Source organism: Hordeum vulgare, chromosome 1H (genome assembly GCF_904849725.1).
Source record: "Hordeum vulgare subsp. vulgare chromosome 1H, MorexV3_pseudomolecules_assembly, whole genome shotgun sequence".
NCBI classification, from domain to species: Eukaryota; Viridiplantae; Streptophyta; class Magnoliopsida; order Poales; family Poaceae; genus Hordeum; species Hordeum vulgare.
The window spans coordinates 490593278-490665366 of record NC_058518.1 but is presented as its reverse complement, the minus strand read 5'-3'; the positions used below and the strand labels follow the sequence as shown (position 1 = coordinate 490665366).

General features: G+C 44.3%; 3 protein-coding genes across 3 annotated transcripts; 2 read left to right on the top strand and 1 right to left on the bottom strand.

The window, feature by feature from the left end:
* The first annotated feature begins 37043 nt into the window (after positions 1 to 37043).
* On the top strand, positions 37044 to 38851 carry LOC123417931 (auxin-responsive protein IAA14-like). Its single transcript, XM_045106934.1, has 3 exons — positions 37044 to 37359; positions 37935 to 38152; positions 38639 to 38851. Exons 1-3 carry the CDS (start codon positions 37240 to 37242, stop codon positions 38700 to 38702), a joined length of 402 nt encoding a protein of 133 aa, XP_044962869.1. The 5' UTR covers positions 37044 to 37239; the 3' UTR covers positions 38703 to 38851.
* A 1455-nt stretch (positions 38852 to 40306) lies between these two features.
* On the top strand, positions 40307 to 42139 carry LOC123448938 (anthocyanidin 5,3-O-glucosyltransferase-like). The gene has a single exon (XM_045125989.1). It carries the CDS (start codon positions 40403 to 40405, stop codon positions 41834 to 41836), a length of 1434 nt encoding a protein of 477 aa, XP_044981924.1. The 5' UTR covers positions 40307 to 40402; the 3' UTR covers positions 41837 to 42139.
* Positions 42140 to 45238: 3099 nt separating this feature from the next.
* On the bottom strand, positions 45239 to 47014 carry LOC123448928 (anthocyanidin 5,3-O-glucosyltransferase-like). Its single transcript, XM_045125976.1, has one exon. It carries the CDS (start codon positions 46971 to 46973, stop codon positions 45513 to 45515), a length of 1461 nt encoding a protein of 486 aa, XP_044981911.1. The 5' UTR covers positions 46974 to 47014; the 3' UTR covers positions 45239 to 45512.
* Between the last annotated feature and the right edge of the window lie 25075 nt (positions 47015 to 72089).

The window sequence follows — 72089 nt, the reverse complement described above, 5'->3', positions numbered from 1 at the left end:
GTACTGGTGTAGATTGTTCAGGGGTACTACCACACTTTGTATCGTTGTGATCACGAGGATCTGTGTAGACGAAGGTCCGAGATGCTGGTTGTGTGTTGAAGGATGTGATACAGGTGATGGTTTAGATTAGGAGTTGTGTGAAATACTCCTTGTATCTGTGTGCCTGATTACATGACCAGTTATTTCGAGAATTCATAGGTGGGATATCTGGTAGTATCTTATAGGACTATCTTCCTACAGACGCTTGATTGAGGTTTGGGAAATCTCGATCATATGTTTGTTCCGAGCAGTTCTAGCTCACACTTGTTTGTTGTGGCCCTTATCGGAATTTTTTCGTCTGTTACTTTGAGAATGCACTTTTGCTATGTTGTTCGAGTGCAATGCTAAGTTCTATTCAGATATTCTGTCTGTTGATTCAGCTTATCTTCAAATTTTCAGTGGACTAATTTGCTGTCCATCTTCAGGATGGCTCCACCAACTCGTCAGACCCCAGCCCGTGAGGATATGCCGCCTCCACCTCCTCCTCCGCCACCGCCGCCGCCTCCTCCTGCAGAGGCTTGGCAGGCAATGATGGCAGCTACCAATGCAAATACTCAGATGCTGTTGCAGTTGATCCAGGAGAGAGCCAATCATCAGCAAGGCAATTTCCAGCAAGGTGGCAATCACTTCGCTAGTCTGAGTCAGTTCCTGTCAAACCAGCCCAGGACGTTCACTTCTTGCGACCAGCCGTTTGACGCGGAAGATTGGATCCGTGATATGAACAAGCATTTCGAGTGTAGCAATGTGCGTCCAGAGGATTATGTCAAGTTTGCAACATTCCAGTTGAAGGGATAAGCTTCTATTTGGTGGCAGCAGCTTAAGGATTCCAGAGGTGGCAGGGTGATGTCTTGGGACGAGTTCTGTCGTGACTTCAGGTCCCACTACATTCCTTCCAGTTTTGTTGAGGAGATGCGTGAGAAGTTCAAGCGCTTGAAGCAGGGCAGCAATTCTGTGTACAAGTACAATGTTGAGTTCCACGAGCTCGCCCGGTACGCATTGCAGGATGTTCCGGATCAGAAGAGCAAGATATACCAGTTCAGGGGTGGTTTGAAGGAGGATTTGCAGTTAGCACTCGCTTTGCACGATCCTGAGGAGTTTGACAAATTCTATAACTTAGCTCTCAGAGCAGAGGCAGCCTTGCTCAGGGTGGAGAACTCCAAGAAACGTTTCAGAGATTCCAGCTCTTCCTCGACTCAGGTGGTTCAGAAGCAACAGAGGTTTTGGGTTTCTCCTCCTCCTCCTCGGCACTCTCAGCAGCCGAAGCACTCAGGTGGACGTGGTTCTTCCCGCCCACCCAACCCTGGATTCCAGCAGAGATATCAGCAGCAGAAGCAAGGGCCTCCTCAGATTCAGTTCCGACAGCCAGCAGATGTCACTTGTCACAAATGTGGGCAGAAGGGTCACTATGCCAACAAATGCACTTCTCAGCTCCGTCTGCCGCCTCCTCCTCCAGGCAAACCTCCTAGCAACGCTCTTGTGAAGTTCAACCCCAGATCAGCTCGAGTCAACATGGTGAATGCAGCTGAGGCAGAAAATTCTTCGGATGTGATCATGGGTAATCTCTTAGTCAATGATTTTCCTGCTAAAGTCTTGTTTGATTCTGGTGCATCGCATTCTTTCTTGTCTTATCCGTTTGCGGCAAAGCACGATATCCATCTTCAAGAGTTGGCCAGGTCTTTCGATATTGTTTCTCCGGGCATGCTTATGAGTTCTCGTTGGTTTGCTCCGGATGTTTCTATCAAAATGGACAATTATGCTTTTCTGGCCTCTCCGTATGTCTTGGGAAAGTCCGACATTGATTTGATCCTTGGTATGGACTGGTTGGCCATGAACAAAGCATCAATTGATTGTGAAGCTAAAGAAGTGAAGCTGACCCACTCTTCGGAGGATGTGATTATATTCGCGGCGCGCGATGACACAGTCCTCTTGTTCTCCTTGAATGAAAAGGGTGAGATCAATCCCATTGAGCAAGTTCCAGTAGTCTGCGAATATCAGGACGTGTTTCCTGAAGAGTTGCCAGGGATGCCTCCGCACCGTGAAGTGGAGTTCGTCATCGAGCTTGAGCCAGGCACAGAGCCAGTGTGCAAGCGGCCGTACAAGCTGGGTCCAGAAGAGTTGAAGGAACTCAAGAGGCAACTCGATGAGCAGGAGCGTTTGGGTTTGATCAGACCAAGCTCGTCTCCGTGGGGATGTGGTGTTCTATTTGTCAAGAAGAAGGATGGTACGGAACGACTGTGTGTCGATTACCGCCTATTGAACAAGAAGACAATCAAGAACAAATATCCGCTTCCGAACATAAATGAGTTGTTCGAGCAGTTGAAAGGTGCTAAAGTATTCTCCAAGCTTGATCTCAGGATGGGCTATCATCAGATTCACATTCGTGAGGAAGACATTCCAAAGACGGCATTCAGGACCAGTTTTGGCTCTTATGAGTATACGGTCATGTCTTTTGGTCTGGCTAATGCTCCTCCAACTTTTTGCCGATTGATGAACTATATCTTCTCGCCATTCAAGAATGAGTTTGTCTTGCTTTATCTCGATGACATTCTGGTCTTTTCTGAGGATGAGGAAGAACATGAGAAACATCTCAGGTTGGTGCTTGATAAACTGAGAGAATACAAGCTTTATGCCAAGTTTTCCAAGTGCGAGTTCTGGCTGAAAGAAGTGGTGTATCTTGGGCATATTATCTCTGCCGAGGGCATTAAGGTTGATCCGTCCAAGGTTCAGGCCATTGTTGAATGGGAACCTCCGCAGAATGTGAAGCAGCTTCGAAGCTTTCTCGGTCTTGCCGGATATTGCAGAAGATTCGTTGAGAACTTCTCCAAAATCGCCAAGCCGCTCTCTAGTCTTCTTCAGAAGGGTGTCAAGTATGTTTGGTCTCCAGAGTGTCAACTGGCTTTTGATACACTCAAAGAGAAGCTTACCTCCACTCCGGTATTGGCTCCTCCGGATGATTCCAAGCCGTACCAGGTCTTTTGCGATGCTTCTCTTCAGGGTTTTGGTGCAGTCTTGATGCAAGATAGGAAGGTGGTTGCTTATACCTCCAGGCAGCTGAAGCCTGCGGAGAAGAACTATCCTGTGCACGATCTCGAGCTAGCAGCTGTGGTGCACGCCTTGATGACTTGGAGACATCTCTTGTTGGAACGTAAGGTTGAAGTGTTCACCGATCACAAGAGCCTCAAGTATATCTTCACTCAGCCTAACTTGAATCTTCGGCAAACACGTTGGGTGGAAATGCTCCAGGATTTTAATCCGAGTGTTGAGTACACGCCAGGCAAGGCAAATGTTGTGGCAGATGCATTGAGCAGGAAAGCATATTGCAACAGTCTGATTCTGCAACCTCTCCAGCCGGGTCTTTCTGAGTCTTTCAGGAAGCTCAATCTTCAGCTGGTTCCTCAGGGTTTTCTGGCGAACCTTCAGATCTCTCCTACCTTGGAAGATCAGGTCAGAGCAGCTCAGCTACTTGATACTATGGTGAAGAAGGTCAAGATTGGTGTGGGGAAGAGCCTTCCCAAGTATAAGTGTTTCACTATGGATGCCAGAGACACTTTGTTTTTCGAGGACCGCCTTGTCGTCCCGAAAGGTGATCTCAGGAAGGTGATCATGGAAGAAGCTCACAATTCTCTGCTTTCTATTCATCCGGGAAGTTCCAAGATGTACCATGACTTGAAGCAGTCATTCTGGTGGACCCGTATGAAGCGTGAAATTGCTCAATTCGTCAATGAGTGTGATGTATGTCGAAGGGTGAAAGCAGAACATCAAAGACCAGCGGGCCTCTTGCAGCCTTTGCCGATTCCCGAGTGGAAGTTCGATCACATTGAGATGGACTTTGTCACAGGGTTTCCGAAGTCCAAGAAGGGCAATGACGCTATCTTCGTCGTCATCGACAAATTGAGTAAAGTGGCGCATTTCCTTCCAGTCAAGGAGTCCATTTCAGCAGCTCAGCTGGCAGAGTTGTACACCTCAAGGGTTGTCTCGTTGCACGGTGTACCTATGATGATCTCATCAGATCGTGGGAGTATCTTCACTTCCAAGTTCTGGGACTCTTTTCAGTCTGCTATGGGCACGAAGATCCGCTTCAGCACAGCGTTCCATCCTCAGTCTAGCGGTCAAGTGGAGAGAGTGAATCAAGTTCTTGAGGACATGCTGAGAGCATGTGTTATCTCCTTTGGCATGAAGTGGGAGGATTGTCTGCCTTTCGCGGAGTTCTCGTATAACAACAGTTATCAAGCTAGCTCTGGCAAGGCTCAGTTTGAGATTCTCTATGGCAGGAAGTGTTGTACTCCGCTCAACTGGTCCCAGACAGGCGAGCGTCAGATCCTTGGCAATGATATGATAGAAGAGGCTGAGGAGATGTGTCGGATCATTCGCGACAACCTCAGAGCAGCGCAGTCTCGGCAGAAGAGCTATTACGATAGCAAGCACCGTGACATGTCGTATGATCTTGATGATTTTGTCTACCTTAAGGTGTCGCCTATGAAGGGTATGCAGCGTTTTGGCATCAAAGGCAAGCTTGCGCCTCGTTTCGTTGGTCCGTTCAGAGTGGCTGGCAAGAGGGGCGACCTCGCATACCAGCTCGAGCTTCCGTCAACCTTTGCAAATGTCCATGATGTGTTCCATGTTTCTCAGCTTCGGAGGTGTTTCAAGAACCCCGAGCGCACTGTGCATCTTCAGGATATCGATCTCCAGCCTGACCTCTCTTATCGCGAGCATCTAGTTGCGGTTCTCGAGGCGACTGAGCGCAAGACCCGTAACAAGTCTGTCAAGTTTCTCAAAGTGCAGTGGTCACACCATTCCGATAAAGAGGCTACGTGGGAACGCGAGGATCACCTCCGTTCCGAATTTCCCGAATTCTTTCAGTCTTAGATCTCGGGGTCGAGATCTTCTTTGTAGTGTGGGAGAGTTTGTAATGCCCCAAGTGTAGACTTTCCTTTCTTGTAACCTTCCATGTGGGGCCAGCTTGTCAGAGATCTTGAGGATATCTTTCGTGCTTTGAATTCATGTGTGTTCCCTAGTGATTACTTCCCTTGCATGCATGAGTTACATATCATTCCTTGCCATACTTATGATTGCATGCCATGATCATGTTGCATTTGAGTTTAATAGGAGTAGTGTTGTGGTGTTGTGAGTGCATGTGATCTTGCTAGGATTAAGTGGTGGTTTTGCACTACCTTGTGAGCATGTGATAATGGTGTGCAGTGCAAGAGTGAGTGCCAGTCTTTTAAGCTCTTGCTTTCGAACTCCTTTTCCCTCCTATGTTTAGTCTTGCCAAAATTCCTTCTTCCCAAAGGTGATTCTAAAATGTCTAGTGGGTGGATAAAATGTGCTTATGAGGGGGTGCAATTTTACTGATTGACTCTTTGATTTTAGTGGTGCAAATAAATTCAAAACAGTAGCTTAAATTACTGTTTTGCATTAATTTCAAACTTCTCCAAATATTGCATTCCTATTTTTCCCTATTGGGCAAAAATTCCTTAAGTCCAGCAGGATTTTCCTTTTGATTTTTGCCTCAGTAGATTATTTTGTGGGTTATTTTCTTGAGTGTGTTTAAATACTAAGTAGGAATCCCCTCCCCAATTTTTCCCTTCCTCCTGGGCAGCTTGGGCCTCTTTCCTCCCTCCTGGCCCAGCGGCTCCCTCCAGAGAGAGCCCACGCGAGGCCTCTCCTCTCTTTTCCTTCTTCACGGCGTCCTCCTCCTCCCCTCGCTGCCTGCTTTTCGTCAGAACGTGTGAGAGAGAGAGAGATGACGGCGCCGTGAGCAGCACGTCGAGGTCCCCCTATAAGATGCGTTGGCGTCCGTGCCCGAAGCCTAGGGTTCCTCTCCTCCCCTCAGCCGCCGCCGCCACCTCTCCCAAACCCATCTCGTTCCCATCTCTCTTCCTTCTTCTCTGTCAGGTAAGACAGCAGAGAGAAGCAGGACAGAGAGCAGAAGGCGTCGCCGGTGGCGTCGCGCCCCGCCTCCGTTCGCCGCCGTCGTCATGCCTGGGAGCACGGGGTGGATCCCCGCGATCCATTCCCGGCGCTAGGGGTCCCGGGGGCCGACCACATCGCCGGACCCGAGCTCGTCTAGGCCGTGCCCGCGGTGTCCCGCCATATCTCCTTCGGTTCTGCAGTCGGGTCTCCTCGTCGACGGCCTGCTTCCCTTCGGCGCTCCTCCTCCCTGTTCGGCGCCCCATCTTCCCCAAGGTGAGGCCGCATCCTCCTCCTTCCTTCCTCCTCCGCGGTCCGGCTCGTTCCCGGCGTGGCGCGTGCTTCTCTGTTCCCTAGCAGCGGTTTAGTAGGATGCAGTAGCGCGGCTTGTTCTGCAGTGCAGAGTGTGTGCGTGCCAGCGCTGCGCAGAGGGGCTTCCTCCCCCTCGTGGTAGCTGCCGTGGCCAGGCTGGATCCCTCGCCGTGTTGAGCCGTATTGAGTCCCCATGGCGTCTTCTCTGTTACCGGCGAGCAGCAGATTTCGCAGGGCATAGCAGTCAGTCGGGAGTGTTAGCTCACCTAGTTTCAGACTCTCTTCTCTGTCAGTAGACGAGTCATAGCCGAGTGGTAACTAGCATGGTGCGCGTGTAAGAGGGCGTGGGTTCGAGTCCCCCCCTCGGCGCCTTTTGTTCCTTGTTTTGATTTATTCCTGCAGGTGGATTACCTTGTCCTTTTTTCCTTCTCCTGTTAACATCAGTAACAGCAGCGCAGTGGTAGATGGTGTTTGTGTTATCGTCAGGTGCAGGGTTCGAATTCCATGCGTTGCACCCCCCTTTTAATCTTGCTTGTTTTCCTTTCTGATTTGCAGTAGGGCAGCACAACAGAGTTAACCTCTGTTTGGGTCCTTCTCTATCGAGCCCAGGGGCATAGCAGAGTGGATGGGTGCAGTAGAGAGCATCAGGAGGTTCAGGGTTCAAATCCTGACCCCTCTTGCTATTGTGTTCTGTCCTTGTTGTTTTTTTTCTTTTGCTACATTTTTTTTAAAACACCCTCCTTACTATTGCTGATCTTGTGCCTACCAAAGGTGGCCATGGAATTATGTATTTTTTTTCTCCTTGCTGTTATAGTTGTGCTAGGTGATGTAGTGTGTGTGGTTGTGCTTGTGAAAGATGTGCATGTGAGTGTGTTTCCCTTGTGCTTGGAGTGGGCTCTTGCACCATGTGGGGCTAGTAGATTGTGATGTGTGTGCATTAGCTTGTGGTAGCTCTAGTATAGATATGTGTGTGAGAGCCTCACCCATGGCAAGGCTTGAAGAGCATTGATGTGCTCATGAGTGGTAGTGTGTGGTGTTGTCGGATTCATTTAGGGAGTGTAGCTATTGTATGCTCTAACTAGTTCTAGTAGGACTAGATTTGTGTCATGCTAGATATGTGGGTGGTGTGGACCTCCCCACCTTGACAAGTGGTGCACCTCCTCATGTTTCATATGAGAGAGGGCATATTGTGTGTGTGGGGTTGGCTCATGTGTGTTGGGGTTGTTGGTGTGTATGACACAAACATGGGGTTCAAACCCCCATGTCACTTTGTCATTGTGCACATGAAACCCTCCTATGTATTGTCCTCTTAGAAGAATACCATATGGATTTGCATTTTTATGTTGTTGAGAGTTTGGGTTTTGTTTCCATGATATAGATGGAGCCCAAAAGCATGGATCTTGGTGTGTTAGTTGTAGGGGTTTGTGCTCAATACCATAGTGGTGTCAAACACCTCTTGGGAACTTGTGTGTGCAAACTATGCCTAGACAAAGTGGGCATGTGGTTGGAAAATTCCAGATTTTTGAACCCTGAAAATTTCACTAAGTCTGGAATGCTGAAAACATTTTCTTCCCCTGTAGATAAGGTTGTTCTAGTCATTGTGGTGGAAACTGGACTTAGTTCACTGCTAGTGTTTTGAACCTGGTATGTTTGTTAAGCTTCCTGTCAATTTTCAAGTCATTTGGTGTCCAGTAGCTTGTGTTTTAATTGCTGTCAAAAAGCTTCAGAACAGAAACAGTAACTCAGGTGCAGGAATTTTCACTAAGTCCCTGAGAACTGATGGTTTTGGGAAAGTTTGTGGCCTTGTATCTTCTAGAGTTTAATTCCTTTTGCTGTGATTCTTGCTGGATATGGTAGTGTTCTTGGTTGGCAACAGCCACATATATTATTTGTCATGTTTGAAGACCTGTAGCTATGTTGCATGTTGCTCTCAAACAGCTAAGATGCAGAAACTGGCAGATTGCGTAGTTTTGACATTTTGTTCAAAGTTTGCGTTTAATTGTGGTTGAAGTGTTCTACATTGCTCCATTTCATTCATGTTGGGTTCATATATGTCTTGGCAACCTGGGAACACCAGATTTGTGCCAATTGTGTGTGTGGTGATGAATCTTTCACGTAGGGCTTCATATCGTGTTTCGTTGTTTCCCGTTGATCCGTAGCTCCGTTTGCAAAGTTCTTTATATGGTTTTGCACCGTTTTTACGAGATGCATCTGTTCATTTCATTACCATGCATGTCCAAAAAGTTTAGTGCAAAGTTCTGTCCAGGAACTCGTTGTAGTTTATCTTGCTTGTGCTAGTGTTAGAAATAGTGGTGCATGCTCAACTTTCATCTCATGCATCATATGATTGTTGCATTTTGTGGAGCTTCTATTCATTGGCTGTTATTATTGTGTTGGGTAGCACCGGGAGCGGAGACCGATTACGTGGAGTCAGGAGAGTACTTGCAGGACGATCCAGAACCAGTCCAAGCTGAGGATATCACAGGCAAGATGACATGACCTTGATCCCATATCTAGACTTGTAATGTTAGTTTCGATTCCACGTCATATTGCTCGCTGCCTACCACCAAAAATATATTGCCTCTTCATATGCCATGAGCCCAAACACCTTACTCTTTCCTAGCAAAAATTTGCATGGCTAGGTAGGCTTGCTCAGCTACTAATGTTAGCATTGTTAGTTGCAGGTGTTTTTCACTCATGAGTTGCCATGAGCTTGATATCATTATAATAATTTCTGGTATTTAATTAATGTATCTATATATTTGGTAAATGACGGGAGGCCTAGCCTTTTGCCGGGTGTCTTGTTCCGTTATTGCCGCCTTAGTTACCGGTTACCGGTGTTTGATTCCATAATGATCGCTCCTAACACGTTCGGGGTTGTTATGGGGACCCCCTTGATAAATCGCGTAGTGTTAAGGCTTGTCCGGCAGGACCCAACATTGGTACTATTTGCTAATCACTTAATAAAAAAACTGCATAGGGAATAGCTACCCCGAGGTTTCTTAATCAACAACCCGGGCCAGTGCTCCTCATGAGTGTTGGTCCAAACTGGGCAGACTATGGGGCCACCACAGGGCAACCTGAGGTTTGGTATACCTGTAGTGTGACTCATCCGGCGTGTCCTGAGACTGAGATACGCGGCTCTTATCAGGGTCGTCGACACGTCGGGAGGTCCTGCTAGTCTTGTCTTGCCTTAGCGGTGTATCTTGCGTATAGGAATCCCGGTGAGATTTTGGTTTTCCCCAGAGTTGAGGTTTTCCTCTAAGGAATCCGACGAGATCACGAGTTTCGTGATAGAGGATGCCTTTGCGGCCTGTGTTCGTTTGTGATGGACTAGTTGGAGCACCCCTGCAGGGTTTAATCTTTCGGAAAGCCGTGCCCGCGGTTATGTGGCAACTTGGAATATTTTGTTGACATCCGGTATTAGAAAACTTAAACATAAACTAATAAAATATGCCAACTGTGTGCGTAACCGTGACTGTCCCTTCGAAGATCCCTCTTCGATCGGGAACACGGTGGGGTTATGAATGCCGTAGGTATGTGCTCAGGATCACTTTCTGATCAAGTAATCACGATCGTTAGTATAGAGCACTGTCACTTCTCCTTTGTGTAAGCTAGCCTCTTATTCAACCTTAGGATGCAGCAGCCTGAAACACTTCACCCCTTCCTTACCCAATAACATGTCTAGTTCTGGCACCAAGGTCTTAGATTGCTGAGTCCCCGTGACTCACGGATTCCTCCGAAACTCCCAGCAGGTACAGGTACCCCAGAGGCAGATGATCCCGAGGGCGCTCAGCTGACGTGGCAGTACGACGAGGAGACAGATCGCCTTTACGTGAACTATCCAGAGGACTGAGCCGTGGTCGTGATCGTGGGCCTGCAGCGGGTAGCATAGCATTTTCCTTGTTTTGTAGTCCGTACCGGAACTACATTGATTGTATCTGCGTTGTACTCTATGTTATTAATAAGAAGACAGTTGAATCCCAGATTGTCTACTTTATTTATTATTATGTGCTATGTTTACTTGCTTGCAAAACACTTAGATGCGCTTCTTTCCTATTCGGGGGCCTCGCCCCCCCAGATCGGAAAGGACCGCATCTTGGTCGTTACACCCATGGTCTTTGTGAGAGTTCTATGTGGGGGTTAGGTGTGTTTCCATGGGCTTGCGTCTAGAGGAAGATCTCATACAACCCATGAAGGATGACGTCAAGTGGTGATCGTCATCAAGATGGTGGTGTGCAAGTTCAAGTGGATCAGCACGAAGATATCATGCTTGAAGCTTGCCGGCCATTGTGGTGGCAATGGACTTGTGAAGATATGCTGAAGAGTGGCTCACCCATAGTGAGTATGGGGGAGCAATCAACTAGTCTTCATCAAGCCAACGCAATCAAGAAAGGTGGTCCATCTTGAGGAAGCCAAGATCATCATCATCTAGCTCAAGAGGACGAGGTGCAAGGTATAGGTTTGCACTTGATAGGTTTTCTGTTTAGGATAGATTGTTGTACTATCAAGGGGGGCTCTCAAGTGAGTAGCTTGATCGTATCGTTCGTTGAGAGCTCAAACCATTTTCATCCTTGCATCATACTTCTTGGTTCTTGTTTGGTGTTTCTCTTTGTGAGTTTTAGAGCTTATGGTCATCTTCGTGACAAGCTCGAGTTCATCGAAAACGGAGTCCATATGCATCTACTATGATGTTTTCGATGTTGGTGTTTTTGCCAGTTCTTCATTCATAGAGGACTCACATCTCTATATCATTGGCATTTTCATATCTGCATGGTCTTAAGATTTCCAACAAGCTTTTTGGATAGCTCTTGTCGTCCTGAATCCAACAAGCTTGGGTTTGCTCGATTCGGAGCTCGTATGCGAAAGTTATGGTTGTTTCAGTGGCGAGCGGTAGTACCGCTGGACCTAGCGGTAGTACCGCTAGAGCTGGCGGTAGTACCGTTGGCTAGCGGTAGTACCGCTGCAGCCAGTGGTAGTACCGCTGGCTGGCGGTAGTACCGCCCCTGGTCAGCGGTAGTACCGCTCCAGGAGCTTAGTACCGCCTGCCTAGCGGTTGTTCGTGGACGGACCTTTTTGCGAAGACTTTCTTGGCGATGGTAGTGCCTTTGCACTACCAGGGGCCCAGCGGTAGTACCGCTGGAGTGCGAGCGGTAGTACCGCTGCATCCAGCGGTAGTACCGCTAGTCGGCGGTAGTACCGCCCCTGGTCAGCGGTAGTACCGCTGGAGTGCTAGCGGTAGTACCGCTGCAGCCAGCGGTAGTACCGCTGGAGCTCGGGCAAAAAGTGGGGGTAACGGTCTCATTCCTTCCCCCCACTATATAAAGGGGTTCTTCTTCCCCCTTGATCTGATCTATCCGTTGAGCTCTTGTTCTACCTCCATTGTTGACATTCTTAGAGCTTGCTTACTCTCAATCCCTCCAATGATTCTTGCTTGTTCTTGAGGGAAAAGAGAGAGGAGATCTAGATCCACATCTCCACCAATCACTTTCTCCTCTATGTGAGGGGAACCCCTTGGATCTTCATCTTGGAGTTCTTTGTGAGCTCCTTGTTCTTCCTCTCATATTTCTCCATAGCTTTCGTTGTTGTGGAGGGATTTGAGTGTGAGGGACTTGACCACTTCGTGTGTTCCTGCCATTGCATTAGTTGCATCGGTTTGAGTTCTCCACGGTGATACATGGAGGTGAGAAGTTGAGAAGTTTACTACCTTTGGTACTTAGTACCCTAGATATTGTTCTTCGTGGATGCTTTAGCGTCCTAGAAGCTTGGTGGTGTCTCGGAGCTCAATCATTATGGTGTGAAGCTCCGGGCAAGTGTCGGGATCTCCAATTAAGTTGTGGAGATTGCCCCGAGCTATTTGTACGGGTACCGGTAACCGCCCCCAAGGGTTGCCACGTGTACGGGTTCGGTGACCGCCCCCAAGGTTTGCCATTTGTACGGGTTCAGTGACCGCCCTCAAGGGTCCCTTAGTGGAATCACGGCATCTTGCATTGTGCGAGGGCGTGAGGAGATTACGGTGGCCATAGTGGCATCTTGGGGAGCATTGTGCCTCCACACCGCTCCAACGGAGATTAGCATCCGCAAGGGTGTGAACTTCGGGATACATCATCGTCTCCACGTACCCCGGTTATCTCTTACCCGAACCCTTTACTTATGCACTTTACTTTGTGATAGCCATATTGTCTCTTGTCATATATCTTGCTATCACTTAGTTGTTTATCTTGCTTAGCATAAGTTGTTGGTGCACATAGTGAGCCTAGTTGTTTGAGGTTTTGTGATTGACATATTAAACGTTAGTTTTATTCCGCATTTGTTCAAGCCTAAACCTTAATTATTTTAAAGCGCCTATTCACCCCCCCCCCTCTAGGCGACATCCACGTCCTTTTCAATTGGTATCAGAGCTAGGTCTCTCTTTATTAGGTTTAACCACCTAGAGAGTAAGGATGTCGACTAGGGGTTTAGGATTCACTGACACTCTTAGTTTCGATGGCACAAATTTTGATGTTTGGGTAATTCGCATGCTTAATCACTTTCGGGTCTTGGACCCAAATTTAGAGCGAATTGTAGATATGGGTTTTTCTCCTCTAAAGGATTCTCAAAATATATCTTTAGAGGATGAGAAAAACTCTTATCTCAATGCTCAAGCTTCTAATGTGCTTTTTGATGCTTTGAGCAATGTAGTTATATTTCAACTCATGCCATTCCGGGATGCTCATGAGTTGTGGACAAAGCTTCAAGATAAATATGGTGTGTCCAAGATTTGTAGGGATGATTGTTCTCCCTCCACCTCCGGTCGTGTGGTCTTCTCAACTTCATCTACTTCACCTACATGTGGATTGCCACAAGGTAATGATATGGTGAGTAGTGGTGACCTGTGCAATAATGAAAGTGGGTTTATTGTTGATGATCCTTCATCACTATATTATTGCAATGCTTCATCTTTGGGCGTTAACACTTCGAGCACTCTAAATGTGTCACATGCTTGTGTTGCTAGTCCGTGCATATCATGTAAAAACTGCGTGTCTAAATCTCATGATGATATGCCTCCTATATCTTGTTGCCATGATAAAAATGTATATATTTCCTCGAGTTGTTGTGCTAACAATGTAGAGGAAATTCATCACTCCATGGAACAAGATGTGGCCTTGAATGATGCTTCAAGGGATCCTACATCATCATCTATTATGACTCACTTTTGCCTTATGGCTAAGGCTTCAAAGGTATCTCCTACTTTGAATTCCAATATATCTCATGATGATGATGTTGATGATAATGGGGATGAGGATAATGATAAAGAGAGTGATAATATTGCATCCTTAAAAATTAAGGGTGAAATGATTTTTAAATCTCTTTTTAAGAATAAACTTGCTCGTTCCAACTTCTTGGAAATCATGTCTATTGCCACTGAGGGCAAGAAATACATTGAGGAGTTGGAAGCTCATCTTGAGGAGCATGAGGCCACCATTGAGACAATGGAAGGTCATGAGCGTGATTACGCTAATGAGATCGCAGAGCTATCTCAAGCTCTTGATAATGAACAAACCACCAAGGAATCTCTTGAGGAAACCTTTGCTCTAGAATTATCTAGATTAAAGGGATCCTATGATAGAGCTCTTGAGGTGGCTAATGATTTTAGAACTAAAAATGATAAGCTTGAAGTTGCACATGTTAAACTCCTTGAGGACTATGAGCACCTCGAAAATGGCTCAAGGGCTGTTAAGAGCTCACTCATCGAACTCACCGAGTCTCATGCTCAACTTGAAGCTTCATATGCTAAAGAGCTTGCCAAGGTGCCCTCTCCTCTTATTGCTAATGATGATGCTTGTGCTACTAACTCTACTTCTTGTGAAGCATCCATTTTAAAGGAGAATGTTGAGCTAAGGGCTCAACTTGAGTTGCTATCTAGCAATTATGGGAAATTGGAAGAAAGTCATGTAATGCTCACAAACTCTCATGATGATCTTCTAGCATCCCATAATGTGCTAAAATTAGCTCATGAGGATATTACTACCAAGGTAACATCGAGTGAGCCTCATGTGGACATTAGCACTACTTCTAGTCAAAAAGCTATATTGCCATGTGCTAGTCCTTGTAATTCATCTACTCATAATGTTGCTACATCTTGTGATGGATTACTCTCCATGCCTTGTTGCTCTAACAATGAAGCTTATACTTTCTCTAGTACTTGTGTTGATACTAACCATGTAGAGGAAATCAAAGAGCTCAAGGCCCAAGTCACTTCCTTGAAGAAAGACTTGGAAAAGAGTCATGAAGGGATGTACACACTCAACAATGTCTTGTGCGGACAAAAATCCCCGAATGATAAAAATGGACTTGGATTCAACTCCAACAAGAAGAAGAAGTCCAAAAGCTTCAAGAAGAAGGGCCAAGAACAAGTCAAGAATTTGGCCAAGATTACTTGCTTCAAGTGCAAAATTGAAGGGCACCATGTTAGATCTTGCCCACTAAAGAAGAAGCCCCAAAGTCACAAGCAACAAGGGAAGAGGCCACAAGTGCACTCACATACTCAACTACAAGTTGAAGAAAGGCCCCTTCCCAAGAAGACCCAAGCCAACACTCCTCATGTTGAGAAATCAATAGGGAAGAAATTAAAGGGTAGATGTTGCTACCTATGTCGTGAGAAGGGTCACTTCGCTTCTTCTTGCACGAGAGGTAATTTATCCAACCCAATCATTATTGATGATATCTATTCTCTTGGGAAGGATAAGGTTGGCAATGTGTTTGCCAAGTTTGTTGGTACTCAAAGTGGTGTCAAGAAGAGTACCATTTGGGTTGCCAAGCCTATTGTGACTAACCTCTTAGGACCCAACGTGGTTGGGGACCAACAAGCTCAAACTTGATCAATAGGTGAATATGGAGGACATTAGAGACTTGGATACATAATGAAGAATTAAGGGGTCTTCATCATTCATATTTTCTCAAGCCAAGTCATTTGGATTATCGAGTTTCTATCTTATATCCAATGTGCCTCCTTACGGTAACTTGTACTTAAACTGTTTTACATTGTTAGTTGCTTGCCCCTTTGCATGTTGTGGTTTTGTACCTTGCATGTGTTTGTACATGTTATGCTTCCAACTTGCTTATGTTAAATAACCAAGTATGTGTATGTTGGTTTGCATATCATGTACATGTGAGTCTTGTATTGAGCCTTATTGCATCTTGTTTGTATCTTTGACTGGCTCTTGAGAGAGATTAATGGATTATTTCATTATGGGGGAGTGATGTGCTTTGCACACCTCGCGATCCTATAAATGTGTATACATGGGGAATACCACTTAGTATTGATATTTCAAGATTATCTAGCTTCTATGTGGTATGTCTTACTCATGAGAAATTCAAATTCTAAATGGTCCATTAATTGTCTCTTGTTGGTTTTTAGTTTGCCACTTGTTAATATTGTTGGGTTATCACATTATGGGGGAGTAATATGCTATGTGCATATTACAAGCCTAATGAATGTGTACATTTGAGGTATTGCCACTTAGCGTTGATATTGTAAATTATCTTGTTCCTAGGTGGCATGTTTGCTCTACAAGTGTCATTTGTTTGCGTTTTATGGGTAAAGATGACGTTGGATATATTGGCGATCTACCAATGAGTATTATTTCCAAAATACTTCTTGTCCTTGACAATTGGTATTCCCATCATGTGGTAGAAATTGCTAATCGTCTTTACATTCGATTTTGTGTTTCATTTGTCTTCCTTGCCTCTTGTGGATCTATTTTAAACATGTCTAGTGTTTTTATAGATATAGAGAAAGTGATGATCCCATCTTGTGCATTTTGTATTTAAATGCAAATTCTATATAATGCACATCCCTTGGGGGAGCTATCCTATTCTCTTTAGAACACCCTCTTTATTCACCCATCATAAAATCTTTTGATCCCCATCAAGTGTGTGTTGATGGGAGACAAGTCTTGCTCTTTATGATGCTTTGTGCCATCATGAAAATTTGTCGAGGGTTTGGTTTGTTGGAACCTAGCTCTCTTGTGGAAATTAGATACCTCGTGTTTGTTTTCCTTCAATTGGTATCTTGTTTCCTTTTATTTGGCATGTGTCAATGGATATCTCATTCCTTGTTGTATATTTTAATTGATATCCCTCAAGTGATAGTTTTTCATTTGCTATCTTATTATCACTTGATACCTTGTCTTTTGGTATCTTATCAACTATATGTTGATTGGATTCTTGAAAGCCCTGAGCATGCATATTTACTATATGTATTTCCTTTGGCATGCTTTCTTTCTTTGACCCAATATATAGGGGAAACTCCACCTTGTCATAAAATGGCTAACGTGTGCATGAAATTCAAATTCATATCTATATGCACATATGTATGTGGAGTTTGTCCTATGTATTGTTGGTTTTCTAACTCTTTGGTCCCAATGAGTTTGGGCACCATTTTGTTTGTTTTGTTGTTCCAGGAACAATTGGAGATGCATTGGATGGTCGGCTCACCTATAAGGAAGGTGTTGAGACCATGTGATTATTGGAGCCAAGTTAGGATGATCAAAGAACAAGTATCTACTACATCAATCCAATGTTGTCTCGGTAAAAAGTATCTACTTCATGCATTCTTTTCTTGCAAAGGCCCCTGTCTTTTCTTTGCAGGGTACATCATGGCATGAATCTCTTGATTCGTTCTTGTAGTACTTGTTTCTTTTCTCAAAGCATCCTAACGATGATGTCTTATTACTGTTGGAATTATGCCCTAGAGGCAATAATAAATATAGTTATTATTATAATTCCTGTAACAAGATAATCGTTTATTATCCATGCTATAATTGTATTGAATGAAGACTCATTTACATGTGTGGATACATAGACAAAACACCGTCCCTAGCAAGCCTCTAGTTGGCTAGCCAGTTGATCAAAGATAGTCAGTGTCTTCTGATTATGAACAAGGTGTTGTTGCTTGATAACTGGATCACGTCATTAGGAGAATCACGTGATGGACTAGACCCAAACTAATAGACGTAGCATGTTGATCGTGTCATTTTGTTGCTACTGTTTTCTGCGTGTCAAGTATTTATTCCTATGACCATGAGATCATATAACTCACTGACACCGGAGGAATGCTTTGTGTGTATCAAACGTCGCAATGTAACTGGGTGACTATAAAGATGCTCTACAGGTATCTCCGAAGGTGTTAGTTGAGTTAGTATGGATCAAGACTGGGATTTGTCACTCCGTGTGAACGGAGAGGTATCTCGGGGCCCACTCGGTAATACAACATCACACACAAGCCTTGCAAGCAATGTAACTTAGTGTAAGTTGCGGGATCTTGTATTACGGAACGAGTAAAGAGACTTGCCGGTAAACGAGATTGAAATAGGTATACGGATACTGACGATCGAATCTCGGGCAAGTAACATACCGAAGGACAAAGGGAATGACATACGGGATTATATGAATCCTTGGCACTGAGGTTCAAACGATAAGATCTTCGTAGAATATATAGGATCCAATATGGGCATCCAGGTCCCGCTATTGGATATTGACCGAGGAGTCTCTCGGGTCATGTCTACATAGTTCTCGAACCCGCAGGGTCTGCACACTTAAGGTTCGACGTTGTTTTATGCGTATTTGAGTCATGTCTCTCGGGTTGGTTATCGAATGTTGTTCGGAGTCCCGGATGAGATCATGGACGTCACGAGGGTTTCCGGAATAGTCCGGAAACAAAGATTGATATATAGGATGACCTCATTTGATTACCGGAAGGTTTTCGGAGTTACCGGGAATGTACCGGGAATGACGAATGGGTTCCGGGAGTTCACCGGGGGGGGCAACCCACCCCGGGGAAGCCCATAGGCCTTGAGGGTGGCACACCAGCCCTTAGTGGGCTGGTGAGACAGCCCAAAAGGGCTCTATGCGCCAAGGAGAGAAAATCAAGAGAAAGGAAAAAAAAGGAGGAGGTGGGAAGGAAGGGGGACTCCCTCCCACCAAACCAAGTCCAACTCGGTTTGGGGGGGGAGTCCTCCCCCCTTGGACTCGGCCGACCCCCTTGGGGCTCCTTGAGCCCCAAGGCAAGGTCCCCTCCCTCCCACCTATATATACGGAGATTTTAGGGCTGATTTGAGACGACTTTTCCACGGCAGCCCGACCACATACCTCCACGGTTTTTCCTCTAGATCACGTTTCTGCGGAGCTCGGGCGGAGCCCTGCTGAGACAAGGTCATCACCAACCTCCGGAGCGCCGTCACGCTGCCGGAGAACTCTTCTACCTCTCCGTCTCCCTTGCTGGATCAAGAAGGCCGAGATCATCGTCGAGCTATACGTGTGCTGAACGCGGAGGTGCCGTCCGTTCGGTACTAGATCGTGGGACTGATCGCGGGATTGTTCGCGGGGCGGATCGAGGGACGTGAGGACGTTCCACTACATCAACCGCGTTCACTAACGCTTCTGCTGTACGATCTACAAGGGTACGTAGATCACTCATCCCCTCTCGTAGATGGACATCACCATGATAGGTCTTCGTGCGCGTAGGAAAATTTTTGTTTCCCATGCAACGTTCCCCAACAGTGGCATCATGAGCTAGGTTCATGCGTAGATGTCTTCTCAAGTAGAACACAAAAGTTTTTGTGGGCGGTGATGTGCGTTTTGCTGCCCTCCTTAGTCTTTTCTTGATTCCGCGGTATTGTTGGATTGAAGCGGCTTGGACCGACATTACTCGTGCGCTTGGCTCACGCGACAGTCGTCCTGAATTTTAATACGTTCCTAGAGAAAGCTAAGTTGAAAGATGATGGAAGCAACTTTGTAGACTGGGCTCGTAATCTTAAGCTAATCTTACAAGCTGGGAAGAAGGATTATGTCCTTAATGCTGTGTTAGGAGATGAACCACCCGCTACGGCTGATTAGGATGTTAAGAACGCTTGGTTAGCACGTAAGGAGGACTACTCAATAGTTCAATGTGCAGTCTTGTATGGCTTAGAACCGGGACTTCAACGTCGCTTTGAGCGTCATGGAGCATTTGAGATGTTCCAGGAGTTGGAGTTTATCTTTCAGAAGAACGCCCGGATCGAGAGGTATGAGACCTCCGATAAATTCTATGCTTGCAAGATGGAGGAAAACTCATCTGTCAGTGAACATGTGCTCAAAATGTCTGGGTACTCAAACCGTCTAGCTGAGCTGGGGATTGAACTCCCGCAAGAAGCTATCATTGACAGAATCCTTCAATCACTGCCGCCAAGCTATAAAGGCTTTGTGTTGAACTACAACATGCAAGGGATGAACAAGTCTCCCGGCGAGTTGTTTGCGATGCTGAAAGTCGCAGAGTCTGAACTCCGTAAAGAGCATCAAGTGTTGATGATGAATAAGACCACTAGTTTCAAGAGAAACAGCAAAGGCAAGAAGGGCAATTCGAAGAAGAGCGGCAAGCCTGTTGCCAATCCGACGAAGAAACCCAAAGCTGGACCTAAGCCGAAAACGGAGTGTTACTATTGCAAGGGTATGGGTCACTGGAAGCGCAATTGCCCCAAGTATCTCGCAGATAAGAAGGCGGGCAAAGAAAAATCAGGTATATTTGATATACATGTTATTGATGTGTACTTAACCCGCTCTCGTAGTAGTGCCTGGGTATTCGATACCGGTTCTGTTGCTCATATTTGCAACTCGAAACAGGAACTGCGGAATAGGCGAAGGCTGGCGAAAGATGAAGTGATGATGCGCATAGGAAATGGTTCCAAGGTTGATGCAATCGCCGTCGGCACAGTGTCACTTCAGTTACCGTCAGGATTAGTGATGAACTTAAATCACTGTTATTTAGTGCCTGCGTTGAGCATGAACATTATATCTGGATCTTGTTTATTGCGAGACGGTTACTCTTTTAAGTCAGAGAATAATGGTTGTTCTATTTCTATGAGTAACATCTTTTATGGTCATGCACCGAATGTGAGAGGATTGTTCATATTGAATCTTGATAACGATACGCATATACATAACATTGAGACCAAAAGAATTAGAGTTAACAATGATAGCGCCATATTTTTGTGGCACTGCCGCTTAGGTCATATTGGTGTAAAGCGCATGAAGAAACTCCATGCTGATGGACTTCTGGAGTCACTTGACTTTGATTCACTTGACACGTGCGAACCATGCCTCATGGGTAAGATGACTAAGACTCCGTTCTCAGGAACAATGGAGCGTGCAAGTGACTTGTTGGAAATCATACATACCGATGTGTGTGGTCCGATGAGCGTGGAGGCACGCGGCGGATATCGTTATTTTCTCACCTTCACTGACGATTTAAGTAGATATGGTTATGTCTACTTGATGAAGCACAAGTCTGAAACATTTGAAAAGTTCAAGCAATTTCAGAGTGAAGTGGAAAATCATCGTAACAAGAAGATCAAGTTCCTACGGTCTGATCGTGGGGGTGAATATCTGAGTTTCGAGTTTGGTGCTCACTTAAGACAATGTGGAATTGTTTCACAGTTGACACCGCCTGGAACACCACAGCGTAATGGTGTGTCCGAACGTCGTAATCGTACTCTATTAGAGATGGTGCGATCTATGATGTCTCTTACTGATTTGCCGTTATCATTTTGGGGCTATGCATTAGAAACAGTTGCATTCACTTTAAATAGGGCACCATCAAAATCCGTTGAGACGACACCATACGAACTGTGGTATGGCAAAAGGCCAAAGTTGTCGTTTCTTAAAGTTTGGGGATGTGATGCTTATGTCAAAAAGCTTTAGCCTGAAAAGCTGGAACCCAAAGCGGAAAAGTGCGTCTTCATAGGTTACCCAAAAGAGACAGTTGGGTACACCTTCTATCTCAAATCCGAGGGCAAAGTGTTTGTTGCTAAAAACGGAGCTTTTCTCGAGAAGGAGTTTCTCTCGAGAGAATTGAGTGGGAGGAAGATAGAACTTGACGAGGTTGACGAACCTCTCATCCCTCTGGATGGTGGCGCAGGGCAAGGGGAAACCTCTGTCATTGCGATGCCGGTTGAGGAGGAAGTTAATGATGATGATCATGAAACTCCACTTCAAGTTTCTGTCGAACCACGCAGGTCGACGAGACCACGTGCTGCTCCAGAGTGGTACGGTAATCCCGTCTTATCAATCATGTTGTTAGACAACAATGAACCTGCGAATTATGAAGAAGCAATGGTGGGCCCAAATTCCAACAAATGGCTGGAAGCCATGAAGTCCGAGATAGGATCCATGTATGAGAACAAAGTGTGGACTTTGAAGGTACTGCCTGAGGGCCGCAAGGCCATTCAGAACAAATGGATCTTTAAGAGGAAGACGGACGCTGACGGTAATGTGACCGTTTATAAAGCTCGACTTGTGGCGAAGGGTTTTTCACAAGTTCAAGGAGTTGACTACGATGAGACTTTCTCAACCGTAGCGATGCTTAAGTCCGTCAGAATCATGTTAGCAATAGCTGCATTTTTCGATTATGAAATCTGGCAGATGGATGTAAAAACGGCGTTCCTTAACGGTTTCCTTAAGGAAGAGTTGTATATGATACAACCCGAAGGTTTTGTCGATCCTAAGAATGCTAACAAGGTGTGCAAGCTCCAGCGATCCATTTATGGACTGGTGCAAGCATCTCGGAGTTGGAACAAACGCTTTGATGAGGTGATCAAAGCATTTGGGTTTATACAAGTGGTTGGAGAATCTTGTATTTACAAGAAAGTGAGTGGGAGCTCTGTGGCGTTTCTAATATTATATGTGGATGACATATTACTGATTGGAAACAACGTAGAGTTTTTAGAGAGCATAAAGGATTACTTGAATAAAAGTTTCTCTATGAAGGACCTAGGAGAAGCTGCTTACATTCTAGGCATTAAGATCTACAGGGATAGATCAAAACGCCTGATAGGACTTTCACAAAGCACATACCTTGATAAAGTTTTGAAGAGGTTCAAAATGGAACAGTCCAAGAAAGGGTTTTTGCTAGTTCTACAAGGTACGAGATTGAGTAAGACTCAGTGCCCAGTAACTGATGAAGATAGAGAGCATATGCGCTCCGTCCCCTATGCTTCAGCCATAGGTTCTATCATGTATGCGATGTTGTGCACTAGACCGGATGTTAGCCTGGCCATAAGTATGGCAGGTAGGTTCCAGAGTAATCCAGGAGTGGATCACTGGACAACGCTCAAGAATATCCTGAAGTACCTGAAAAGGACTAAGGAGATGTTTCTCGTGTATGGAGGTGACGAAGAGCTCGCCGTAAAAGGTTACGTCGATGCAAGCTTTGACACAGATCCGGACGACTCTAAGTCGCAAACCGGATACGTATTTATTCTTAATGGGGGTGCAGTAAGCTGGTGCAGTTCCAAGCAAAGCGTCGTAGCAGATTCTACATGTGAAGCGGAGTACATGGCTGCCTCGGAGGCGGCTAAGGAGGGTGTCTGGATGAAGCAGTTCATGACGGATCTTGGAGTGGTGCCAAGCGCACTGAATCCAATAACCTTGTTCTGTGACAACACTGGTGCCATTGCCTTAGCAAAGGAACCACGGTTTCACAAGAAGACCAAACACATCAAACGACGCTTCAGTCTCATCCGCGACTACGTCGAGGGAGAGGACGTGAATATATGCAAACTGCACACGGATCTGAATGTAGCAGACCCGCTGACTAAACCTCTTCCACGTTCAAAGCATGATCAACACCAGAACTGTATGGGTGTTAGATTTATTACAATGTAATTCACATGGTGATGTGAGGGCTAGATTATTGACTCTAGTGCAAGTGGGAGACTGTTGGAATTATGCCCTAGAGGCAATAATAAATATAGTTATTATTATAATTCCTGTATCAAGATAATCGTTTATTATCCATGCTATAATTGTATTGAATGAAGACTCATTTACATGTGTGGATACATAGACAAAACACCGTCCCTAGCAAGCCTCTAGTTGGCTAGCCAGTTGATCAAAGATAGTCAGTGTCTTCTGATTATGAACAAGGTGTTGTTGCTTGATAACTGGATCACGTCATTAGGAGAATCACGTGATGGACTAGACCCAAACTAATAGACGTAGCAAGTTGATCGTGTCATTTTGTTGCTACTGTTTTCTGCGTGTCAATATTTATTCCTATGACCATGAGATCATATAACTCACTGACACCGGAGGAATGCTTTGTGTGTATCAAATGTCGCAACGTAACTGGGTGACTATAAAGATGCTCTACAGGTATCTCCGAAGGTGTTAGTTGAGTTAGTATGGATCAAGACTGGGATTTGTCACTCCGTGTGAACGGAGAGGTATCTCGGGGCCCACTCGGTAATACAACATCACACACAAGCCTTGCAAGCAATATAACTTAGTGTAAGTTGCGGGATCTTGTATTACGGAACGAGTATTTGAGTAGAATATGTAGGATCCAATATGGGCATCCAGGACCCGCTATTGGATATTGACCGAGGAGTCTCTCGGGTCATGTCTACATAGTTCTCGAACCCGCAGGGTCTGCACACTTAAGGTTCGACGTTGTTTTATGCGTATTTGAGTTATATGGTTGGTTACCGAATGTTGTTCGGAGTCCCGGATGAGATCACGGACGTCACGAGGGTTTCCGGAATAGTCCGGAAACAAAGATTGATACATAGGATGACCTCATTTGATTACCGGAAGGTTTTCGGAGTTACCGGGAATGTACCGGGAATGACGAATGGGTTCCGGGAGTTCACCGGGGGGGGGGGGGCAACCCACCCCGGGGAAGCCCATAGGCCTTGAGGGTGGCACACCAGCCCTTAGTGGGCTGGTGAGACAGCCCAAAAGGGCTCTATGCGCCAAGGAGAGAAAATCAAGAGAAAGGAAAAAAAAAGGAGGAGGTGGGAAGGAAGGGGGACTCCCTCCCACCAAACCAAGTCCAACTCGGTTTGGGGGGGGAGTCCTCCCCCCTTGGACTCGGCCGACCCCCTTGGGGCTCCTTGAGCCCCAAGGCAAGGTCCCCTCCCTCCCACCTATATATACGGAGGTTTTAGGGCTGATTTGAGACGACTTTTCCACGGCAGCCCGACCACATACCTCCACGGTTTTTCCTCTAGATCGCGTTTCTGCGGAGCTCGGGCGGAGCCCTGCTGAGACAAGGTCATCACCAACCTCCGGAGCGCCATCACGCTGCCGGAGAACTCTTCTACCTCTCCGTCTCTCTTGCTGGATCAAGAAGGCCGAGATCATCGTCGAGCTGTACGTGTGCTGAACGCGGAGGTGTCGTCCGTTCGGTACTAGATCGTGGGACTGATCGCGGGATTGTTCGTGGGGCGGATCGAGGGACGTGAGGACGTTCCACTACATCAACCGCGTTCACTAACGCTTCTGCTGTACGATCTACAAGGGTACGTAGATCACTCATCCCCTCTCGTAGATGGACATCACCATGATAGGTCTCCGTGCGCGTAGGAAATTTTTTGTTTCCCATGCAACGTTCCCCAACAATTACTAGTTGGGATGTCTTTGATGTTCGTATGTTGGAAGTTCATATTGTACAATAAGAAAATATTAGGCCATGTGCTATGCTTCCAAGCAAAAGATCTTATTGATATATTTATGACTTCCTTTTGGATATCTAGTTTGTTCCTTCTTGTAACCATTTCGTGTGTACATTCTTCTTTGTGGATATATATCATCATGATTGTCTTCTACTTAGAATCTTTTACACATGAGAGAAGTTACATCTCTAATTGAGATCCTCTTTTCTTTTACGTCCACCGTTGCATTTCCTTTTTCAGTTTTTGGTGGCTTTGTGAAAGGATTTGTCTTGAGTGCGTATCTTATTTTACTACATCTTGATGCACTCTTTGGCCGTGAAGATTATTTTTCCTCATGCCTGTCTTGATGAGGGTTTTGCCATTTCGATTGGTATCCCTCCTCTCTTGACAAGGTTCTTATTTCCTATCTTCACCATGGGTTGTCACAAGCGTTGGTTCTTATTTTGTTTATTAGTAAGCCTGTGAACCCATTTTCTAGTATGAGTGTGTGGGAATGATATGTCTTGCACTTTGTGTCTCATTTCATCAAGACTATGTTGATGAGTAATGTTCATCCTTATCTTAGTCTTCTCAAGTGCCTTGCCATGACTCACACACATTATTTTGGTTGAGCCTAATCTTAAGTTGCTTCTTTTACATGTTGCTCAACCACTTGTTTTGTGCAAGAGATTTGCTTATTGTCTCATCTTTCTTCTTGCACCCCTTGTGTGTTTTTATTAATTTTGGGGGAGCAACGATCCTATTTTGTGCACTTGTATCATATACAAAAATCTCTTATAAGTGCACAAATCATGGGGAGCTTCTCTAGTTTTGATAAAACACTCCGTTGCTTTTATCATAATATCTTTTATTCATGTGGTTCGAAGGACCATATGATTGTTTGTTCCATCCGGTATCTTTTGATTGCTTGCCTCTACTTTGGTATGTCCTTGTGGCATACGAGTCTTTTATTTGCAATCTTTGGGTCCTCAATATAGTTTGTTTTCCTCCAACTACTTATCATTGTATTTGTGTATTTCTTTGCACTCGTTTGCTGAGAAGTACACACATTTTGGAGGACCACCAAATATATTGGCTTTCTAAACTTTTCGTCCATTTTGGCAATCGATGCCAATGGGGGAGAAGTTTAGAGAGTTTACTTTGGATATGCTTAGAGGGTTTTGCTTTTATTGCATAAGCATTTGCATCTTGTACGCATGCATTATTGCTTTGTATGTGTATGGTTGGTTATGCTTATTTCCTTATATAAACTCTCTTGAAGTAGTTGTCATCAATTACCAAAATGGGGGAGAATGTTAGAGCATATATCTCCATATGTGGTTTTGGTAATTAATGACAATTCCTATGGACTAATGGTTGCCTTAAGTTACATTTATAGGATTTGTCCATAGGCACTTCTTGAAGTCCATCTGTTGGGTTCAAGGAGTTTATATGATGACCAAGATGGTATTCAAGGTATTATCCAAAGAATGGTCATAGAGACACATGGTTGATCAAGATCTTAGACAAAGAGTAAATCAAGATGATCAACACACAAAGCGTACAAGATGTACCGAGAGGGATCAGCTGATCCCATGGTATGGTAAGCATTGTCCATTAAGTGTTTGTGTACTAACCCATGGTCTTTGTGAGAGTTCTATGTGGGGGTTAGGTGTGTTTCCATGGGCTTGCGTCTAGAGGAAGATCTCATACAACCCATGAAGGATGACGTCAAGTGGTGATCGTCATCAAGATGGTGGTGTGCAAGTTCAAGTGGATCAGCACGAAGATATCATGCTTGAAGCTTGCCGGCCATTGTGGTGGCAATGGACTTGTGAAGATATGCTGAAGAGTGGCTCACCCATAGTGAGTATGGGGGAGCAATCAACTAGTCTTCATCAAGCCAACGCAATCAAGAAAGGTGGTCCATCTTGAGGAAGCCAAGATCATCATCATCTAGCTCAAGAGGACGAGGTGCAAGGTATAGGTTTGCCCTTGATAGGTTTTCTGTTTAGGATAGTTTGTTGTACTATCAAGGGGGCTCTCAAGTGAGTAGCTTGATCGTATCGTTCGTTGAGAGCTCAAACCATTTGCATCCTTGCATCATACTTCTTGGTTCTTGTTTGGTGTTTCTCTTTGTGAGTTTTAGAGCTTATGGTCATCTTCGTCACAAGCTCGAGTTCATCAAAAAGGGAGTCCATATGCATCTACTATGATGTTTTCGATGTTGGTGTTTTTGCCGGTTCTTCATTCATAGAGGACTCACATCTCTATATCATTGGCATTTTCATATCTGCATGGTCTTAAGATTTCCAACAAGCTTTTCGGATAGCTCTTGTCGTCCTGAATCCAACAAGCTTGGGTTTGCTCGATTCGGAGCTCGTATGCGAAAGTTATGGCTGTTTCAGTGGCGAGCGGTAGTACCGCTGGACCTAGCGGTAGTACCGCTAGAGCTGGCGGTAGTACCGTTGGCTAGCGGTAGTACCGCTGCAGCCAGTGGTAGTACCGCTGGCTGGCAGTAGTACCGCCCCTGGTCAGCGGTAGTACCGCTCCAGGAGCTTAGTACCGCCTACCTAGCGGTTGTTCGTGGACGGACCTTTTTGCAAAGACTTTCTTGGCGATGGTAGTGCCTTTGCACTACCAGGGGTCCAGCGGTAGTACCGCTGGGGCGAGCGGTAGTACCGCTAGAGTGCGAGCGGTAGTACCGCTGCATCCAGCGGTAATACCGCTAGTCGGCGGTAGTACCGCCCCTGGTCAGCGGTAGTACCGCTGGAGTGCTAGCGGTAGTACCGCTGCAGCCAGCGGTAGTAGCGCTGGAGCTCGGGCAGAAAGTGGGGGTAACAGTCTGATTCCTTCCCCCCACTATATAAAGGGGGTCTTCTTCCCCCTTGGTCTGATCTATCCGTTGAGCTCTTGTTCTACCTCCATTGTTGACATTCTTAGAGCTTGCTTACTCTCAATCCCTCCAATGATTCTTGCTTGTTCTTGAGGGAAAAGAGAGAGGAGATCTAGATCCACATCTCCACCAATCACTTTCTCCTCTATGTGAGGGGAACCCCTTGGATCTTGATCTTGGAGTTCTTTGTGAGCTCCTTGTTCTTCCTCTCATATTTCTCCATAGCTTTCGTTGTTGTGGAGGGATTTGAGTGTGGGGGACTTGACCACTTCGTGTGTTCCTGCAATTGCATTAGTTGCATCGGTTTGAGTTCTCCACGGTGATACATGGAGGTGAGAAGTTGAGAAGCTTACTACCTTTGGTACTTAGTACCCTAGATATTGTTCTTAGTGGATGCTTTAGCGTCCTAGAAGCTTGGTGGTGTCTCAGAGCTCAATCATTGTGGTGTGAAGCTCCGGGCAAGTGTCGGGGTCTCCAATTAGGTTGTGGAGATTGCCCCGAGCTATTTGTACGGGTACCGGTAACCGGCCCCAAGGGTTGCCACGTGTACGGGTTCGGTGACCGCCCCCAAGGTTTGCCATTTGTACGGGTTCGGTGACCGTCCTCAAGGGTCCCTTAGTGGAATCACGGCGTCTTGCATTGTGCGAGGGCGTGAGGAGATTACGGTGGCCTTAGTGGCATCTTGGGGAGCATTGTGCCTCCACACCGCTCCAACGGAGATTAGCATCCGCAAGGGTGTGAACTTCAGGATACATCATCGTCTCCACGTACCCCGGTTATCTCTTACCCGAACCCTTTACTTATGCACTTTACTTTGTGATAACCATATTGTCTCTTGTCATATATCTTGCTATCACTTAGTTGTTTATCTTGCTTAGCATAAGTTATTGGTGCACATAGTGAGCCTAGTTGTTTGAGGTTTTGTGCTTGACATATTAAAAGTTAGTTTTATTCCGCATTCGTTCAAGCATAAACCTTAATTATTTTAAAGCGCCTATTCACCCCCCCCCCCCTCTAGGCGACATCCACGTCCTTTTCAGAAGATCTATATGCAAGAAGCTTTCAACGATGAAACATTTAAGGAGCGGTGTTGTACAAGGGGGAGTGTTAGAAATTAATTAGTATATTAATTAAGGGATGTGTCCAACCCGAATAGTCGTGTCTCCTCTCTCTCCATTGCCAACAGGCACCTGTTCTGGAGGGATGCCTCCGAACAGACACCTCTTCTTCGCACCTCTTCCAGATGTATATATACTTGAGAATCAATAGAAACAGGACTAATCGTCCATTCACTTTCATTCAAACTCGTTTTACTCTAACACTTTTGACGGAGCTGGAGGCTAGCGACTGTGGCGAAGCTTTAATGATGAACAACTGTTTTTTTGTTTGTTTGGTTGTCAATTTTTTGGTGTATCATCACTCTTTTGTCAATTCATTTTTATTGCCAATGTTTTCCACTTATAGGTGACCAAAATTTGTTGTGGGGCAAAAACCAAGCGCGCCCTTGGTCTCTTTGGTGCAAATTCTTGGAGATACCTTTGCTTTCCTAGGTCAATTTTGATGCATATGCATTGCTAAGGTGTAGATTGTACTGCTGTGTGAAGAAAGAGAGAAAGTGGAGTATCTCCCTATGGACAAGTTTTGGCTAATCTGTTCCCGTCTGTCGAGGGGGTTATAGTGAGATGAGCGTGGGTTGTAGTCGAGGGGGAAGAGAGGCAAAAAATAGGGTTTTATCCAGTTTTTACAGCTTGAAATTTCTCATCCACTTCTCGATTTCTGCACATGGCTGTCTCGCTATCGACAGGTTTTGGCTGATCTGTTGCCGTCTGTCCGACCCCGTGCCTCTGCATGAGTACATTAAATAATGTCGTTGCCTACCCTCCTCGGAAATACATGCTCCTGACATTCTTCGACACTCCATATGATCTTTCGAGATGATATGTTTCCATATGCGTCCCATTTATATTTTATAATGGAGTGCGTGGATACAACCCATTGATTATTGTCACAGCTCTTGCTCGCTCGGGAATCTCGACCTCGATCGTGTTTGTTTGGCTCCTAATACCATCCCGATAACATAATTAAGGCCACAAGCCAATAAAGAGGGGCAGTGTGTCCTTTATAAATGCTGACCATGCTTAGAGAATCTCAAACAGTCTGTATGTTCAATCGTTGGTATAAATGTCCACGTCAGCAACCAACAACACATCATACAAGCTCTTTAATGAAGTGTATGTTAACCGTATGTAAAATAACTAAGCGGGTCCACTAAATGTTGAAGAAATGATCATGATTATCTCGAAGCTTGTGCCTCAACCGTTGCTTCAAGTTCATACGATTTCATTCTCTCTCTTTTTTTATTATGTGTCATGTCATTAAAATCGTTTATATGGCAATTTTACCGATGATGATTATACAACTGTTGAAGATGCCTTTAGATCATCGGTTATCCTTCCTTTTCCTTGGACTCTGCTAGAGCCCTAGAATCTGCTAGATACACAAGCCTTAATTTTATTTTTTCCATAGAGGTTCGTCTACACACGTGTGCTCTACGCTATTGTCCATGGCTCACCTTGCACTATACCCTCAGTAATGAATATTCAAGCTTGTGGGAGACATGTGTTCATAGCCCGCACCGAGAGACAGAACTATGTTCAATGTTATAGCCTCATACACCATCTAAAATTTGTGCAAGGTGCAAAATGTTCGATTCTTAAGGATCACCACTTCGAGCCCCTTGCAGTTGCAGGGGGCTTCCGGATTTGTCATCCCTGTTTTAATTGACAGAAGAGCCTTGCTATCTTTCTTCTTTGTAGCCTCTGTTTTCCCTTTTTATCCCTACGAAGTGGTAAATCTTATGTCTACCTCAATTGATGCCAAACTGAAATCAACATACCATCAAGCGAAATATAAAATCTCACATCATGGTTTATTAATTCAATGGTTTCTGCATTTGAAGAAACAGAGTTTTGTTTGACACCAAGGCAGCGGTTCCATGCTAGCTAGGTCAACCCTGTAGTTAGCATTCATTGTAGAGAGAATTCCTTATTTGGCCCTTTCTTAAATTCTTCTTCCCTATTTGGCCCTAAATATTATTTTTTTCCCTATTTGACATCTAAACTTCATTTCCTTCCTAATATGGCCCTGTAGTGCAATCTGAACACTAACGGTGTTAAATGTGGTTGTAAAATGACTCTTTTGCCCTTGATGAATTGTGGGAACAAAAGTTACTCTCTAGTGTGTGTGACATATTTAAGCCAATAAAAACGTACCAGTAGCTCCATAATAACCGTTGAAAGCATCCAAAATGGAGCTACTGGTACGTTTTTATTGGCTTAAATATGTCACACACACTAGAGAGTAACTTTTGTTCCCACAATTCATCAAGGGCAAAAGAGTCATTTTACAACCACATTTAACACCGTTAGTGTTCAGATTGCACTATAGGGCCATATTAGGAAGGAAATGAAGTTTAGATGTCAAATAGGGAAAAAAATAATATTTAGGGCCAAATAGGGAAGAAGAATTTAAGAAAGGGCCAAATAAGGAATTCTCTCTTCATTGTAATGGATGGTCTGAACAGGAGCCTTCCATCATGTCATCTTGGACCGGAGGTTTTATTCGGTTTTTTCTAGTACTTTTAACGCCTGACCATGTGCTCTAGTCGAAATCTTAATTAATAGGACGTTCTATAGCCTTTCAGATTTTATTTCCAAATGCATGCTGCATTGACCAAGTGGTCAGCTTGGAAACTATCAACAAAAATTTACAAAAATTAAATAAAAATGCATGTTGCATTGTTTCTCCATGAGTTCGAAAGTGTCATTCTCGTTTTTGCATTTTATTCCCAACTAGATGACCCGTTGCGGCCCTGGCGCAAAAAGCGAGTGCAAACCAAGTATTGAAACCATTATATGCGAATGTAAGAGTGATCTAAAGACTGATACCGAAATCTCATCTTTACACATAATGAAGCATACGCTCTTGGCGCAAATAGCTGAGTGCAAACCAAGTATTGGAATCACTATATGTTGAAGTAAGAGTGATCTAAAGATTGATACTGAAATTCCATCTTTACACATAACAAAGCATATGTAATGAATTCGAATACCAAGGAATTAGATACTTAAATAGCATCTTCATACATAGTGGACATGGTTTTTTGTCTCCCGGGAGCATATGCTCCCTAATGAACAGCAAAATCAAAATAAATAGTAAATAAGTTTAAAAAATTCTGATTTTTTTTTTACATGTTCATATTAGTGTGGCAAGTGTGCTTGCCAAATTTCATGCCATATGGGATAGTGGTGCTTCGTTGGTGAAAAAAATAAAATTAAGTATGACATTTGGAGGTAAAAGTTGTCGTTCGACTTGTTCATTTTGCACAGGCCAAAATACTTAAGTTTTTGACCTGTAAATTTGTATGTGTTATTTGAGTGTGACAAAGAACACATCTTTTTTTTTTACATTTGTAAAATACATTTTAAACATGCAGGATCATATGCTCGCAGGAGCCAAAATGAATATCCAATACATAGTGGTCTATATTGCATTTCATAGTAGGATGATAGCCAGGGACGAAGCCAGAAGTGGGCCAAGCCCGGGGCCCATGCTTGCTACAATGTCACTATAGTGTCAAATAGCACCCAAGATGCTACAACCAATGAAAAATTTGTTGCTCACGCCCTGAGCCCATGTGCCCCAACCCAAAAATATTAATTAACATATAACACGACCTACCACCAATGTTAGTGATGTTAGTGCTTAATTATGTCATTATGGTCGTTTGATGTGAAAAATACCCTATCGTTAAAGTCTTAGATGGTAGGCTGTACCGCCATGGTAATGACGGTTGGATATTTGTCGGTAGGATTTTTCGTACAGGAAAAGACTAGGAAGTCTGAGTCACAAAAAATATTAAATAATTGTAGTTGAGAATGCCTAATTTTATTCTTCTCAACTATAATTATTTAGGTAGAGTAATTAACAAAGAAACCGAGCTGACAACAAATTGTACAGGGTCCTAACGGCATGCATGTGTGGTGGCTGCTATTTTTATGCAGGGTCCTGAGGCATGCATGCATGCATGTGTGTTCGCTGGGGGGTGGGATGGGGGGTTTATATGGACCGATCCCCTCTAATCCCCCTTCGCCCCCCTCGTAGCCGCGCGACTCGGAACCCTCGCTCGTTGCCTAGCTCAGGGAAGCACGCCCCCGAGCGCGGGCTCCGCCGCCGCCATCAGCCTCCTCCACGCCTCCCCTCCCGTCCGTCCCCCTTGTTTGTCGTCCCCACATACCTGCCGCCGCCGCCGCCGCCACCGCGCACGACGCACAAGCCGCATCCTCCTCCGCAGTACAAAGGGCCTCCGAACGGCTGCCTCTTCGGAGTCGCCGCCGCCGCCCAGGCCGGGTGGTGAGGCTCGGGGTGGCTGTAGGTAGGTGATGTTGATGGAGATGCGACAGGTGCAGCGCTGCCGGTCGGCCGATAATATGTGCATGAGCGCGTATCCATTCCAGCTAGCTGTGTTTGTGACCATCCGACCATGCCAACTCCAAGGCGAGGCGAGGTGATGGCCGACCTAATAGAGAGACACTGTATGTCTCTGTCTACGAAACTCACTCATCGCCAAAGAGAGAAATTGGTGATTCCATCCATGGATTGGTTTGGCTTGGTAAATGGATAAATGGATGGATGAAGTTTTGTGTCATCTTTGATTTTCAAACTGACTGAGATGAATTCGGAATTGAAGAGGAGGCACGGGAAGAATTATTGTGTGATGAGCCAAACTGAATGTGCTTGTTTTCGAATGATGTTCAGTTAGAAAAAAGGCTCTGATTCCCGAACCAGAGCTGAATAACCTACAGTCATAAGGAAATTATTTGCATAATATTCAGGCTTTAAGAGGCCCAGCCAAATGTTTAATTCTCCATGATTGTTGGATGTTTGTTTCTAGGATGTTGGACTGAACCTTTCATGGAAGATGCGTCAGTTCAAGCCTATCTCTTGTGATAATTTGTATAATATATTTGGATGGACGCCTCCCTGATTTTTTCAGTATAATTTGGTCATTAATTTTTTGGATAGATGTTCTTATATTTGATTTCTGTGCTGAGTAGTCGGGTCACTATTACAGATTTTTGTTCTTAGATCTGAAAATTGTAGCTCACATAGTTGGGGATCTATCTCTTTTTTAGACAACAGTCAGTGTTGTAGTTGAGCACTCTTTCTTTTTGTTCAGTACAAACCACATTATTTTCTCCTTTAGCTCTCAAACTGCAGCTTATATGTGTTATGGACTTATGGTTCAGTTTTTCTTCAGTTATTCCTTTCAGTATATCGGAGGTTACATGTTATTTTTGCTCACTTGATGTCTGCACTTCCCTTGCATAATCTGCATATCTATATTCTTTACTTAGTGATGATATCTGCACTACCCTTACCTGCACATGCTCCTTATGTTCTGCATACACTTCAGTCAAACATAATTTACCCTTATGTTCTGCTAGGGCACTCACTCAATTTGCAATTGTGAATCATGGTGTTTGCTAGAAGGAAGCTTGAGTGAAAATACACGTAATTCAGCGGTTATTTTTCTAAACAAAAATTCAGTCTGTGCTTCTGGCCATTTACTTAGCAAAAGTTGGATATCGAAGATATTCCATCAGCGCCATACAAATTTCACAAAGCTTCAAATTCGAAGAATAAGGAGAGTACTTGTCGTTTCTTTCCATCCATTTCTTTTCGTATAAATATGACATTACTGTTTACAGATCATGGGTTTGTTTTAGCTACAAAGTTTTCAACCTTTTCGATTTCCGGTTCATGTACCTTAAACTTTCATATAACTATAATTCCTGTCTAATGGATCAACGTTTGTAGTGTTTTAATTCTCGTGTAATGCTTTGTGTCGGACTTCTATAATTGCAATGTACTGCTACTTATTTACTGCTATAATTCCTATGTAGCTCACATTTTTATTAGATGAGCTTTACAATTATGTAGCAAGCTCTTTTAAATATGATGTTGTTTTACGTGAAAAGATTGCATTTTTAAATGTTTACACTATCTTATCTAAATATCTCAATCCCTTTCTACCAAACAAGTTTTTCATATGAAGGAAACTGTGGCTAGAGGGGTTTTGGGGTTAAAGGGGTTTGGAGGGGATTGGGTGAAAGGAAGGGATTCACCTCAAATCCCCCCCCCCCCTTCTCCAAAGTCCAAACCTCCCTAATCCACTTCTATCAAACAAAGCCTATCTGCATCCCTACAGCTGCCTCCAGCCACTTCCCGCGCCCGGTCATTATTCTAGCGAGCCGCAACTTCCCTCCACACTCGGGCCACCGCATGCACCGTCATGCCCAGGTGCTCAGACCACCATGCCCAGCAGCTGGAGCGGCCGCCTTCGTGTTGGTAATGCTCCAGGAGCTCAGGCCGCCGCGCAACTGCCATGCCCACGACCTCGGAACGCCACATCTAGCAGCCGAGCAGCCGCCGATAATGCCCAGGAGCTCGGGGCCGCCATGCCCTGGAACAGCGGGAGCAGCAGCTACGCCGCCGCAGCGTTCAGCAGGAGCACCCGTCTCCGCCGCTTGCATCAACATGAGCAATGACTACGATGCGTGCCATCTCTAGAGCAATGTCGTCCGATCACGGTCCCTTCGTCTGCTCCGACGACGAGCTTGGCGGGGACCCGAATGTTTTTCTTTGGCAAGGACACGATTGCTTTTAAAAAAAATATAGGGGCATGTTTTCTTTTATTTTCTATAGGGACCTGATTGCCTTTATAAATATGTGGATCCCATCTGCCATAACTTGTCCATGACCAACTTAACGGTCAAAGCTAATGGTCAACCCAACGAGTCGACCCGAGTTATGGTAATCTGAATTAATTTTAATTAATACGGTAACTTGCGGTTTTTGGAACATACCATCAATTTTATGGTAGCTTTTTAGAAAATTAAGAAACAAGTTGTATTTTTTTACCCTAGCATGTAATGTGGTAGTTTTTGCTATTTACCCTTCCAAAGCACATTATCTGACACCAATGTTGAATAACCTACAATAACAATGCTAGAATTAAAATTTCAAGTGGAAACATAACAAAATGCCTAAATAAAAGTACTTAAAAGTGCTATTTTTTGTACTCCCTCCGATCCTTTTTAGTTTGCATATAAGTTTTGTCCGAAGTCAAAGCATCTCTACTTTGACCAAACTTAAACAAAAAATTATCAACATTCACCATGTCAAACCAATATTGTTAGATTCTTTATGAAATGTAGTTTCATAGTGTATATATTTGGTATTGTAGATATTGATATTTTTTAATATAAATTTGGTCAAATTTTGCAAAGTTTGACTTGACCGAAATCTAATATGCGAAGTAAAAAGGACCGGAGGGAGTATAAATTACCTTTCGTACATTATTTTCTTTTATTTCTAGCCATAAAATACTCAACCATTTGATCATTGGTAATCTTTTTTATTACTTCTTCTCCACATAACAAATAAAATATCAAATGAAGCCAATGAAGTATACCTAATTACAAGTTTTACAAGTTAAATAATATCTATTGCCCCACTATTTGCCAAAAACATACATTTAAATAAATATATTAAATTAATAAGATTTAATCTACTGACAATAATTTCACACATATAATTATGGCAACCACACGAATGTGAAACGAGAAGGAATAAATTGTACGACTAGAATCATCTAAGAACCCAGTCGGGTTAGTTCCTCGTCTAGCCGGGTAGACCAGTAGTTAATTACTTCCTTTATTTTTAAATATAATTTTCTTTTAAAGATTTCATTAGAGGACTACATACGATGTACTCCCTCCGTTCCTAAATATAAGTCTTTTAAGAGGTTCCACTAGAGGGGCTACATACGGATGTATATAGACATATTTTAGAGTATAGATTCATTCATTTTGTTCCGTATTTGGTCCTCTAGTGAAATCTTTAAAAAAACTTATATTTTGAAACGGAGGGAGTATACATATATTTAAAATCATAGATTCATTTATTTTGCTCCGTATGTAGTTTTTATTAAGGAAATTTTTAAAAAGACTTATATTTAGTAAGAGATGGAGTTGATTAGATACGTGGTGCCCGTGTGTGTGTATGTGAGAGGAGGCCCACGGGTGTACGTAAGTAACAGGTGAAGACAAAGGAATGCAGCTCTTTTTCTCCGCACGCTCCTTCTTCTCCACCCACCCAAGCTTCCATTCTGGGCTCAGCAGGATTCAGGTAGATATCTATCAGCATCGTATTCTTAGCTCGGCACCAAGACACGAGCGCTCACATCATCGCGACTTCATCCCTGCACGGCTGCAGCAACCAGCAAACATGTGAGGGCGAGGAAAGGGAGGCTGGGAGGGCAGCTGCCCATCTAGGGGTAAGCACGGCAGGTCCTCGATCACCATCACCTTCCCGAATCGGCAAGAGCGCATTGTCGTCCGCGCGCGCACCCCAGCATCTTTCTTTTTTGATGAGATGAGAGCACAGAGGCCAACAGCGTCGCCATCGCCTGAGCTGATCTCTAGCTAGCTACACACGACCAAGCAGGTGTCGAGCGACCGACGGTTCCATCTCTAAGCGTGACAAGCTCCGCGTCCGCCCGCCCCCGCCATGACGATGAACAAGCTCGCTTGGGGCGATCTGGAGGCGGCGCTCCTCCGCGGCCGGGGCCCCGACGCCGCGTCGGTCGGAAGCGCCGCTGGTGGCCGGTCGGCCGGCGTCGCCAACTGGGTGAGTGTTTTTAGCCTTCTCCTTTCTCGGGCCAGCTCCTAGCAGCTAGGTCTTTGCACGCGCAGTTAGATCGATGAGTAGTTCTTGTGGTCAGGAAAAAGGGATCGATCTGGGTTGAGCAAAATCGTGGTTTGGAAGATTAGGAGCACGGATTGATTCAATCCCTTGGACTGTATGCTGGAGCGCGTCGCTCGAGGATCGAGCTATGGTTTCACCAAAGCTGGTAGATTTTTTCTCTTTTTTTTCTTTTTTGCTTTGCAAAATACACGTGCTGGGGCTAGTAGATTTGGATGACGTCGACGTCAGGAGGTGCTGCCAGCGGCCGGCCAAGACAGACCTCGGCAGCCATGGAGATTAAGACTCTAGTGATTTGACTGCTACTTTTTTCCCTTCTTTTTAACTAGGTATATGTGTGTGTGTGTGTGTGTTCAAAAATGGTTTCTGCTGCATATATGCATATGGGTTGAACCCGCAAATGGAGAATGGTTTTGGATACGATTAGGCCGGAGAGATGAAAATGGGTTTTGAAGTATTGCTAATTTTGCTATGCTTTGTGTTCCTGGAATGGCCAACAGGTGAACACCGAGCTGCGGCTCCGCCCGCCCAGCAAGTACGTCAAGGTGATGAAGCGAGGAGCTCCCTACCTGCGGAAGCTGGACCTGACGGAGTACCGCGGGTACGAGGAGCTCAGTGCTGCGCTGGGCGAGCTCTTCGGCCTCGCCGGCGACTTCTCCGTGACCTACCAGCTGGACGAGGACGGCGACTTCATGCTCGCCGGCGACCTGCCGTGGGGGTAATTAAGCACCCATGCATGCATGCATGCATCAATGCATGCCAGTTTTATATCCTCCCTTACTAAATGCTCCCTCCGATCTTCCTTAATACAAATCTTTTAAGATATTTCATTAAGGGATTACATACGGAGTAAAATGAGTGAATATGTAATCTAAAGTATGTCTATATACATCCGTATGTAGTCTCCTAATAGAATCTGTAGAAAGACTTATATTTAGGAACGGAGGGAGTATAAGTCATTTTAGAGATTTCACCGAGAACTATATATGAAACAAAATAAATGAATCTACACTCTAAAATATATTTATATACATCCGTATATAGTATCTAGTGAAACTTGTAAAAAGACTTATATTTAAGAATGGAGGGAGTAATTACTACTCCGTATAATATAAGATCTTAATTTGGTGTTGATTACTGATGTACGTACGTGCACTAGAAGTTACTAGTCTACTTGTACCTAACAAGTGGTACATTAATGCAGGGATTTCGTTTCCAAGTGCAAGAAGCTGACGGTTTCATCACCCGGTGAGCCGATCTACGAGTAGTTGTGTTTCTGTGAAGCAGGGCAGGCTGCATGCATCTTAGCTGCCTGCATGTTACAGGAATGAAACAAACGACAATTTATATATACATGCAGACAAATTCAGAGATGGTCAACTGAATTCATTCCTGTGAATCGCGTACGTGTTCATCACACGCTCACCCATTGCAACATGTGAACAGCATGCATGTGAGTAGCAACCATTCATTGCACTCCTCAAGTCTTGATTGCAGTGATCCATTGTCGAATACCACGGATCGCACGCGTACCAACAATAGCGTATCCGTTCAGTATGTAGCATATCTTCTGAACTACGTAAAATGGATGCGATGTGACCGACCAAGCACCACAGTAATGCCAGCACACGATGGTCCGACGAAAGAGTGTCCATAGGTGTTCGTTTCATTCCTATAACACAGATCTTCTACATATATATGCATGTGACAACAGCCAGGTAAAAATTCAGACATGGTACGGTGTTCAGAGAAAGCGTGCAGCAAAATTCAGTCAACTGAATTCCTTCCTGCGTGGCACTGAACTATTCCCTCTGTCTAGCTGTTTAGGAGCCTCGTAATCAAGTTAAGGCACTGCCTTACTTTTACCTCCAACAAAAAAAGTTAAGGCACTGAACGTCTGAACTATAGCTGTTTAGGAGTCTCCAAGTCAAGCAAGGATCAAGCAACTCCCAGTAATACGCCTGTTCTTCACATGCCACCTCTGTTCCAAATGTACAGCGGAAGAACAGAACAAGGATCGAGCAAGAAAATCGACAAAACAAATAGCAGTACGATGGCACCCTAATGTTATGGGGCACTCAATTATACAATTGCTCAAGCAATGCCAGATTAAATGCTCTGCTATCCCAAGCCAACATAATTTTCCATGTACGGCCCGAATAGTAAAGAAAACACTGGTTATGGAAGGTCCAAGTACCATGTTTTCAGACAGGAGCGTACACTCGCAAGCAGGACGGAAGTATCTTCATTGTGATAGTATCTGAATCAGAAACCATGCTCCAAAACAATCGTGTCGGCCGGTGTAAACTAGCCGATCCTGAGTTAATCTTTGCATGAGAAGTAGCATGCTTCATAGTAGAGAAATTGAAAGCTGATTCTGTATAACAATAGTATTCTACTCCCTCTGTAAACAAACTATTATACTCCGGTATAATAGCAATCCAAACGCTTTTATATTAGTTTACGGAGGAAGTATTAGAAACAAATATAAGTCCAGGGTTCAATTTAGATTTTATGTACTCTCTCCGTACTAAAATTCTCGTCTAAAGTTTGTCTAAAAATGAATGTATCTAAATACTAAAAATTACTAGATACATTTATATCTAAAAAAATGTAAGACAATAATTTTGGGACGAAGGGAGTACAAATTTAAAGTTTGTTTTAGATTTTTTTTTCTTTTTTCCAAACGACGCCTGCAGCGTTTAATAGGAAACGCCTATCACGCCCTTCTTCAGATCGACCGTGGTCTCTTTTTAGTGGACCATTTTTATATCTCCTTAATGGGCCATCGCCGGTGAAGCACACAACATATGCAAAGCATGGGCCGAAATCACCCACATAGAGCGGCTACAGTACAGTGTCGACTCGAGTCAGTATCGCCTTATTCTGCTCGAAAAAAAAAACCAGCATCGTCTCCTCATCCTCGCACTGTTCATCAGCTCATCGCCATCGGCGCGTCTCTGCTGCAATGGAGGCGGCTGATCCCAATCCCAACCCCACAGTGGTGCTGCACGCCTGCCTGGGCGTGGGCCACCTGATCCCCATGGTGGAGCTCGCCAAGCTCTTCCTCGGCCGCGGCGTCCCCGTCGTCATCGCCGTGCCGACCCCGCCGGCCTCCACCGCCGATTTCTTCTCTTCCACCGCCTCCGCCGTCGCCGGCCTCGAGGCCGCCAACCCTTCCATCGCCTTCCGCCACCTGCCGCCCCCGGACTACCCCGACCCCGACCCCCACCCCTTCCTGCAGATGCTCGACCTGCTCCGCCTCACCGTGCCGTCCCTCCTCGCCTTCCTCCGCTCCCTCCCCTCCGTCGCCGCGCTCGTCCTCGACCTCTTCTGCATCGACTCCCTCGACGCCGCCGCCCAGGCTGGCGTCCCCGCGTACATCTACTACACCTCCTCCGCCGGCGACCTCGCGGCGTTCCTCCACCTGCCCCACCACTTCGCCACCACGGAGGGGAACTTCAAGGACATGGGCAAGGCGCCCCTCCGCTTCCCTGGGGTCCCGCCGATCCCGGCGTCCGACATGCCGCACACCGTGATGGACCGCGCGGACCCGATCTGCACGATCAGGGTCGGGCACTACGGGCGCATCCTGGAGGCCCGGGGCGTGCTGGTCAACACCTACGAGTGGATAGAGGCGAGGGCTGTGAGGGCGCTCAGGGAGGGCGTGTGCGTCCCCGGCCGCCCGACCCCGCCGGTGTACTGCATCGGGCTGTTGATCGTGGAAGGCGAGGCGGCGGCGCAAGGCGAGCGGCACGCGTGCTTGTCATGGCTGGACGCGCAGCCGGAGCGGAGCGTGGTGTTCCTCTGCTTCGGCAGCATGGGCGCCGTGTCGGCGGCGGAACTCAAGGAGATAGCGCACGGGCTCGACAACTCCGGCCACCGCTTCCTGTGGGTCGTGCGTACCCCTCCGGTTGACCCGGCCAAATTCTTCCTGCCGCGTCCGGAGCCAGACCTGGATGCGCTCCTCCCCGATGGGTTCATGGAGAGGACACGAGATAGGGGGATGGTGCTGAAGATGTGGGCGCCGCAGGTGGAGGTGCTGCGGCACGCTGCCACCGGCGCCTTCGTGACACACTGCGGTTGGAACTCTGTCCTGGAAGCCGCGTCGGCCGGCGTGCCGATGCTCTGCTGGCCGCAGTATGCAGAGCAGAGGCTCAACAAGGTGTTTGTGGTCGACGAGATGAAGTTCGGAGTGGTGATGGAGGGATATGATGAGGAGCTGGTGAAGGCTGAAGAGGTGGAGAAGAAGGTGAGGCTGGTGATGGAGTCAGAGGAAGGGGACAAGCTGAGAGAGAGGCTGACATTGGCCAAGGAGAAGGCTGCTGAAGCACTGGCACACAGCGGGCCGTCACGGATGGCGTTTGCTGAGTTCTTGAAGGATTCGAAGCTTTCGACATGATCAAGCACACAAGATAGCAACGGGATTGGTCTTGGAATGTGTGATTCTAATGGTTTGCATCAATTCCCACTTTGAATCGCGAACTTGCCCTTGTGGTGTTAAGAGGATGCGGTGAAAGTTATTTGAGGCATAATAGCTGCTTTAGCAATATACTATTGAAATGATATGTGGTAGCTCTGTGCTTCTGAATTCCAGTCTGAAGCTTTCCTCAGTTACTATGTTGTATTCAAAATTGACAGTACAGAGGATCTGTTGTATTTAGCACATGCTTCCTTGATGAATTGTTATGGTTATTATTGTTAAGCTTCATGCACCTAAATGCGGAAATGCGAAATCACAATAAGCGCCTAAATGCGGAAGCATGACCTACTCATGATGTTCTTTTCTTGGAAGAACTCAGGTAAACCAACTACATAAGTGGAGCTTTTTCTATGTCAGTTTTTGTTCATTGCATTGCGCCTATAGTTGTCTCCAATAACGGTTTGCATCAATTCCCACTGAGAACTATGAACTTGCCCTTGTGATGTTACAGGACACGGCGAAAGTTATGCGGCCATATTAGCCGCTTCAGCAATATGCTATTGGAATGATGCGTAGCTAGCTGTGCTCCTGAACTCAAAACTGAAGTTTTCTCAGTTGTGTTGTATTTGCAAATGCTTTCTTGATGAATTGCTACTGTTATTATTTCAAAAATTGTACTGGTGCTGTGAGCCCTCCTACGCATGACACCGAAATGCGGAAGCACAATAAACGCCAAAATACTGAAGCACAACCTACCCATGATGTTCTTTGCTTGGAACTTGTAGGAACTCAGATGAACCAACACTACTTAAGTGGAATTGTTTTTATGTCAGTTTTTATTCATTGCATTGCCTCTTCAATGTTTTCATGGCCTCCTGTTATGCACGCAAACTATTTATGTCAGTTTTTATCCATTGCATTGCCCTTTTAATGTTTTCATGGCCTCCTGTTATGCATTGTTGGCCTCATTGCTACTTGATGATGTATGTAGTGGCATTGTAGGCACCATTTTCATTGGCATGTTGTTTTAACTTTAGTTAGTTATGTGGAGCATATAAGCTAGACTGAAATTATGTTCCTGTTTGCTTTTGAAAGCCTGCAAGACTAGACAATAATTAGCTGATTTGCATGCTATCACTTATGTAAAGGTTGTTCCCATGATAATACCCCCTCCGCTGTTTCATTGGTGGAGTGCTTCAAATGGTACACCACATAGCTAGTGTACTTTCAAGTATCTTGCTGCCATTGTGAAATACACCAGTTGGGTTCTTTTTTTTCTTTTCTTTTTTTTTGCGAGGAAATTTTGGAGAGCTTTATTCAAAAAGCGCCCGAGTCATCAGCCAACAGGCTGGTAACCAGGAAATCTAGGGCCGAGGTCAACTGCTTGTCAGCGTCAAAGTGCAAGCATGCTTTCACAGAGGTGAGCTGAATGGTTCGCTGACCTTATTACATGCTGAATATCAAAAGAAATTAAACTAGTAGCTAACTCTCCAATTTATAAAAGGATTGGTGCACCAGTTGAAAGGGATTGAAGGTATCGAAGTGATCGAGGGCAAAAGATAGCAAACGGGATTGGTCTTGAAATGTGTGATTCTCATGGTTTGCATCAATTCCCACACTGAGCTATGAACTTGGCCTTGTGGTGTTAAGAGGATGTGGTGAAAGTTATTTGACGCATAATAGCTGCTTCAGCAATATACTATTGAAATGATATGCCGTAGCTCTGTGCTTCTGAATTCCAATCTGAAACTTTCCTCAGTTATGTTGTATTCAGAATTGACAGTACAGAGGAGTGTTGTCTTTAGCACTTGCCTCCTTGATGAATTGCTATGGTTATTATTTCAATTTTACTGGTGCCGTGAACCCTCGTACTCATGACGCTGAAATGTGAAATCACAACAAGCGTCTAATACTGAAGCACAACCTACTTATGATGTTCTGCTCTTGGAAGAACTCAGGTAAACCAACTACATAAATGGAATTGTTTCTATGCCAGTTTTTGTCCATTGCATTGCTCCTTCAGTCTTTTCATTGCCTCCTATTATCCCCGCAAACAATTGATTTAATCTTTGGCTTCATTGCTACTTTATGATATGTGACATTGTAGGTACCATTTTCATTTGTCTGTTGGAGTGTTGGTATAGCTTTAGTTTGTTATGTGGAGCATATATATAAGCTAAGCTGAAATATGTTTCTGTTTGACCTGCTCCTTTAGAAAGCTTTTAGAGACTAGACAAGAATTTACTGATTTTGCATTCCATCACTTATGTAAACGTTGTTCCCATGATAATGTGCCCTCCATTTTGTTCACTGGTGTATTTTCAAGTATCTTATTGCCATTGTGAGACACACCATCGATTTGGTTCTTGATTGCCTGCAATTGCAATTACCGATGTGAAATTCGTATTATGTAGTCATGGTGAGTTACTGGGTTATAGTTAAGCTTTGTCCCTCTATGCCCACGATAATGATTCTCCCTGCTTAGGATTAGTATACGGGCTGTATAATATTTTGTAGAACAACCAATTTCACAAATTGTAAAAGAGACTGCTAGGAGTTAAGAGAGAGATTTTTTTGAGAGAAGTGCATACATCAACCCTCAACTCCTGGGTGGGTCTAATATACACCCCTCATCTATTATACCATCTAAGTTGCACCCTCCAACTCTCAAAACCAGACGAATTACCCCCTGTCTCGTCTTGACCGTGGTTTTGGTCCAGTCAGCAATTGTCGACCAGGTCAACTCGTCCAGTCAGCACGCCATGTTCGTGATGAAATGAATTTATAATCCATAAATCTATAATTTCCGATAATTCTGAGAATATATTTTTTGGTCAAAATTTGGCAGCATTTTGGTGCCATTTGTGCATCAGATGAACAAATAAAAAGGCTTGAACAGAACTTGGTCTCACATACATATAGATAGGTCCGAAACACACATACATAGGTCTCACATACATATAGATAGGTCTGATACACACATAGGTCTCACATAGATAGGTCTGATACACACATAGGTCTCACATAGATAGGTCTGATCGACACCTAAATCTCACAAGCACACAAAAAAATTTCAACATTCAAATCCCGGCAAGCTTCAAAACCGAGCATATTTGGCCTTGCCAGTGCCATTGCCCTTCTTACTGCCATTGCGACTGCTCCTCTCTTTGGTCACTTTGTTGCTAGTTGTCGCGCGAGAAGTACTAGTGCAGACATTGACATTGACATTCGAGCTTCCATGTTAGGTTTGCTGCAAGCTCTATCACAATATGTTAGGTAATAATCATTGCCATGACAGTCATAATGAACAGACTGTTGTATTTAACGCATGACTCTCTATGATTCGGTGCCGCCATTATTCGGTTTGATTGGTATTAACAATTTCAGCGAGCAATGAGCGCTGCTGCACTAGATGGAGTAATGCAGTAATACAAACTACTCCCTCCGTAAACTAATATAAGAGCATTTATATCACTACTTAAACTAATATAAGAACATTTATATCACTACTTTAGTGATCTAAACGTTCTTATATTTGTTTACAGAGGGAGTATATTTTTCTCTTGTGCTGCTGAGAAAATCTGCATTATCTGAATTCTGTAAGTCGTCACTACCATCCTTCCAGAATCCAGAGCAAATCTGTCATCCAGCTTGATCAATTGTTGCACCCTCCATTTTCCATCCTGCTGTTCTCCAAATCCCTCAAGAACTCTGCGAATGCCACTTCAGAAGACCCGCCTTCGCCGATCGCGTCCGACGCCATCTTCCTCGCCGCCGCAAGCTTCTCCTTGAGCTTCATCCCTTCCTCAGTTTCCATCACCAGCCTCACCTTAGCCTCTATCTCCTCCGCCTTTACCATCCTCTTCTCATACCCCTCCAATGGGACGGCGATCTTCATCTCCTCCACCATGAACACTTTGTTCAGGGCCTGCTCTGCATACATCGGATAGCATATCATCGGCACCCCTGCCATGATCGCCTCCAGCGTCGAGTTCCAACCGCAGTGCGTCACGAAGGCGCCGGTGGCGGCATGCTGCAGCACCTCCGCCTGCGGCACCCACATCTTCAGCACCATGCCTCTGTCTCGTGTCCTCTCCATGAACCCCTCCGGGAGGAGCGCGTCCAGGTCTGGCTCCGGGCGCGGCTCGAAGAATTTGGCCGGATCAACCGGAGGGGTACGCACGACCCACAGGAATCGGTGGCCGGAGTTGTCGAGCCCGTGAGCTATCTCCTTCAGCTGCTCCGCCGATACGGCGCCGATGCTGCCGAAGCAGAGGAACACCACGCTCCGCTCCGGCTGCGCGTCCAGCCACGCGAGGCACTCGTGCCGCCGCGTCTCGCCGTCCCCGGTCTTCTTGCCGTCGTTGACCAACGGCCCGATGCAGAACACCCTGGGCGTCGGCCGGCCGGGCACGCAGACGCCGGCGGCGAGAGCCTTGAGAGCCGTGGGCTCCAGCCAGTCGAAGCTGTTGACCAGGACGCCCCTCCCTTCGGCGATGCGCTTGAACTGGTACATCCGGGCTATGGTCATGTCCAGCTCCTTGTCCTGCACCGACAGCGGCATGTCCACCGCGCGGATCGGGCGCATGCCGGGGCAGCGCACGAGCGTGTCGCCCATGTCCTTGAACGACGGCAGGCCCGGGTAGAGGTAGGGCATGTTGAGGAAGAGGGCGAAGTCGCTTGCCGCGGATGCGAAGAAGAAGTAGGCGGGGAGGGCGAGGTCGGCGGCGACGTCGAGCGCGTCGACGCAGAACATGTCGAGCAGCAGCGCGTCGGCGGGGGCCGGCAGCGCGCGCAGGAAGGCCCGGAGCGCGGGATTGGCGAGGCGGAGCGTGTCGTGGGCGCGCTTGATGGGGTGCGCGGCGGGGTCCGGGCTGGCCGGGGCCGGGAGGAGACGGAAGGCGATGGATGGGTTGGCCTCGGCGAGGCGCGCCACCGCGGCGGCCGAGGTGGCGTCGCCGTCCGGCGGGTCGACGACGGCGACGACGGCGCCGTGGCCGCGGCGGAGCAGGTGCTTGGCCAGCTCCACCATGGGGTTCAGGTGGCCCACGCCCAGCGACGGGTAGAGCACGAACGTCTTCTTCTTCTCCGCCGCCGCCGCCGCCGCCGCCGCCATGGCCGAGATGGGGGAGAGTGTGTGCGGAGGTCGGAGGAGTGAAGGATAGGACACCACGCAGCGTAGCAGAGTGGAACAAAAAATCGGTCTTTGGCAACTGGTGAGTGTGAGGCTCTGTTTGGTTCCAAATAAGTCACCAACTTATTAGTTGAAAAGTGTAAAAAGTGACTTATTTTACCAAATAGACCCAACTTATAAGTCACCCCAACTTATAAGTCATAAGTTGCTCCACCCCAACTTAAAACTTATAAGTCACTCACTTTTACATGAAAAGGTGATTTATAAGTCGGATGACAACCAAACAGGCGTGACTTATAAGTCACTGGTTTTAAGTCACCTGACTTATTGAAACCAAACAAGGCCTAAGAGCATCTCCAACAGCCGCGCTATACAAGCGCCGCGCCGTAAAAAAGGGAGTTTTAGCGCGCGCGACGCGGCGGGCAGCTCCAGCGAACGCGCAAAAACGGCGCGCGCGCCATTTTCAATTCAGCGCGCCGGACGAAACGCAATCCCGCGCCCGTTATTTGCTGCGCCGGCTCGCGCGCGCGCGACTCTCCCGCGCTCGTCACTACTCTCTCCTGCGCTCGCTCGCTCCCTCCTCCACTCTCGCGACCGCGCCGCCGCCCCCGTCCGACCGCGCCGCCGCCGCCGCTCGCGTCCCCGGCGACCGTTCAGCGCTTCCCCGGCCTATCCCCGCGCCGCCGTCGCCGCCCACGCCCGCCGGCGACCACTCAAGCGCTTCCCCGGTCTGTCTCCGCTGCGGCCGCCGCGCCGCGCCCCCCGGCGACCGTTCCAGGCGCTTCCCCGGCCTCCCCGCGCCGCCGCGCTTCCGCCCCACTCCCTCCTAGTCCGGCCGGCCCTCGCGCGCCTCCGACGTCCGAGGAACAGCGCCCGAGGGCTCGCTGCCGCGCCGCGCCCGCAAGGTGTTCGACGAAACGCCTACAAGGTATGTATTGCTCCAAACTATGAATTTGGTGCATGTTTTGAATTGTAGTTTTGATAGTATAGTATTGAACATTGTAGATGAGTTCGTCGTATGATTCTTCCGAAGAAGAATTTGATATGGAAGAGGAGGAGGATCTTGCAATGATCATAGCTATGCATATCAATAAAAAACCGAAGCACGGTGGTTCGGTTATGGGTCGGGATAAAATTTGGAGAGATAGGATTGATGCCCATAAAAGTGTAGCCCGTTTTGTTGCCTCCTATCATGCCATTCGGCGTCCCGCGACGCACAATGATCTTCAGAAGGATCTGATTAAAGAGTGGTGGGCATGGCATGGACGACAAAGAGCATGATTTGATTGCATTATTTGTATTGTATTGTTCATGAACTATTGGTTGTGTTTATTGTATTTGTTGTACTGAACGATAAACTATTTGTTTGAGTTGTAATAACTATTTATTGTTGATTTATTTTGTTTGTTTGATGGTTTTTCTCCTATTTTTTGAAATTATATGTTGTTTGTGCTTGCTGCGCGCGCTGCATTTTTGGGCACCGCTGAAGCGGCGCGCGCGCTGCATTATAGCGAGGCTGTTGGAGCCGGCGTCTATCCCCGCGCTAAAACAGCCGAGGCAAATGCATTTTTTGGACGCGGCGCGTAGCGCGGCTGTTGGAGATGCTTTAAGTGAAATGAGAGCAGGCGAGGAGGACTTGGAGCAGCGGGCCATGACGTCCGTCTATGTGAGGAGCCATCAGCGGCGACGATAGAGTGGACTCTGGACTGCACGAGACAAAGCTGGTCGGCCACGCCTGGCATATCGCCCAACTGGGAGCTTTGCACGCTGGCGCCTCTCCACTGAAGCATCTCCAACCGTTTCATGCGTTGGCTTGTGGATTAATCTTGATGTTATTATTAACTACTCTTTCCGTTCTTAAATATAAGACATTTTAGAGATTACACTATGGACTATATACGGATGTATATAGACATATTTTAGAGTATAAATTCACTCATTTTGCTCCGTATGTAGTCTATAGTGTTATCTCTAGAAGGTCTTATATTTAAAAACGGAGGGAGTAGCACATATATTCATGCATTGCAACGGAAATGAAATATAGAAAAACAATCAAATTTAATGAATATGAAGAAAAAATGCGCTTCACTAAAATACGCTATCTTTTTAAGTCAACTAAATTAATTACTAATTGAGCCTTAGGGTTGGTGGTTATCGTTTGTCTATTCGATATTATTATTAGGTTCATACTACGTAAACATGTCTGGTTCACATAGCCGCATATGCATTATTTGCGTAGGTCATCTGGTTCTGTTTGTGTTCACTTAGTTGTGTATATTTATTCTTTGTGAATGCGAGGGTTCCACTTAGTCATGTTCTTATTCCGCGCATATGCATTATCTGCGTAGGTCATCTGGTTCTCTTAGTTGTGTATGTATTCTTCGTGAATGCGAGGGTTCCACTTAGCCATGTTCTTATTCCGCATCATGTTGCTTCTGCTTATCTATGAATGTTGTTTACTTAAAAACCATGTCTTTATTCCGCATCACGTCTCGTATACGCATTATGTGCCGTTATTAATGTGCTTAGTTTCTCACCTCATTGGCCCATGTAATCTTATCTTCCATCTCCTTGTGTGACACGTTCTCCTTTAATTTCGCTCAAAGTTTGGGGTTCGTAAGTCCCATGATTTATACTTCCCTTCATCTTAAATTGGCCAATATTATCTTTCCATATCCTTCCTTTTCCTCATAGGAGAATTTATGCCCTCTTTATTACTTTCCTCCTTCCTTGCTCATATAGGAATCTATTCCTTCTTTTATAACTTTGGTTCCAGTCTATTGATTCTTCAGGACGCTTGATGAATTCAAATCAAAAACGTATATAAGTTGGTCTGATGCAGCACAAGAAAGCGAGGTGGGACTATTTAGTAACTGAATGAATAGTCTTTTTTATGCACAATCATGACATGGCTCAGTTAGACGTCGTCTTTGCATTTGTGCCTCACGTCTCGAATTCGATCCCCTCCAATGCCTATTTTTTGCCTCCTTCGGTCAGACGGATTTGATTTGCTGAGGCCCAGGTGCTCTCGGGCCTATTGCAGTGATCGATTAAGTTCAGAAATAGTAGATTTTTTGGAGTATATTAGTACCACCTTGTCGAGAAACTATGATTTTTATAAATCGAGGTTGATCGGGTCGAGAAACTATGTCATGAAAGAAAGGTCGGTACTGACAAAAAATATATCATTTGAGGATCGTGTCGTGAGCTCAAGACAGGAGTATGATTTCGAGTAAATTAATTTGATTAAACAACTTTTATTTTATATTATTAGTTTTAATGGCCACGAGGTTCCAAATTCATTTTTGAAGAGAATATGCATTGGTTGAGTTCATTGGTTGAGCCCAACCCATCAGCACCCGACGACTCAATCAAGGACTACCTGCTTGCTAGTGCTGCAAATCTTCTATCAAAAGCTTGCATGCCCACTGCCTTCGATGCTCACACAACCACAAGCTTTCGATTCCGTCGCTAGGGCTGCTTTATTATGGGCGCTGTCAGACATTTACTTGTTTTAAGTGCAACATTTAAGTAAAGGAATCACAATCCACAATACCATATTATTTAGAAAAACAAATTATGCATAATAGCTCATTTTTTGTGCAATAACACAATCTCCAAAAAATAAATAGCCACTTCTTTTATATATACGCGCACACAGAAAAGAGAGATGTGAAAATCCTTTATAGAACATGCACATTGGTACCTTTGGATTTTTGCATAAATGAATGCTTATGGTGGCACATAAGATGATCATATGTAGCTAATTATCTAGCCAAACCATGAAGCATTGTTGCATATAACTCATGAAAAACTCACATGAAAAATATTAGAATTAGAGATATTTTATGTGAACTAAAAGGGCATCTCAGCATGGTCTATCGAAGAACTTATAGGTAATTAAAACAAAAAGCTTCTGGTGGAGGAGAAACTAAATGTCGCAGCGGGTGCCAGATGATTTGAAGTTGTATCTTTTTTTTGAGAGAGAGAGATAGAGAGAGATTATAGGCCGTACGCCTGTTGTCCGTCTCTATAATCCATCCGACGAGGTCTTTTAATTAGGGCCAACCAACCAGCCGTGCATGTCCCTCCCCCCACTCCCTGCCTTTATGTGGTCTCTTCTTTCTTTTTGAGTTGGATTTAATGGCTCTCCCTTGACTGGTTGATTTTAGTACAACTCACGTGCGTATATAAAATGATGGGATTTAACTTAATGGAGCGAGGTGGGACTAATGTATACCGAATTATTTCTTTAGACTGGCTATAGTGGGGAGTATCATATAGTAGTATCATGCATATGATACTATTGTATGATACTGGCTCCATAATGCATAGTACTCCCTCCGTTTCTAAATACTACCTCCGTCCGGAAATACTTGTTCTAAAGATGAATGTATCTAGACTTATTTTAATTATAGATACATCCATTATATGCATTTTTGGGACAAGTATTTTCGGACGGAGAGAGTATAAGTCTTTGTAGAGATTTCACTAGTGGACTATATACGGATGTATATAGACATACTTTAGAGTATAGATTCATTCATTTTGCTCCGTATGTAGACCCTTAATGAAATCGCTTAAAAGACTTATATTTAGGAACGAAGGGAGTATTATAAAGTAGTATCATAGATGACCTCATTTATTGACATGCATGACACATAGTAGCAAAGCATTTAACATGTTACGGTATCTACTCCCTCCGTCACGGTTTAGAAGGCACGCTTGGAAAATCTCTGGGACCAAAGTAGTCATTGATTGGTTGTGAGATGTAGCAGGTGTAAATGCTAATGCACCTAATCAATTGAGAAAATACTAGTACTAATGTATGAGCAGCAAATTGGGAGGGCGCATGCATGAGTAGTACTAGTACTAATTAATAGGAGTAATTGTTTTCGCGCCTTAAATCATGTCTATTTTGAAAATACACGCAAGTTTAACTGTGCCTTCTAAACCGTGACGGAGGGAGTACCTATGTTACTCTAACCCTCTCTCTCATCTTTAATTATGTGCCACATAAGCATGTTTGCTAGTCCCAAGTACGTGATAGTACCTAAGTTACTCTCACTATGGCCAGCCTTCTCTGTAAAACTATAACCACCCACCTACCAACCCTACAACACATCTCCTTTGTTCTAACCAACAATGGATGCCAAACATACTTTTGGCTAGACACTTGGCTATCCCACTGCCCCCTGGCCACCGCCTTCCCCAACTTATTCACACAGTCGACACAGCAGCACGCCCGGGTGGCCTCTATTCTTCGTGATGGTTTAGTTTCTAACCTGCGGAATCGCCTTTCCTCGGTGGCCTCGCAAGAAATGGTTTCTCTGTTGTTGTTGCTGCAGGACTTCATTCCATCCACGGAGGACGATGAGAGATTCCTTCGTGGTGGACTACCATTTACCACCAAGACGGCGTACAAGCTCCTCTCCATTGAGCCGCATGAAGACCCCCACGCCTCGGCCATCTGGTCCTCTAGGGTTCCCTCCAAGGTCAAAGTGTTTGCATGGCTGCTCTTCCGGTCGCGGCTCAACTGCAAGGCGAACCTGCACCACAAACGCATCTCCCCGAACTCCAGCTGCCCGCGTTGCAACCATGATCACGAGGATACCGACCACATCTTCCTACACTGTCCTCTGGCTAACAGGTTCTGGCAGCGACTGGGGATCACACCGCCAAACTGCGTTCACGAGCTATGGGACATCCACAACCCAGTATACCCCATGCGGCCTATCTGGCCCTTCATCCTGCTTCTTATTCTCTGGAAGATCTGGGACGCCAGAAATGCCAAGACGTTTCGCTTCATCGATCGTCACTCCGCTACTTCTATTAGACTAATGATCGAGGACCTCGACCTCTGGTCGCACAGACTGTGTAAGATCGAGGATAAGAATGCCGCTTTCTCGTGGCGGCTATTCCTCTCCTCACGCGCATGCGTCCCCATGTAATTGTGCAACTCGTAATCGGCCGCGGCTGCATTACCTTTGAGCAATATATTCAGGTGGGGGAACTCCCCCCCCCCCCCCCGGTGATTCCTCAAAAAAAAACTATGGCCAGCCTTAGCTCAGACTAAATATAGACCAGCTGGCTACCACCTACGTAGCTTGAACCAGAGGTTGGGAGTTTGATTCAAATTGAAACATATATTTTTCACCTTTTTTGTCAAGACGACAGGAGCAGGCCCATCACACGAAGGTCGAGGCCCACCCGGTTGAGGCGTAGAGGCCTTTGGACTATGTTTTCTCAACGCACCAAACGACGACCAAATATATCATGTCGATAGTACCACCTCGCCGTATAACAAAATAACTCAAAAAAATTATCTAATCACGGGAAGAAATCAAAAATATCATCTTGCTTTATTAGTAGGTATAGACTAGGAGAATTGTTCGTGCGTTGTAACAAAGAATGGACTGTAAAATAATTGTAATGACAACAAAAACCGCTGTACTTTGAGTGTATTCGAGCATCCTGCAGTGCAATTAACTTGTTAAAGAGTGCAAATACAACTGAGGGAAATCTGTTTTGAACCCTGATGATGTAGAGCTCGACGTAAATGAACCTGACCTCTTCTTATCCCGGTTGAAATCGCCCTCACACCGGGTTTATGACTGGATTTGCTAACGTTGCGCCGTGGGAGGGTGGGATTGCATATTAAAGACACGAGCTTTGCTAGATTTACGGACGGAAGCAACGGAAAGTAACTTACGGACTCAGCTGTCCATGTTTTACTGGAAACTTGGGGCACCAGGACCCACCCTTGAAATCAGCGGGGCAGAAGGATTGGCTAAGCGGCAGCAATCCGTAAGTTTCATCCGTATCTTACCCGTAAGTGTAGCATTTTTGTAAAGACACCATGTAGGCTGGGGCACTTTTCTGTTTCTGTTGCCGTCATCTGGCTTGCTCTGCGGACGCGCTCCTGCACCAAGCGCATGCCCTAGAGGAGGAGCGGGCAGGTCGTCACCGGCGTGCTGGTCGATGTATATGCCAAGTGCGAGAAGGTAAGGCTGGCATTCATGGTGTTCAACCGCTCCTGTGGAATTATCTAGTCTCCTGGCCGCACTGTCATGATCGAGGACCATGGCCGTCAAGCCGTGCACGGCCGGTGCACAGAAGCGTTGCAGTTCCTCTGTTGGTTTTGGAACAGATCCAAATCACCGGGAGCTAACACACGTAGTAGTGCAAAGCTAGCTAGATGGGCACACGGCAAGCTGGTGGATGGATTAATGTCTAGCCGATGACTTGCATATGTGTACAAACGCCTTGCTGTAGCTTCCGTACGTGAGCGGGCTAGCTCTCGATTTATTTGATCGACTCGGTGAGACTCTCGTAATAACCCAGCTAATGAAACAACGGGAACGAAACTGACTTTTGGTGGTGCGTGACTTGCACCTTTTTAGATTTTCTCTCTCATGTACATGACCCGCATGCATGCGGCACGGTAACCACCAGCGAACGAAGCGAGGCCACGTATAGCCGGCACGACGGAACCCGTCGGCGGTGAGACTTGAGATGGTAACTGTTGGGGAACGTAACATAAATTCAAAAAAATTCCCACGCATATTCAGATCTTTCTATGGAGAGACCAGCAACGAGAGAGGTTAAGAGCATCTTCATACCTTTGAAGACCGCTGAACGGAAGCGTTACTAGAACGCGGTTGATGGAGTCGTACTCGCGGCGATTCAGATCGCGGTGTGATTCCGATCTAGTGCCGAATTACGGCATCTCCGCGTTCAACAGACATGCAGCCCGGTGACGTCTCCCGCACCTTGATCCAGCAAGGAGGAGGGAGAGGTTGGGGAAGAACTCCAGCAGCACGACGACGTGGTGTCGATGGAGAGACGAGGTCTCCCGGCAGGGCTTCGCCAAGTACCGGCAGAGAGGAGGAGAAAGAAGGGCAGGGCTGCGTCAAGGGAGAGGGAAAGGTCTGTCCCCAAAAGCCCAAAAGTGCCCCACTATATATAGGAGGAGGGGAGGGGGTGCCACCCCTAGGGTTCCCACCCTAGGTGGTGCGGCAGCCCCCCCAGATGGGAGGTGCGGCGGCCAGGGGGGAGGAGGGGTGGCGCACCCCTCTGGTGGGCCTTAGGCCCCACCTGCGCTAGGGTTTCCCCCCTCTCCCCTCTTCCCGCGCCATGGGCTGAGTGGGGGGCGCACCAGCCCACCTAGGGGCTGGTTCCCTCCCCCACTTGGCCCATCTAGCCTCCCGGGGTCGTTGCCCCTTTCGGTGGACCCCCGGGGCAACCTCCGGTGGTCCCGGTGGCACCGGTACGTTACCGGTGACGCCGGAAACACTTCCGGTGTCCGAAACCATCCGTCCTATATATCAATCTTTACCTCCGGACCATTCCGGAGCTCCTCGTGACGTCCGGGATCTCATCCGGGATTCCGAACAACTTTCAATAACCTCGTATAACAATTCCCTATAACCCTAGCGTCATCGAACCTTAAGTGTGTAGACCCTACGGGTTCGGGAGACACGCAGACATGACCGAGACACCTCTCCGGCCAATAACCATCAGCGGGGTCTGGATACCCATGGTGGCTCCCACTTGCTCCACGATGATCTCATCGGATGAACCACGATGTCAAGGATTCAATCAATCCCGTATACAATTCCCTTTGTCTGTCGGTATAGAACTTGCCCGAGATTCGATCGTCGGTATACCTATACCTTGTTCAATCTCGTTACCGGTAAGTCTTTTTACTCGTTTCGTAGTACGTCATCGTGTGACTAACTCCTTAGTCACATTGAGCTCATGATGATGTTCTACCGAGTGGGCCCAGAGACACCTCTCCGTCACACGGAGTGAAAAATCTCGATATCGATTCGTAACAACCCAACAGACACTTTCAGAGATACCCGTAGTGCACCTTTATAGTCACCCAGTTACGTTGTGACGTTTGATACACCCAGAGCACTCCTACGGTATCCGGGAGTTGCACAATCTCACGGTCGAAGGAAAAGACACTTGACATTAGAAAAGCTTTAGCATACGAACAATACGATCTAGTGCTATGCTTAGGATTGGGTCTTGTCCATCACATCATTCTCCCAATGATGTGATCCCGTTATCAATGACATCTAATGCCCATGACCAGGAAACGATGATCATCTATTGACAAACGAGCTAGCCAACTAGAGGCTTGCTAGGGACACAATGTGATCTATTTATTCACACATGTATTACTGTTTCCTGTTAATACAATTATAGCATGAACAATAGACGATTATCATGAACAAGGAAAATGATAATAACCATTTTATTATTGCCTCCAGGGCATATTTCGAACAGTAACATCTCCGGCCGGTGGTGTGCAGCAGGAGCCATTGCCATATACGAGTCGTCGTCGTAGCTGACTCATCTCTATCCCGGTCTTTCCTGAGCCACATAGGAATCCTTCTGTTTTGATACAGACTAGAGGTCAAAACGATCGGGATCAATGAGATCAGGGTAAGAACTTGAGAGATTCAGACGTTAGGGTTCATTTGCATCACGCTTTACATTTTCAGGGTTTAAAATAGACTTCACTCAACACAATTTCAACTCACATACAATCTTCTGTACCGCTGAGCCTGCCAATCTTTTGTTATCGAATAATTTTCCTTAACTTTGTCGATTTTAATGGATAGATTAGCATGACGTACATGTGACCCTTTCCGCAGTTCTTTCTTTGAAAGAAAGGGGTCTCCCCTGCCTCATTTTATTGAAACGAAGCAGCCAACCAGTCATTACATTACCAGCAACAGAGAAGAAAACCTAGGAAATCTTCTTCTCCCATCAAACCAGGCATGATACAAAGGACATGTCCTGAATAGCTCACAGGCTAAAGCCCTTACATCTAGCACATGAACACAACCACATCATACTTGGACCAGGCTTAACTTCTATTTATATCACAAACCAACAAAGGAAAAAAACTAATCAGAGGCTTGGATCCACGCAATCCTTAGTAGCTCCCCTCGATGCTTGTCCAACAGCAAAATGAACCTCTTCAGAACGTCCATTTGAGCAGCGTCGCAAAGAAACAACCATTGTTGCAAAATCCCTCTTAGTTTGACAAGAACGCAACCCAGACCTCTACATATGCGCCCCTGGAAGCAAAATTCATTTCTCAATGTCCAAGTACTCCACAAGGAGGCAACAACAATCAAATTAAGCACATATCTCTTTTTTTCAATGTCCACAAGGAAGATACATCATCAAAGCATTGAATTCTACTCATATTAAAAAAACTCAGATATGACAGACCATAAACTACCAGCATTGATACAATCAAAAAATAGATGTTGCACAGATTCCACCTCCTTGCAAAACAAACATGTTGAATCATCCAAAGTTTTCCTCTTGGCTACATTGTCCCTAGTTAAAATCTTGTTATATAGACATAGCCATAAGAACACATGTATATTTTGAGGACATAGAGTTTTCCATAAATTGTCTCCACAAGGAGAAACCACTCCACCAAAATTGATACACTTGTAAAAAGATCTCATTGAGTATATGCCATTAGGCTCCAAGAGCCAAATTGGCCTATCAGGTGAGCTAGACATGGAGAAACTTTTAATGTGTTCAATAAGGTCATTCCAGCTTGTCATAATTCTATTGTTTACACACCTTCTAAAGGAAAGTCTAAGAACTGTCCCATCCCAAGCCTGAGACACAGAACAGTTTTGTTGATTGTAATTCCCAAAACCTCACTTTCACGGAACAATCCCCAGCCCAAGTATCATTCCAGAATCTAATACTATCACCATTACCAATCTTCCAGTGATAGAAATTTCTGGCAGCTTTTAAAGCCCAGGTTACACTCTTCCAAAAGGGAGGGCCCCCCTGTTGTGTGGACCAGAATAGGTTTGGACTAGAAACATTATATTTGTAGGCCAATAACTTCTTCCAATCACTATCATTATTATTAAAGAATCTCTTACCCCATGATGCTAGCAAAGCCATGTTATATTCTCTAATATTGGGAATCCCCAAACCACCAAACTCTTTCTTCCTGGAAACAAAACCCCAATGGGCTAAATGATATTTATGCTGATCACCCATGTTACCCCATAAGAAATGTGCCATCTGAGAATTAATAGCATTTGTAGCCCATTTTGGGAATTTCATAACTGCCATCAGATAAGCAGGATACTAACAACACAAGCACACAGCAAAATAATCTTGCCTTTATAAGTCAAGTATCTCCCCAACCAACCAGAAATACCTTTAATAGTTATGTCAATTAATGGTTGAAGATCTTCTCTTTTTAGTTTGTCCTAGTGCAGAGGCACTCCCAGATACTTAATAGGGAAAGAACCTAAATTACAACAGTAAATCTAGGCACAGACCCTCGCTCTGTCCTCATCCATGTTAATAGTGATGAGATCACTTTTATGAAAATTGATTTTCATACCCGAGAGACTTTCAAAGCAAGATAAAATCCATTTAAAATTTCTCGCTTTCTCATAGGAATCCTCTAAAAAGAGGAGGGTATCATCCGCATACTGGAGACTAATAATCCCTCCCGGTACAACATTTGTTAACAGCCCCGAGATTAACCCGTGTTGGTAAGATTTGATAAGCATTTTAGAAAATACATCAGCAACCAAGTTGAATAACAACGGGGAAATGGGGTCCCCCTGCTTGAGACCCTTACCACCTACAAAGTAAGTGCCAGTAGTATCATTAATGCGTACACTAAAAGTACCTTGAAACAGTAAGCTTTTAATCCAAGCAATCCATTTGGGGCCAAAACCCCGGGATTCTAGCATCTCAAAAAGGAACTCCGAACTAACCCGATCGTATGCTTTTTCATAGTCGAGCTTGAGTACAAGTCCTGGAATATTAGCTTTTTTCACCTCATGAATCACTTCGTGAGCCAAAACAACACTCTCAAGGATGTACCTCCCTTTAATAAAAGCAATTTGATTAGGGGAAATTAATCTATCACTAATAGGATATAATCTATTAGTAAGAACCTTAGATTTATTTTTAACTGCACAGTTACTCAAGCTGATAGGTCTGAACTTTTTCATAGTTTTGGCATCAGGCTCCTTCGGTATCAAAATGGTTAGGGAAAAGTTGAGTGTATGAATGTCTAGCTTACCAACTTCAAAATCTCTCACCATAGCCATGAAGTTAGCTTTAATTAGCACCCAAAAGGTCTAATAAAACAGAAAAATAGGCCATCAGGGCCAGGGGCACCATTAGCATAAGAACCAAAGATGGCCTCTTTAATTTCCATCTCTGAGATATTCTTTTGGAGACACTCATTTTCAGTTTCAGTTATCAACTCATCTTCCCCCCCAAAAGGCAGGACCAAGATGAATATTATGTCTCTCTTCATGGCTAAACAGTCCTTTGTTTCCCGCAGTTCTATTTCTATGGTCAATATATATGTGCTTCTCCGTTTTTTCTGAATAATATCTAGCTTAAAAAATGATGAAGATTGTGTCATATAGACCATAGAAATTTGAAAAATACTGCTGGAGCATATACATTTTTTTGTGAACCAAAAAATACTGCGAAATTTGAAAAGGAACCAAGAAATAACTCACCATGTTATGCACAGGTGATATAGCGCCATCCTAATGATGAATATGAATTAACACCATCATGTTGTCAATATCGCCAATGCAATCAGTGCTCCCAGCGTTCACAATTCAGGGCACTATATCATTATGCAAGGAATCACTCTACCATCTACCAATGGTGGGAGGTCGACAGCAAGACACGTGCAAGTAATCAAGGACCATCCTCATCTAGATTTGAAACTGAAAGCAGGACTAACCAGTCTTTCTGTTTTTTTTTTCTGCAAGAGACACGGTTTTACTTCCGCGAGAAACACGGTTTTTCTTTCAGAGAGGCACAACTCGTGTCTCCCGAAAAGACAAAGCACGTTTTTTTCGCAAGAGGCATAGTTTTGCTTTCGTGAGAGACACGGTGCCTCTCGAAAAGAAAAAAAAACACGAAAAATGTGTTTTCTGTTTTTTCTTTTCCTATCGCGAGAGGCACGACATTTTTTTTTGTTTTTTCGTGAAAAAAAGTTTGTTAAAATCTATCAACATGGGATGTAGTTTTGAAGATCTCGACGGGAGAAATGCAACGGTGAAAACGGTTCGAGATTTGGACCCACGGTTTAGCATATAAAACATTTAAAAAATACGAATCTATAAAAATAGGAAAAACTCTCAGGTTACGATAAGTGACACGCATGCAGTACATCACTTATCATAACTTGGGAAAGTGAAAGTGATCTTCAAAACTGTATTTGTCAATCAGTGATTTCGTGTTTCTTAGCTGCACGTATGGTGTGAAGGGAAAACCCTATTCGCCGCTCCGCGCAAAGCGCCGTCGGGGCTTCGCGCAAAGCGGGAGGGGGTCGACTTCAACTGGGCTGGCCCATTTAAGCCTTGTTCGGTTCCTCCAAATTTGAAGGGGTTTGGAGGGGATTAGGAAGGATTAAATCCCTTACAAGTCAAATTTCACCTCAATCCCCTTCAATCCTCTTCAATCCCCTCCTTGGTGGGATTAACCGAACAAGCCCTTAGCGGGCTTGCAGCACCTGGTTTTGAGAACTAGGTTTCTAGCCTTTTTTCCGGTTCTGGAAAACTTCTAGAATGTTCCCTGATTCGTTTTTTTTTCTATTTCTGTTTTAAAATTACTCTAGATTTTCAAAAGCTATTCTCGATTTTAAAAAAATGTTCTGTATTTTCGAAAAATTTGTCGGTTTCATAATTTATTCTCGGTTTCAGTATTTGTTCTTAAAATTTTAAAATTATTTGTGCTTAAAAAATTATTTGTGCTTTCAAATTTGTTCAGGATTTTTCAAAATTGTTCTCCGTTTCAAAATTTGTTCTCAAAATTAAAAATATGTTCATGTTTTCAAAAATTGTTCGTGCTTCCAAATTTGTTCGGGGTTTTTCAAAATTGTTCTCAAGATTCAAAAAATGTTCATGCTTTAAAAAACTTGTTTGCACTTCCAAATTTGTTCACGATTTTTCAAAATTGTTCTCGATTTCAAAAAAATTCTGAAAATTTAAAAAATGTTCGTGCTTTAAAAATTTGTTCGCACTTTCAAATTTGATCAGGGTTGTTCAAAATTGTTCTAATTTTCAAAATTTTGTTCTCAAGATTTGAAAAATGTTTTTGCTTTAAAACACTGTTCGTGCTTCTAAATTTGTCCACTTTTTAAAATTTTGTTCTTGGTTTCAAAATTTGTTCTCAAATTTAAAAAAGAATTCGTGCTTTCACTTTGTTCGCGCTTTCATATTTGTTCGGGATTACTCAAAATTGTTCTCCTGTTTAAAATTTTGTTCTCAAAATTCAAAAAACGTTCATGCTTTAAAAAATTATTATCGCTTCCAAATTTGTTCTCAATTTTTCAAAGTTGTTCTTCAAATTCGAAAAATGTTTTTGCTTCAAATAAAAAAAGGAAAGGAAATAGGAAACAAAAAAAGAACCAAAAACATTATTCTCATTTTCATAATCTCTCCCTAATAATAAAGCAAATTTGGTTTCTGGTCGTCCGTCTTAAAAATTACCCCTAAATTTGCATAAATTACCCACCATGCCACCGGTAAGTAATAGAAAACGTTTTACAAAGCGAAAAATCTTGAACTGGGCCGGCCCACGTAAAAACATACTATATTACGCTCTGCATGCTCGGAGAATATCCAGCACACCGTATGGGCCGGCCCTTGCACAGGCGCCTGATTTTAGTTCCGTTTATTTACTTATTTTCAGTTCCGTTTTATCTTTTTGTTTTAAATAATTTAAAACTTCAAATAATACTTAAAATTTTAATAAACTAAAAATTATAAATCAACATATTTAAAAAATTAAAATTTTTGTGACTTCAAAAACTACCCGGAGTTTTGTAAAAAATGCTCACATATACAATAAAATGTTTGTACAATAAGAATAGTCCATGATCTCAAATACAATTCCATGTATTAAAAACTATTAAAGTCATTTAACAAAATGCTTTCTAATTCAAAATAGGTCCTAAAATTTTAAAAATAGCTAATGCCTGTTTTGATAGTTTCTTTCTTTTATTTATAATTTCCCATTCCATTTTTGTTTATTTATAATTTAAATAATTTAGAATTACAAAAACTTTTGCATATTAAAAAATAGTAATTTGGATTAAAATGCTGATGAATTTTATTTTGAATTAAAAATAGGATTCAGAACAGCGTTGAATTTTTATATTTGTTTTGCAAATTCTAAAACAATGTCCATGAATTTAATAAATATATTACTGATTTATAAAAATGTTTGTTTATTCAGAAAAACTTCATGCGTTTCAAAAAATGTTTCTGAATTTAAAATAAAATCCTTCAACATAAAAAATTATGTTCGTCTTTTCTTAAATTGATGGCCAATTGAAAAGAAAATATTTAAACCTGATCGAAATATAAAAAATATTCACTATTTTTAGTAAATGTTCATAAATTGTAAAAATGTTCTCGATTTTAAAATCGTTCCCATGTTTGTAAAATTGTTCACGAAAGATTTAATGTATGTAGTTAAACATTAATGCTTCTAAGTCTTTGTGACAATATACCTGTGTGGATTTTGAAGAATTAACTGTTGGATGGATCGGATTATTATTGTATGTTTTCTAAAAAAAATCTTGAAATTCAGAATAAATCTTTGAGTTACTAAGATTTTTGACAACCATGATATATATTTTTTGAAAATGTAAAGATTGCTTCAACTTGTAAATGAATTTAAATAAAAAACAATTTCTTGCGTTTGTACACAAAATTTGTAAATCAAGCGATGATATGTGAACATAATGTGGTCACCATCATTGGAGATTATGTTTTTTTTTCTTCTGTGGCAACGCACGGGCCATTTTGCTAGTTTGTTCTCAAGATTCAAAAAATAAAATCGTGCTTCCAACTCTTTTGGAGTTTTCAAAATTGTTTTTAGTTTTAAAAAATGTTCGCACTTAAAAAAATTGTTCGCGTTTTCAAATTTGTTCTCCGATTTAAAAAGCATTGACGTTTTTTCAAAAAATGATAGAGAAATTAAACATTTATTCGTTTTGATTAAAAATAAAAAACAGGAAAACAGGAAGAAAAACGAGCCAAAATAGAAAAAAATCAGAAAAAAGATATACAGAAATAAAAAAGTATCCGATTTCTGTAGACAAAAAAAAAAAGTTGGGCCGGCCAGTCGGGCGCCCCCCTGTCCGTGGGAGCGACTCCCTGCCGCAGCGAGCGACAGGTAGGAGTTCCCGGCGTGGAGAGGGCCGAGTGGGGGAATCCCAGGTTCTGTTGGTCTCTGGCCGCGGGGGCCCGCGTCTATTTTGTACCCCGTCGGATCGGACAGGCACCGTCGTTTCCTTTTCCAGGATCATAAATACATTGGAATTCCAGAACCAGTTTACTTCTCCTCCGGCCTTCCCCATCGCCACCAAGCCTCCGAAACCCTAGCAGGAGAGCCCGGCCATGGACGCCGCCCGCAACGGCAGAGAAGTCTTCGAGGTCAGCCATTCGACCTTATTTGCTTCGCATGTGTACGTACCTTTGGGTTTACAGAAGCTTGGACGCACGGACCCGTCACAGATGGCTATATCGGTTCTCCTGATTGATTGATTTGAGTGCTCGCGCGAGGTCAGGGTAGAAAAATACAGTATATAAATTCGAGATTTGTTAGTTGAGCGCTCGATCGTACGTGTGAGGTGCATCGAGCAGCAATGGATCACCATCCAGTGTGATTGAACGACGCACGCATACTTGGTTACATCTAAGTTCGTCGAGGTTATGGCCGCCATATATTGGTTAAAACTTAAGAGTGAAACTTAGTTTTAATTTATTCACATGTTTGGTACGGTTCATATCCTTGTTCACATTTATTTAATTAGTTTCCTTTAGTCCTCCCGAACTTAATATGATAAACTGGTAACATGCTTATAGTTTGCAAATATGTCAAGGTGAATAGGTAAATGCATGTGTTGCTTCTTGTTGTCACAATTGTCATGTATAGATACATGTTCCATATATCTTAATGGGACTATCTTAATTTGTACTCCCTCCGTCCCAAAATAAGAGTCGAAGATTTAGTACTGAATTAGTACAGATTTAGTATTAGAGCAACGAAGCTTATTTTGGAACAGAGCGAGTACATATTTCTCTGTTGATCGATCAGTGGGTAGGTAATGTATATATTGCTGTTTGCAGAGATGGGTACAAATCGGCGAGCGTCAACTAAGAGCAAAGCCTGGTAACGCTAAACGAGTCAGCAGGGATTTTGATATAGAAGCTTTTCAAAAGTCACTATCTATGGATCTTGATATGCCTGTGGGAAAGCCTAGATTATCTACATCGAGATCAGGTATTTATATGAAATTCTTATACATTTTCAGTAAAGCGCTCTCAATTACTCCATCCGTTCCTAAATATAAGTCTTTTTAGAGGTTTCATTAATGGACTACATACGGATGTATATAGACATACTTTAGAGTATAGATCCATTCATTTTGCTTTGTATGTAGACACATAGTGAAATATCTTAAAGACTTATATTTAGATACAGAGGGAGTAGAATAATGCTTGTTTACTTAACTATCAATAGCTCCAACGTTATTGTTCTATATATAGCTTTGCCGTGTATCTGAGATGTAAATCCATTATGGCGTCTCTGGATTGCCTTATTCTAGCCCTTTGGTGCTCATCTGAAAAAAAAATCATGTAGGAGCTTCACAACAAAGAACTCTGTCACAAGCAAATTCTACTGATGCTCCTTCGTTGATACAAGCTGCAGCTACTGCTGGTGGTGGAGGAATCATCACACCATGCGCGTCCCCCAATTTCTCGAAAGCTGAACAATTCACCAATTTTGTTCACATAAGGTCTCGAGGAACTGGACCTTCAAAAACACCTACAAGCTCTAAAGCATCCACTATGACCAGTGAACCTGCAACATGGCTTGGCAGTGCTCAACATCCAGAACTTCCAAACTGTAGTGCCCCTGCACCATCTCCTCCGGTTCCGACTATACCGGCTAATATCATGCCAAAAGTTGCAGTAGTTAATTGCCCACAAAAATCTGCTAGCACGCATTTGTTGGAAACTGATCGAGCAGTGAGCACCGTATCGATGTCTCGCCCTTGGGAGGATCTGGAGATGGACGACGAGTCTTCATTTTACTTAGTCACGATGGAGGACTTTTTGACTGAAGATATGGAACAGCTACATATCGTGGACCTCGATGTTGAGGAGATGATAGATCCCGAGGATGCTGACATGGTGGTCGTCGGTCGCCATGAAGTTGATGGACCCTCCGTCGACAACTGGACATGAGCTTTACATAGGGGATCTTAGATTTGGCTTGTAGAGGTTATCCGGTGGACGGTGCACTCTTGTAGGAAATTCTTCTACTTGGAGCACATTGCGCTGTATCGAAAGAAAAGGAGCAGCTGGATCGGATATACATTTTTCTGACAATACATTATTACATACTAGCAAAAAGGCCCGTGCGTTGCAACGGAAGAAACAATTATAATCTCCAATGGTGCTGGACATATTATGCCTTTAAAATTTTAACACATTTCTTGAAATGCATGAACATTTTTTGAATTAGCAAACATCTTTTTCAATTTCACTCAAAAAATTATACCTAATTTTTTCTCTTCAAAATCATGGAATTTTATTATTTTCACCAACATTGTTCTCAAAATTATGAACATTTTTCTGAATATGCGAATATTTTTACAAAAATCCCGAGCATTTTTTGAATTCACAAACATTTTATGTTTTCTTTGAACTTTTATTTCAAAATTCTAAGTTTTATAAATTACATAAATTTTTCAAAGTTCTAAATTATTTAAATTAAAAAATGGAACAGAAAAATGAAAATAAAAAACGAGACTAAAAACAGAGGCACGAACTGTTTTTAAGATTATTACACGGACTTTTGTTTAAAATCATTGACTTTTTTATTTTATGGACATTTTCTCAAAATTTAAACATTTTTTGCATATGTAAACAGTTTTCAAAACTCCTGAGTAGTTTTTGAATTCTCAAAACTATTATGTTTTTTTAAATATTTTATTTCGAAATTCTCAGTTTCTTAAAATTGAAAAAAAAGTTATTTGAAGTTTTAAATTATTTAAAGTAGAAAAACGAAATGAAATGGAAAAGAAAAATTGAAAACTAAACTAAAAAAACAGACGCCCACGCATGGGCCGGCCCAAAGAGGTGTGCTGCATTTTGTCCAATGCCCAAAGCGTAATATAGGAGACGCCTACATGGGCCAGCCCAGTCCGGTGATTTTTTCTGTTTTAAATGTTTTCTGTTACTTATATGTGGCATTGATGGGTAATTTTAAACAACTTTAGGAGCAATTTAAATGACGTACGACAGAAGCAATATTTGCTTTATTAGTAGGTAAAGATAAAGATAAAGATTTCTTCTGTACCATCATTTTTTCATAGATTTTTTTTGTGGCTTCTCTGACTAGATATTTGGATTTCGAGGTACGGCAAGAACCAATCTTACCTACACTAATAGACGATACATCCTGTCCAATTGAGTTGTCAAATTTGGCCATCAAGTTTGTTCCGACTGCAAGTCGGGCCTGTGTAAGTTTGGGATCTGGCCAGTCAATAGTTCTAAATCAATGATGTGTTACTCTATAAGTAGTAAAAGTGTCTATAATATCCAACATAAAACAGTTCAAGTTCATAAAATTAAAAGAAACCAAGTAAAGTATCTATGCATTCCTTTTTGTTCTGATGAAAAGTATCAAGTCATTCCTTTACACACAGTATCATGTGAATAGAACAGAAGAACTGGTCGGTGGAGCACACCTTGCAAATCCAGTTTGGCTGTCTGCAGAAATAAATCGAGAGCCAGCACGTCTTTTGAAACCCGCTAGTGCCCCTATAGCTATCCAAAGTTCACATATTACATGCCAACTTCTTCACCACATCCGATGAATCAGAGACGCGGTTTTATTGGTTCTAGCATTCGCGAGATCCCGAATCATCTTTGTTTCTTCTTTAGGTGCAGCAGAGAACTCGCGCACTAAATCAGCAGTTGATCCGTCTATCTCCTTCAATAACTGAACAGAGTGGATGGATTGATGGATGTAGATGATTTTCATGTGAATGCTCAATTTATTTGTCGATGAGAGTTTTCAGATGAAGGTCATACCGTTGTGATGCTTTCATCATGCCTCGCCTCCACCTGGGAATCCTGATAGTAGTAAATAGACTTAGACAGTGGCAAGGCCTGCAAAAAATATTTCACATGTAAGTCTACACCTCATGCCAGGATTTCACATGAAACTCAAGGTGTTCTTACATTCTTCACTAATTCAGGTAACTTGTCAATATCCAATGAGTTGAGCTGAGCTTGGGTTACATGATTAACTAGTGGAAATCCTTTATCAACTATTTTATGAGGTGGAGTCACCAAATCATAAAGTAGGGGTTGCATGGAAAACAAAAGCTCATTAGAAAATCAGTTAGAAAGCTACTATCAGGATCAGGGTTTAGGGTTAGGGTCATGACTTACAGCAAGTATGGCTAGAAAACCATGACACTTTACTCCTTTAACCTGAAATGCTGCGATGGCATCCATGAGGAAATCCCAAAAGAAATCACACCATTTCCTATTCTTTAAGTCCTCGAGTGATTCCACACCATTGAACATGCCCAACAATGATCTCTCCAAGTTCCGATTGGACTTCGGAGCCAGGACATAGGAGCATGCCTCCAGGATGAAGATGATGTCGCGGCTGAGTTTATCTAAACCCACCGTGCCCCTCAATTTGGCACCTTCCTTTAGCAGCAATGGACTTCTTGTCCATTGTTGTGAGCAAATCTCTGATATTCTTTTGCCTGTTTTAAGTTTTCGGAATGACAATATCTTCCCCACAGTTTCGCAGACCAACTAATTTTGGTATCAATTTTTTTATATCAATACAGTCATTATTGAAGCGAAACCCTCTTTCTTTTGGGTCGAAAGCCTCTATCATAAATAGAAGCAGATCCTTCTTAGGGTGAATAGGCTGCATGTCAAGTAAAGTATCGAACACTATTTCCTTGACAATATTCGCCATGTCTTCGTCTCCTAATAAGGGTTGCATTACATTCTCGACGAAGGTCCAGGGCGCACATTGGGTTATTGATTTATTATTATCCTGCAAATGTCAAAAGGATCTATCTATTATATACTTAAAACAATGGCAATAACATACAACATGATCAAACTTTGTAGCTGTAAACTTAGATTAATGCAGAAAAAAAATTGAATGAATAAAAAACTTACATGATCTTACTCGCTGTCCACCATATCATCGTTGTTGACCACCATAGCATTGTCTGCAAAAAAATGACTTCAATTTTTGGCAAGAATGTATTTCATGTTTTTTTGGGAGATCATGGAGAGGCCCCGAAGGGCCTGGATGCCATTAACTTTCAGCGGTGCACATACAAAGTACATCAGGGACCTGTAAAGATAATGAAAATACAAAGCAGCCCTGGCTTTTATAGAGAGGACCCTAAAAATAACAAGAAAACGCAATCAGATCCTTTGCACTTGCCGGAGAAGCGCGAGCTCAGCTTGCAGCCATCCTCGCCGGAGTCGGGGACGAAACCACTTGGCACTAAGGATGGCAATTTTATCCATGGACATGGATACCCGTCAAATACCTAAACCGAATGGATAGGGTTGGGGTACATTTTTACGTCCATGGGCAGAACCTGAACCCGACCCGATTAATCGTGGGTAGGGCATGGATATAATTATGTATCCATGGATATACCCAAGCCCGACCCGATAGTATGACATGTGTGGAAAAATTCGGTGATCCCCACTATCCCATCTTTCAATGTATTTTTCATTTATAAAAAAGTGAAAAAGAAATTGTGCGATCCCTCCCCACTCCCCATCGTAAATTCTCTGCCTCTTCTCAGACTTCTATCTCCTCGGTAAATGACTCGCAATTAAGCGTCCATCTCCTCGACTTCCTCCTCCCGCAGCCCTAGATGCCGCTAGCCTTTACCTCTCTACATATGGTGCAGGTGCGCAGCACTTCAGCATCCAGTGCCACTGCCACTGTAAAGTGGGAGCCCAACTCCAAATCCCCTCGACCCCTCCGCCTCGGCTTCTCCTCACACACACAAACATGTACACGACGGCGGGAAGTCTCCTAGCTATGATGTGGAGCACACCTATGCGGAGCAGCACGGCGTACAAGAACGCCGCTGTGCGCAGGACCAGGAGCACGGCAACACGAGGGTGCAAGGAGACAGGCGCAGAGTAACGAAAATTTCATGGCCAAATTTTTTACTACGTAATGAAAAAAAAGTTTGTAACTAGTAGATGCTTCTCGGTACTGAACTAAACTAAACTGTTGCATTTCACTTCTTAAACTGATGTCACTCGTTGCTGAATAGCTCTTCTGACATCAAGGTTCAAAGAGAGATGCAGTTTAAGTTATTTTGGCGAAGGCGCACACACAACAACCCCTAGAAAAGACGGAGTGATGTATTTTAATCAATCTATTCATATGCTATTTTTATTTTCTACTTTTCTATCAAGATCATTACTGTCGAAAAGGAAAAGTTGAACACATGACCATGAGTCACTATCAGAATCCTGGACACAGTGGTAACCCGGGAGGTCAAGGAAAGCGGAGGCAACACGATGGTGGGTCAGACCTGGTAGCCAACACCAATACAGGTTTTAGTAACTAGTGTCAGGACACCCGACCTTACAGTGGGAGAAAGCCGCGCAACTATGAGGAGATGCGCAAAGCACCTTGCCCCAATCATACTACCCCAGATACTCCGTCTACTCATTCCTAGGAAGATTGTTATATTATGCAAGAGTTCCGCAACCAGGCTTCGAGGCACCATCAAGGAGGCAATGGTGGTGGACATCTGGGCCAGCATGGTCCCGGCGGATCACATGGGGGCTCACCCCGGCGGCTTCCTAGGATCCGACTTTCAAGTTCAGGGCGGCTGAAGCAATGGCAACGGACAGCAGTCTCACCAGAATAACCAACAGCATAATAGCCAGGACAGATTTCAGAAAGCAACTAAGAAGTGGTCAGTACCACGTTTTCACCACCAGCACTTGTAGACGGAATAAAAAGCTCAAGCACCGGGCCTGTTGGAAATATGCCCTAGAGGCAATAATAAATTGGTTATTATTATATTGCCTTGCTCATGATAATCGTTTATTATCCATGCTATAATTATATTGATTGGAAACTCAAATACATGTGTGGATACATAGACAAAACATTGTCCCTAATGAGCCTCTAATTGACTCGGTCATTGATCAAAGATGGTTAAGGTTTCCTAGCCATAGATAGGTGTTGTCGGTTGATAATGGGATCACATCATTAGGAGAACGATGTGACGGACAAGACCTAAACTATAAACGTAGCATGTGATCGTGTCATTTTGTTGCTATTGTTTTCTACATGTCAAGTGTACATTCCTATGACCATGAGATCATGTAACTCACTAACACCGGAGGAATGCTTTGTGTGTATCAAACGTCGCAATGTTACTGGGTGACTATAAAGGCACTCTACAGGTATCTCCAAAGGTGTCCGTTGAGTTAGCATGGATCGAGACTGGGATTTGTCACTCCTTGTGACGAAGAGGTATCTCGGGACCCACTCGGTAATACAACATCACAAACAAGCCTTGCAAATAATGTGACTAAAGAGTTAGCCACGAGATCTTGTATTACGGAACGAGTAAAGAGACTTGATGGTAACAAGATTGAAATAGGTATTGGGATACCGACGATCGAATCTCGGGCAAGTAACATACCGAAGGACAAAGGGAATGGTATACGGGATTGCGTGAATCCTTGACATAGAGGTTCAACCGATAAGATCTTCGTAAAATATGTAGGATCCAATATGGACGTCTAGGTCCCGCTATTGGATATTGATCGGAGAGTGTTTCGGTCATGTCTGCATAGTTCTCGAACCCGTAGGGTCTGCACACTTAAGGTTCGATGACGTTTCAGTATAGTTGAGTTATAGGTGTTGGTGATTGAAGGTTGTTTGGAGTCCTGGATGAGATCACGGGCGTCACGATGAGCTCCGAAATGGTCCGGAGGTAAAGATTGATATATAGGAAGTCTTGTTTTGGTCACCGGAAAAGTTTCGGGCTAATCGGTAGTGTACCGGAAGTGCCGGAAGGGTGCCGGAAGGGTGCCGGGGGACCACCGGGAGGGGTGTGATGACCCAAGAGTCTTGTGGGTTGTGAGAAGAGGTCGACCAACCCCTGGTGGGATGTCCAAAGCCTCTCTCAAAGTCCCATGCGGCTAGGAGAAGAGATAAAAGGTAAAGGACTTTTAAAAGAAAGGAAAGGAGGAGTCCTCCCAAAGTAGTCCACCTCCCACAAGGGAGGTAGACTCTTCCTTTGGTTCGGCCGACCCCTTCTCCTTGGAGTAGGGGCCAACGCTGCCTCCTCTCCTCTCCTCCTATATATACTAGAGGGTTTGAGGGTTTTTGAGACAAAATAATCAGCCACGTGTTGCCCTCTCTCTATATCCATTTCTCCTCTAGTTTTCGGCGGTGCTTAGGCGAAGCCCTAGTGGACTAGATCCACCACCATCACTGGCACGCCGTCGCGCTGCCGGAGAACTCATCTACCTCTCTACCCTCTCTTGCTGGATCAAGAAGGCGGAGATCGTCATCGAGCTGTACGTGTGCTTAACGCGGAGGTGTCGTCCGTTGAGCACTAGATCGGGATGGATCATGATGGGATCGCGGGACGGATCATGATGAGATCGTGGGAGGGGCTGTGATTTGGATCGCAAAGATGTTCCACTACATCAACCGCGTTATATATGATTCCACTTGGCGAGCTACAAGGGTATGTAGATGCACTCTCCCCTCTCGTAGATGATCATCACCACGGATAGATATTGCGTGTGCGTAGAAAAACTTTTGTTTCCCATGCGATGTTCCCCAACAGAGCCATCAATATGGTTGAACCGGCGGTTACCAGATATCTCAATTTGTCCGAACAACCGATCACTTGGAGTAGGGACGATCACCCGCCTCGGGTTGATAACCCCGTCGGCTTAGCTCTGGTGGTAGCGCCTCAGGTTG

What these genes read in the sequence shown, in the direction of transcription:
- LOC123448938 (XM_045125989.1), top strand. Translation starts at nt 40,403, where the DNA reads ATGGAGGCGGCTGATCCCAATCCCAACCCCACAGTGGTGCTGCACGCC.
- LOC123448928 (XM_045125976.1), bottom strand. Translation starts at nt 46,973, where the DNA reads ATGGCGGCGGCGGCGGCGGCGGCGGCGGAGAAGAAGAAGACGTTCGTG.
- LOC123417931 (XM_045106934.1), top strand. Translation starts at nt 37,240, where the DNA reads ATGACGATGAACAAGCTCGCTTGGGGCGATCTGGAGGCGGCGCTCCTC. An exon ending in CGGCCGGCGTCGCCAACTGG is followed by an intron (nt 37,360 to 37,934) that starts GTGAGTGTTTTT and finishes AATGGCCAACAG; the next exon opens with GTGAACACCGAGCTGCGGCT. An exon ending in GCCGGCGACCTGCCGTGGGG is followed by an intron (nt 38,153 to 38,638) that starts GTAATTAAGCAC and finishes ACATTAATGCAG; the next exon opens with GGATTTCGTTTCCAAGTGCA.